The following is a 69,978-nucleotide window of genomic DNA, read 5'->3' as shown; positions in this document are numbered from 1 at the left end:
CTGGACGGATGACATCCTTCAACGGATGTCAACATCCGTTTAAGGCAAAACGGATGTCGACATCCGTTTCGCCTTAAACGGATGTTGACATCCGTTGAAGGATGTCATCCGTCCAGGCAGTGTTCCTTTACGTTTCGTTTTTATTTTACTATTGGCGGCTCATGGGAAGGATTATAGGCTTGCATATTAAAAGGATTATTGGAAGCATTATGGGAAGGGTTTAGGGTTTAGGATTATTGGAAGGATTATGACTACGTATCTGGAGAGGAACCACGACAAGGACACTACACCACAAACGCACTGCACCACGTACTGCACCGAGAACAAGAGGAAGATTGCTTGATAATTCTTTTCACGATCACCAAGTTTTGCAGAATAATATTTTACTCATACAAGGAACTACGTAGGTTATCAGTGAAATATGTGATAAATGAGTAAAATTAAAAAACAATAATTTTAAAAATAAAATTTTACTGAGGGGCAAAATAGTAAAAAAAAGATGGAGGAAGGGGCAAAATAGTAAAGGGGAGGTGGAGGGAGAAGGCTGTGGAGGTGGAGGGAGCAACACCCGAAAATCAGAGTTATTGTAAATTTGCAATCCGTTGACAAAATTGTGATCACAAACTGTTTTTTAAAATCATGATTCCAATATAAGAAAAAAAATATCAATTAAAAACATAATATGACTTGAAAATTAAACTGTAAAGTAATTCTAGAGGGCTTTGATTGATCCTCTCATAATCTTTTATTTATAAAAATAAATTGATACAAGAATACATCATAATTAGGGTAACCCTAGACACAATATAATCATGATAATTAGAGTAACCCTAGAAACACTATAATCATGATAAATAGGATAACTCTAGACACAATATAATCATGATAAAGAAGGTAACTCTAGACACAATATAATCATAATAAAGAAGGTAACCCTTGACACAGTATAATAATGATAAATAGGATAAATATCCTAACAATATGTATGATAATGCAGTATGCACTTATCCTTCACCAACAGTAAGAAGGAAATTAAGAGGAAAAGCTCTGATTACGGTGGAACTTGCAGGAAACGTATAAAGGTAAAATAAAATAAAAAAGATATCATGGATAGAAACAGTGCATTCCCTGCCCTGTGACCCCAGCCACTACCCAATTACCCATCCTCCACACACCCTACATGTCCTTTCCTGTCATTGTCAAACCCTCATCTCCACTATCCTGATGTCAACTGTCCCTTCTGTAGAGACAAGAAAACCATTGTTATCCATTCCCTAAACCATCTTTCTCTTCTACGGCAGACTTTTGTTGATGGCCTATTGCATCTCCATCCATTTCCAAACAAATTGCTATTTGTTTCCCCATTTTTTGGACAAGTCGAAATACATAATTCTTGAACTAAATTTATAGAAGCATTGTTGATTACCACCCTTGATAGGTGGGAAACATACAACAAATTCCTTTTTAACCTAAGTAGATATATTTCCAGAAGACAAACGGTTACCTTGCTTATTCTATGAAAAGCATACTCACCATCTAATATAGTTTTGATATAAAGAACAATAAACAAAAAATTATTTTCATAACAAGTATCACTTTTAACTGTTATCAGCAACGGTATTGAAAAAGTATCACAAATCAGTGAAACCAAATTGACAAGAGGAAGTATACCGTTCTCTAAAAGGTAATATTTAAATCATACATTATGGGGAAGCCTATTTAAATTTTTTTTCTTCACCTAAAAGTAAAGATGGAAATTTATCCAAACAAGTCCATAACATGTCTTCACATATACAATTGATAGTAAAAAAATTTAGTGAAAAAAAGTGTAAAAAAAACTAATCCAAACAAGTGTACCTTCCGTGAGGATCCAGACCCACTTCTTGCCGCTGTTGGTGGATCCACCTAATAATTCACCAAAGAATACAATGAGAAAATCATGAAAGTTTTTTACAGCCCATTACATTACATAAACATGGGCATTATACGCAATCAAGAATATATCAAAAAATGTCATCAAAGTGGAAAGATGATTAAAAAACTCTTAGTGCAACTAGTAAGTCTTAGTTCTAGGAATAGATGTTACTGTAAAAACAAGCATAAGGAACCTTATAGAAGAAAGGGTTCCGAAACTGTATTAGACAGGAAAAGTAACAATAGCAGGTTCAATGTACAAATTTCAAATCTCTGTCCAAGATTTTCTTTGTTATTTATAGCTAACTACCAACAACTAATTCAGTTCAACAGCTTAACGGCTGTTGCTGAATTTATTATATTAAAAGATTGAACGGAAAATACATTTAAGATGTTAACTGCCCATGATTGGTAAAGCTTCACTTTTAGTACAAAGATTCCCACAAACTTCCACAATCCAAGCTTTTAACAATTATCAGATCCTGGGTGGGGGAGGAATTTACCTTTTTCATTTTAAAAGTTCCATATTGGCCATGAAGGGTATCAAAATTTAGAAATATATAGCCAAGACAAATCAACATTTAACAACAGAAACTTTGCTACTACGTCAAGCTAAATTGCTGGTTGCAGTGTAAGAGGTCTGGATTCGATTGAATTTAATCTCATTTGCAACTCAACCCAATTAAAATAACCCAATTAAAATAATTGGGTTGGACTGAGTTCAACTTTATTTTATTTAACAACCCAATTCAGCCTAAATCTATTATAATTGGGTTGGACTGGAGCATCAAATGGGATAATTTTAAAAATATTATCACCTTTTGAAAAAAAAATTGTCAAAATAAATACTTTTAATGTTTCTTAATATTTATAAGGTAAAAACAATACTTATGACACACATTCATATTATAAAACATATAACATTTTATAGTAATATTATTAGACACATAAGAACATCAGTTGGGTTGGTCGAGTTCATCGGCTCTCTAACTCATGAAGAAACCAATTCTAATTGGGTGCACTAAAAAATTACAACCCAACTCAACTTACAAAAGTGAAATAGGATTGGATTGGATTAGGTGGGTTACCAGGTTGGGCGCAACCCACTTACACCCCTAATCCCTGGTAACATTGAAGCACAATTTTCAAATGATTAACGGCAAAATTAGATATATGCAGTTTTTCCAACAATTCGTGGCAGTTCTTCTGTAAGAAAATATACAGAACAAGAAATAATGGGATAGCGTGATGAGTTCCTATTTTATACCTCATCAAACTTCATGAAGTTTTGGGTATCCAGCTCCCCGTTGACTTGAGGTTTAAATGCTGCCTCCATTTCATACAGTTTCTCCCACTCCACACCATGGAACCAAGGATGAGCCTGGTATATACAGAACGTATATTAAGTATGACAGGTAAAAAAAAAAAAGAGGCTGACAGCATCTCGGCAATATTATAATAATTAAAATAAAATGAAAACACCTTACCTTTATTTCTTGGGCCCCTCGAGTACCTAACCTATTATCAACATCACACAGCAACCTATAAATTAGATCCTTGGCCTCAAGTGTTAACTGGGTATCTTCAGGAAACCTTAAATGATTTCTCCAGTGAACAATCTGAAAACAATTAGTGAACTTAGTGCCAACCAAAAAGAACAGAATCTTGGGAACACTGACTCTTCTGGGTAACATAACTAAAAAGGCGCAAAATACACCCAATAATTACTTCTCTTACATTTTCCCTCACAGAAAAGCGGACTGCGCTTGAGACACAGATGATATAGAGGTCCCCTTACCTTGAGCTTAACTACTATTTAAAATAGGTGGCTAAGATCAACAACTTGTTTAAAATCAAACTCAAGATCATTTTCGAGCAAATGATCTTTTACTGTTTTAAAAATCACATCTCCCAAAAGGCTAGAGTTATTATTAGTGACGGCACATAAATAGTTTTATCACATCTCCAATAGGTCATTTTTCGAATGTTCCTTATTATTCTAATTAATACAATATAATAATCCTAATTCAAAAATAAATAAATAAACTATTACTATAATATAACCATCCTAATTCAAAAATAAATAAATAAACTGTTAGAATATTGGTTTATGGGTGAGTGTGTATGAGCTGTGTGTGAGTGTGTATGAGTGTGTATGAGTTGTGTGTGAGTTGTATTAAGTGGGTTACAACTAGAGAGCACTCTCTCTAGTTGTATAAATGTAAGCTTAAGAGTAGAAATGAAATAAGTCTTTGAGAAACATTTTTTCTCTCTTTTAGATCTCAAGTTGGTATCAGAGCGGGTTCATCCTGCTCTGGTTTCCGTGTGTTGTTCACCAGCACGGTCACTGCTGGTCGCACCTGTCCGGTGTCGTTCGTCGTTGTCTGCGGCTGTCTCGCCACTATTTGCAGCTGTCAACTGCAATTTCAAGTTTTTCAACTTGGCCGCCATCCTGGTATCTGTCCGCTACCGTCTGCCGCTATCCGCCGCCGTCCGCCGCCGACCGCCGCCGTCCGCCGCCACTGTTCCGCCCGGCGACCACTGGATCTGGTTCGCCTCTTCACGCGACAGCCAACCATGCCGGTGGGTTCGCCTGATTCTCCTCCACGCTCCGTCACGCGCCACCTCTTTGCGCGCTGCGAATAGGCGCGTGCTGTCCACGCGCCGCCCTCTGCTCACCAGAAAGTTTCCGCGCCACCTCCATAGCCGTCGCCCTCAGCTCCTCTGTCCATTTTGACCCTCAAAATCTTACTTTGGTGGGTCCAGAAGCTCCCTTTTAAGAAAACCTTAAGAAACCCTCTAGGGTTTTCTGGTCCTTCACGGATTTTCTGATTCCCTCTCCTGTTTTTATCAAAGAATGGCATCTGGAAGTGTTCTTTCTTTCTCTGGAAGTCCCTCAATCACTTCCGAAAAGCTAAATGGAAAGAATTATATGTCTTGGTCTGCTGCTGTAGAAATGTGGTTCCTTGGTCAAGGACGTTATGACCACCTTGAGCAGGATGGGAGTCAAGTACCTTCTGACATAGCTGAACAATGGAAACAAGCTGATTTTCAATTGTGTGCCCTCTTGTGGCAATCTGTGGAACCCCGACTTTTGATATCTCTTAGAGCCTTCAAGACATGTCACACTTTTTGGAAGAAAGCTCAAAGCATTTATGCTAATGATATTCAACGTCTCTATGATACCGCAAACAAGCTCGCCTGTCTCAAAATGACAGACCATGATATGGTCTCCTTCATGACTGAAGCCCAAGCAGCTGTGGAAGAATTGAGAATGTTCTTGGAAGTGGAATCTTCGGAAGATATCAAAAAGAAGCTTGACAAGTATTATATGGTGATGATCCTCCGTGCTTTGCATCCAGATTTGAATCACATCAGAGATCAACTTCTGACAAGTCATGAAGTCCCTTCTATGGAAGCCTTAACCACATGTCTTCTTCGTGTTCCTGTGCCTCAGTCTCAAGAAGCTCATGAAACAATAGCACCATCTCTCATGGTTGCCACGCGAGGAAGAGGAGGACGTGGAACTAGAGGAGGAGGACGTGGAGGTCGGGGAAATCAACAGTGCTCTTACTGTAAGAGGATGGGTCACATCCGAGAAAACTGCTACTCCTTGCATGGCTTTCCTTCAAAAACTGCCAATATATCTCAGGCTGAAACTTCCACTTCCAACTCCAAGTTTACTGAGGAAGAGTATCAAGAGTATCTGCGCTTAAAGTCTAACAGCTTGGCACAATCATCTCAGTCCTCAAGTACGTCCACAGCTTGCATTTCTCAATCCATGGCAGGTCCAAATTCATGGGTAATTGACTCGGGTGCTTCTGATCACATTTCTGGTAATACCTCATTGTTCTCAAATCTTTCCCTTCAAGAAAAACCTCATTTCATTACCCTTGCAAATGGCTCTAAAACTTGTTCAAAGGGAGTCGGTCAAGTTTCCCTGTCTCCTTCTCTAACTCTGAAATCCGTTCTTTTTGTACCTAACTGTCCATTCAATTTAATTTCCCTAAGTCAGTTAACCAAAATACTAAATTGTTCAATAACGTTTGATTCAAAATCTTTTGTTATACAGGAGCGTGGCTCGGGGAGACAGATTGGAGAAGGATATGAAGCTGGAGGTTTATACCATTTTGGATTTCGTCCACGGGTATCTTGTGTTGCTGCTCTTCCCCCTAAAGTGTTACATGATCGGTTTGGCCATCCTAACTTGTCAAAATTAAAAAAGATGTGTCCTGAACTTAGTGGTCTTCAGACCTTAGAATGTGAGCCCTGTCAACTAGGAAAACATGTTAGATCTGTCTTCCCTAAAAGATCTCAATCAATGTGTACTTCTAGTTTTTCTATTATTCATTCTGATGTCTGGGGACCTAGTCGCGTCTCTTCTTTTGGTTTTCGGTATTTTGTTACCTTTATTGATGAGTATTCTAGATGTACTTGGGTTTATCTGATGAAAGATCGCTCTGAATTGTTAACCATTTTCACATCCTTTTTGAATGAAATCAAGAACCAATTTGGTCAAGTAATTAAAGTCTTAAGAAGTGATAACGCTAAAGAGTATTTCTCATCAACTTTTTCTTCACTTCTTAGCTCCCATGGTATTTTACATCAGTCCACTTGTCCTCATACACCCCAACAAAATGGTATAGCCGAAAGAAAAAATAGACACTTGGTTGAAACGGCTCGTACCCTTTTGCTTGGTGCTCATATTCCTGTTCATCACTGGGGGATGCCATCTTAACTGCATGTTTTCTTATTAATAGGATGCCCTCCTCCTCTCTCAATAATAAAGTTCCTTTCTCCATTCTCTTTCCCAATGACCCTCTCTTTCACACCTCTCCTCGAGTCTTTGGTTGTGTTTGTTTTGTTCACGACATGTCTCCGGGGCTCGACAAGCTCTCGGCTCGTGCGATCAAATGTGTCTTTTTGGGCTATTCTCGACTTCAAAAAGGGTATCGATGTTACTCTCCTGAAACCAAAAAGTACTACATGTCTGCTAATGTTACCTTCTTTGAACAGACACCTTTCTTCTCTCCATCTGTTCAAGATGTTCACATCCTCCACCAAGTACTCCCTCTTCCAGTGGTTGAGTCTAATATCTCCAATACCTCTGTCAATCCAAGTCATACCCAAGGTCCTCCCGAACCTTCCTCTCCACATACTGATATCCTTGGACACAGTACCCCGATGGATAATCCTCTTCCAGAAAATGGTGGATCTCCTTCTTCAGATTCTTCTCCATCACCATCTCCTGTCACGCCTCCTGGTGAAGATGATTCTGGTTGGCCCATTGCTCTCAGAAAAGGTACTCGTTCCACTCGAAACCCTCATCCCATTTATAATTTTCTTAGTTATCACAGAGTGTCGCCCTCTTTTTATTCACTTTTATCCTCAGTATCTTCTGTGGTGATTCCTAAAAGTGTGAAAGAAGCACTTGATCATCCTGGATGGCGACAAGCAATGATTGAAGAAATGCAGGCTCTTGACCACAGTCATACTTGGGAGCTTGTGCCACTTCCCCCAGGCAAAAAGGCTGTTGGTTGTCGATGGGTATATGCAATTAAAGTCGGTCCTAATGGTGACATTGATAGACTCAAAGCTCGACTGGTTGCAAAAGGGTACACTCAGGTTTATGGTCTTGATTATTGTGATACCTTTTCTCCCGTGGCAAAGATGACTACCATTCGATTGTTCTTTGCAATGGCAGCCATTCGTCATTGGCAACTTCATCAATTGGATATCAAAAATGCCTTTCTCCATGGTGATCTTGAGGAAGAAGTTTATATGGAGCAACCTCCTGGGTTTGTTGCTCAGGGGGAGTCTGGTATGGTTTGTAAATTGAACCGATCTCTATATGGGCTCAAGCAATCACCACGTGCATGGTTTGGAAAGTTTAGCTCCATTGTTCAAAAATTTGGGCTAAAACGCAGTGAAGCAGATCATTCAGTCTTTTATTATCATTCGTCTCCAGGGAAATGTGTTTACTTGATAGTATATGTTGATGATATAGTTATTACAGGAAATGATACTGCTGGAATAACTCAATTGAAGGAGTATTTGTGTAGACATTTCCAAACCAAGGATCTTGGGAGCCTCAAATACTTCCTAGGCATTGAAGTAGCTCAATCAAAAGATGGAGTTGTAATCTCCCAAAGGAAGTATGCTCTGGATATTTTGCAAGAAACAGGCATGATTGATTGTAGACCGGTTGATAGCCCTATGGATCCAAATCAAAAATTAACAACAGAAGAAGGTGAGTTATTCTCCGACCCAGAGAGATATAGGAGGCTAGTTGGAAAACTAATCTATCTTACTATTACAAGGCCGGATCTATCTTTTGCAGTTGGAGTGGTTAGTCAGTTCATGCAAGCTCCATGTGTTGGCCATTGGAATGCTATCATTCGCATTCTAAGGTATCTAAAAAAGGCTCCTGGGCAAGGGCTGTTATACGAAGAAAAAGGAAGCCTTCAGGTATCAGGATATTGTGATGCTGATTGGGCAGGTTCTCCTATTGATAGACGATCTACTACTGGATATTGTGTTTTCCTTGGAGGAAACATTATCTCATGGAAAAGTAAGAAACAAAATGTAGTGGCTCGATCAACAGCTGAAGCTGAATATAGGGCAATGGCTTCATTAACATGTGAACTTATATGGGTGAAGCAGTTCCTTCAAGAACTTAACTTCTGTGACATCCAGAGTATGAAGATGTATTGTGATAACCAAGCTGCTCTTCACATTGCATCAAATCCAGTGTTTCACGAGAGAACCAAACATATAGAAATTGACTGTCATTTTGTTCGGGAAAAATTATTGTCAAAAGAAATATGTACTGAGTTTGTTGGATCAAATGACCAACTTGCAGATATGTTGACTAAGTCATTAAGGGGACCTCGGATTGAGTTTATTTGTTCCAAGCTTGGCACGTACAATTTGTATGCTCCAGCTTGAGGGGGAGTGTTAGAATATTGGTTTATGGGTGAGTGTGTATGAGCTGTGTGAGTGTGTATGAGTGTGTATGAGTTGTGTGTGAGTTGTATTAAGTGGGTTACAACTAGAGAGCACTCTCTCTAGTTGTATAAATGTAAGCTTAAGAGTAGAAATGAAATAAGTCTTTGAGAAACATTTTTTCTCTCTTTTAGATCTCAAGTTAAACTAACCTCCCCGTCCCATCTCCATCCAAGTACACCTTGGTGTCTTATTTTAGTTAACTTTTCACATTCTTTAAATTAAATAATTGTGCAAATGAGGGTTGACTCAAGTGGTTAACTGAAATGATTGAACAGTGTCCCTGACCAATGAAACAACTATCATCAGGCATTTTGCCACCTATCCCCGGTTTTTATTAATTGTCGTGTTTTATCAGGGGAATAGAGAGAGGGGATAAAATATTTGAGTCTCAAAGAATACTTGTACTAACAACAGGAGACAGTGTCAATTCATACATCAGCTTAAACTGCTTGTCTCCCTTTGGTTTTCCAGGATTTCATTAGAGGACATAGTAAAGAGGTAGAATGAGTTTAAGAAAGAATAGAAGGTGTAACAATAGGAAATGGTGCAAAGTATCAAGTCCCCGTCAGACTAAACTACATATGAGATGCAATAATGTATTAATTTATAATGTGAAGTCTTTAAACCAATTAAGAATGGTACCTTTCTGCAAGTGGTTATTGGGTCATCGGAGTAAAATGGTGGGTAACCAACCAGCATTTCATACATTATTGCTCCCAGTGACCACCTGCCATATGATCAAGCCAATTAAAACTGTACAAATTTCAAATGACCAGCCAAACACATTCAACATAACTACAGCTTATTGATTAAATACAACAAAAAAGAGCAGCAATCCTCCCAGCTGATAAGTTTACAAGGTCTAAAACAGAAATACTTCAGGTAAGAACTAACCAATCACATTCCATCCCATAGCCTTTTTTCAGAAGTACTTCAGGAGCAATGTAGTCCGGTGTCCCCACTGTTGAAAATGCCTTGAAACATGAAACAAGGAAACAGAGTGCAATGAAAGGCTTTCTTATTTCAGAAGTATTAGAATAAGAAGTGCAATAGTAACTATAGACCATGCAATTGAAAAGCATAATTCATGTGCAATGGATTCAACAACAACCGTCATCAAGAACTAAGGTCTTACTAAAGAGAATAATTGCATAGCAGCCCAAGGTACAGTATCCTCAAACCATACAATAAGACTGAACATAGGGGGACAGAGTCATTTTACAATTTAGACAGGACCATAGCTTAAAAAATTTTAAACCTCCCCATTTTCATAATTCAAAATATAAAAGTGTGGAGTTAGGAGCCTTCAAAGACATTTTTTCCTTAAAGAACTCCTGAAAATTTTATCCCCCCCACCCTCCAAAAAATAGACACATAATGTTAAGATTCTAGCTCTGTTTACTTTTGTATCATTCAAAGAAGAAAAGGAATCTTCTAATATCAATGCAGGTTTTAATTTAGACCACAGAATCCAAACCCAGACTATGAAACCAAATACAGAGACATGAGTGTCATAGAAGAAAGTTAGGACCATCTCTATGAAAATATCTTCTTGGGTTTAAATAACTAAAGCATACCAACTTCCTCCTGTTCATCTGCCAATGCTGAAGTTGTTCACGAGGACTTCTCCAGCTGCTCCGATTGTCCGCATCACACAAACATCCATCAACATCCATTGGCTCTGCCAATGTCTCATCATCCATGGTCTGATTTTCATGCAGTGTAGACAAGGCAATACAATCGAGAGGCTTACAGAGACCAAAATCAGAGAGCTTCATGTGACCATTTTTATCCAGAAGTAGGTTATCAGGTTTAATATCTCTGAAAAATAGATGACAAGTGAAAATATTAATATGTTTGTCTAGCATGTAAAAACAACAGATTTCATCATCACCCTATAAACCATCACCCCTGATAAAACATATAAAGCTAAAAACTTTAAGTGCACAGCCAAACTGAACCTGTGAATGTAATTGTGTTTGTGAATAGATTCTATGGCCATAACACTTTGTGCAATATAAAATCTAGCAACATTTTCACTTAAGGTGTCTTCCCTCATCAGCAGTGTCATAATGTCCCCTCCAGGCAGATACTCCATAATCAAGTACAAGTACTCAGCATCCTGAAATGAGTAGTAAAGCTTCACAATGCAATGACTGGCAACCTCAGCCAGCAAGTTCCTCTCAGCTCTAACATGTTCCACCTGTAATAAAATAACGAATAAGCATTCTTCAAGTCATTTAGTCATCCACTAACATGGGTGATCCTTCCAAAATGGAGACAGTATAACCCCATTAACATTGGAATATTACATTTCAGCCACAACAGAACTTTAAGGGACTATGAAGAATATTAAATTACATGCCAAGTCTGTTATTTACATATGGAACATCCATCCATTAGTAATTTTTACTTTTCGTTCTACTTAGCACAGTGTATATTTCCCACCTGGCCTCTCCTAAGCATTTCAGATTTCTTCAGCTTTTTCATAGCATAAATATTTCCAGATTTCTTCTCCCGACACAGTCTGACCTGTAATTGAACAAGTTAGCATAAAATAATATCATTATATAGCAAGCAGCCAGCACAAAGAAGATTTCCATTTGTAGACAACACAATAATAATATAATGCATCTTATCCAGCAAGAATTTTTTCATGCACAAAAATGCGCGCCAGGGCAGTACTAACCTCCCCAAAAGCCCCCCTTCCAATGATGGTCAAAAGTTCAAAATCATTAACACAAATCTTGTGCCTTTTCAATCGCATATATTCAGTCTCCTTCCTCTCTAAATCTTTGATAAGATTGATCCGCTCCTCATTTGGCACATCCGAAGATGCTAATTTTCTTTCCAACACCCAACGCCTTGAATAAAAAAAATTGTCAGCGTCAGCAACTCTAAAACACAGGGTGAACAAGAGATTTGCACCATACTAGAGACTGTTTTATGAAAAGAAATAAGCATGGCCACTAGAACAGAGGCCAGGATACACTTTAGCATCTTCAACTGTTTCTTTTTTCAGATGAAGCTCACATAAGGAAGAGCATGCCATAATGGCCAGATTTGGCCAAACTACGATGTCATATCACACAAGGTGGGAATACCTCGTATGGTCAAGCCATTAAATATTATAATTCATTCATTAATGGCTACACAGGCATCATGTCATAATGGCATACCTTCCAAAGAAAAAAAAGTTGAGAATACATAGTTTATTTCATCCATAGTGTTGAAGATAATTCCCAAGCAAATAATTTAATTATTCTCAGAGATCCAGAGAGTCAATCTATAGAAAAAAAAATATCATTGTCCTTGTTTATGATTCTAAGTAGTTTGAGACACACTTCTTATCCCTTCCAAGTCTTATGATTCCATCAACATTGTCCTTTACTTTCAGTCTCCATTTAATTTGGACACTTGGCATTGAACCAAATGAGGTGCTTGTGTGGCTGTTTGCTATGCTTATTAAATGGTATGAAAATGGCAAGACCCCATTATAAAAATTAAAAAAAAATCTATAAAAAGGTTGTATGATTATGAGATTAATTTTCTTGAGTACTTTTAATAATGCACCCATATATTTGTCAATCACATCAGAAAATATAACTAAATTATTATGTACACAAAGCCAATGTAAAAAATAAAAAAGAACAATAAACAAAGTGCACAGTTCAAGTTGTCTAACTATAACAAGAGGAGGCAAATCATTTATTAACAGAGACCAGAATGCACAATCAGTTTAAAGATACATTGCTTATGATTCTAAGCAAGATGAGACAAATGTTTATTCCTATTTAGCAGCCATGTCTTTTCATTGCATCAATATTGTCCTTTAGTTCCCCTTAATTTGGTCCCTCCTATCGAATTACCACATCAGGTGCTGATGTGGCTGTTTACTGTGCTTAACAAATAGCATGAAGACGGAAAAACACATTTGTTAGAAATAAAATATTAGTTGGTCCATGTAATCTAGTGAGTTCAATGTGAACTTTGGAAAATTTGTAGCTGAGAAGTCGCCAAACACAACAGATATATGAAAAGCTCAAACTAGCATTGACCAAAATGTTGACATGGCACAACAACACCATACCGAGGAGGAGATTTCAATTGCGAAGGGCTGAACAAGACATGAAGTTGGGATACCAATGAGACTTAGAGATTACAGAGGAATGTAACCACTGGTAATAAATGCAATTAGGGATGTGCAGTGTAAACAAAATAATAAGGATGAAAGGAAAAGCCAAAATTGGTTTTTTGATAATTCTGGCCCATATTTTTGTAGATCAGGGTTGATGGTACAACCCTTACTCAAACATTAACAAATATAGCTAAATTATGATTTATGATCACAAGATGGCAAAAAACAAAAAAAGGGCGGACATGTTCGGTCCTAGTTGTCTAACCACAATAAGAGAAGGTAATTAATTTATAGATTCACAGTTTGACAATAAATATCAAACCAAAGCAAGCATAGAGATATCAAGTTGAGGAGTGTGATGATACTCCAAGACTTACTTGGGCTTCTCCTCACTCACTGATCACTTGCACTGGTGTAAGATTTCAGATTACATGCGTACTCCTGGCAACTTATGATGACAAGAATTGGGAAATTAAAGTCGGGGTTATCATCAAGAGCCTAGATCGCACACCACGGCATTTACTTAAACTACCCAAGCTTCTACACTGTGAGACCAAATAAAACCATTGAGTCTCACACCAACTATGTGGATGAATTGATTACCGTGTGTCAAATACCCCGTGCATTAACTTTCAACTCTAGAACCAGAACTTCCAAACAAAGCAAATGGAGTGTGGCAATTATGGATTACTTTAAAAATCATTAGTCAAACCAAACAGATTCACACAAGGATCAGTTAAATTGAGCAATTATCAATTATGAGCGAAGGAAGGCCCAAATACAGTGATTCACACAGAGATTACCTCAGCTAGGAAGGCATGAGAAGTTGAAAAAGATAATTAAATTATAAGATCTAACCCTTAATTAGCATTGAGCTCGATTTCAACGAAAGGACTAAGTTCCCTAGACACTGGCGTTGGAGAGTAGCTGAGAAAAAAATAAAGAAATTGAATAATCAACAATTCCGGTACCTCTCCTTCCTCTCTTGGATGTTCTTCATCTGAGCCCTATAATGATTCTCAATAAACTTCTTCGCCGCCGCCACCTTCTCCATGGTCAAGCTTGACCCCAACACCTCCTCCGCTAAGTTCTCTTCCTCCTCGAGATCCTCCATATCTTTCTCTCTCTGTCTCTCTCTCCCCCCGCTGTGAGCTTTGTCTAGCACTCTGAGTGTGAGTGAGAGAGAGAATAATGTGTAACTCCAACTCCAAGTGTATCTATTCTTTATTATATGTATATATAAATTTAACCTATCTGATTCTTCTCAACCTTTTTTCTCTCTCTACCCTCGACACAAACACTTTCTCTCTCTACAAACACCCTGGAGCTCTTATTTATTGCAACAACGAGGAGATGATGGCAAAGATGCATTAAAGAAAAAGGCACGGATTTAGCTCCCCTGCACACCTCACCATCCTAATCCCCTGCACCTCCCTCTCATCTTCAGCAGGAGCATTCCCAGTATATTCCGTGGCAAGATCTGGTTCCGTGACTGCAGGCGAAGGTGCGTGCTTCGCGGTACATGGGAATGAAACTCGGAATAGATTAATGGAAAAGTGTGTTGTGGGGAGGGAGTAACGCGCCGGGGAAAGAGTGTGTGAAACACTCAGCGATGTGGTAGGAGAGAGTGTTGCTGACCCTGTCATAAATGAAATTTGGGGATTTTTAGTACATGAGAACAAGGAGGAGTGGGACCCAGTGTGATGGGTGTTGATTGGGTCGTGACACCCACTCTCCTTGCTTGAGACGTCTCTTTTAATTAAATTCTGTGCACTGTTATTGGCTGGTGGTGTTGTGTTATGGGTTAAGGTGCAGTGGAATGCGGTTGTGTTGAGTGAGCTTTCGCCCTATGCATGTATTTTCATCACTGGATATGAGTTGTCACACTCTTATTCTATCTGTTTTTCTTTTCTTCTTTTTTCGATAATAATAAACTTCGTTGTTTCATCTCCACTCGCACCTTCCAACAACTCCACCAATTTCTTTTTTTTTCAAAAATTATTTATTTATCATGCTGTTCATAAAATATTTCTTGAAAAAATTAATTATATTAAGTAAAACTCACTTCAGTCATTTTTTGAGCTAATAAAAATAAATATTCATACTGAGAGAATTCCAAAATAGAATTTGGAAGCTTTACCCATCACTGCGGAAATATCTAAATAGATAGTTCTACTGTCATCCCAATTTAATTAAACAATTGTTATATTATTTTAAAATTTGTAAAAACTAAATTGTAGCTGTTAAGAAATTGATAATCATCATGAAATTAATATTTTAACACTAGATATTAGTTTATTTCTTAATATGGCACACACCCTCTTTTTGTTACAGGATGAGTTATAAAGCTTTGTTTGTCAAAGAAGTAAACATATTAAATATGTTTCAAAGCATTGTTAATTATTAACAAAAGCTAAAATAATAGATAAATAATTGAGTTATTTTAGTGAGACTCTGTTTTACGACTCATGTATAATAAAAACTTCAGAAAAAATAATGATTTTAACATATTTACATCTTAAAGATATTTTTGGTATTATAAGTTGAGTTTGAGAAATATTATTGATGTGTTGTGTACTAGGAAAAGTGTACAATATTGATGATAAGTTAATTCAATGTGAGTTTATCTCTGCTTAATTAAAAAAATAAAATAAGGCTTTGCTCGAATAAGTAAACTTTCTGAAGTCACCAGTCTATTTAAATAAACATAAAAATAAATGTTGTATGTATTATTACTATAATAAAATATATTTTTAAGTTTATTTTTTAAACTTATTAAGATGTACTTTTGAAAAAATAATTAAAACTTATATAAATCCATTACAAAATAAATTTATATTTTGCTAGAGATCTTATTTTTTAAATAAATTATCATGAATATTATGTTACTTTAAAATATACATATGAATACATAAGTTAAAATTTATAAAATTTGGTATACAATTTTCACTTTTATGCTGAATTAAAATACTATAATTAAATCTGTGTTAAAACAAACTAATTGACCAAAACACACAACATATAATGACACTGTATATTCTTTATTAATATCAAACTCAAAATATAATAAAGTGTTGTTTAACCTTTTCTAATCATAACCCTGATATTAACTGAGCAACAATAGTGCTGTAAATAAACTTACATTTATAAAACCATAGTGCAACCTTTTCTAATTATTTTATTTATTTTTATCTAACTTTTATTTTTTATAAAAGAAAGTGAAAAATAAAAGAAAAAGGATAATTTCATTTAAAACGAAAAATGAGAAGTTTCATGTATTAATTGATTTAAGATAAATATCAACAGTGCAATGATTTAACTATTTTTTAGAAGAAATCAAAATAAATATAAAAAAATTATTCGATTTTTAAAAAAGTAGAAACATCTCTCACTAATATATTATGAGTTTATGGAAGATATTTATGTATTGAAGTAAAATTGAAACCCAATTTATGAAAAGGAAAAAAAAATTGAAATCTCAATGCAATTAATTATAGGAACAAGAAATAAAAAAATTATAATAAATTAAATTTATAATTTATTATATAAAATTAATATGCTCTTGTTTTTCTCAGTTTGATTGTTTAATAATCTATAAATGAGCATATTTTTTCTATTTGTTCTATGCAAATAATTTGTTATTTCATTCCTATACACAAATTATAATAAAGATGCTGAAAGTATTAAAAAGAAAAAAATAATAATTGGAGTAAAATAAAAAAACACAAGAAACCAATAAATAGTTTCTAGGTAGATACAAAAATATTTATTTGTAAATATTTAAAACATTTCTATTCTATATAATTAAATTATTTTTTATTATGACACAATCTCTATATCATATATAATAAATTATATGTTTAATTATTTTGTTTTTAGATAATAAAGAAAATTACGTTTATAATAGGTACTATCATACTATTTATGTTTTCCCTAATAATTGTAATAGTAATAAATACTTTTTTATTTTTCAATATAAAAGATTTTTTCTTTATTCCTTTTTATCAACCAAACAAATTTCTATTTTCACTTATTTATTTTTTTTTCTCCAGAGTCTTTTGTTCTGTCCTCCTCTGATCAAGGAGTTTAAAAGTTAACAATAACATGTGTATATTTTCAATTAACAATTATTTTAAGATGGAAGGTACAGACATATATGGTATACACTGTCATTTCTTTTTTTTTCTTTTTTTATTCTTCATATACACAGTCATCTAGCACATGGGTGGACCATGTTTCTACTTTATTAATATAGCATTAAATATGTAAGAAAAAGTTAAAAATAAAATATTTGACTTTAATTTATTGGCAGTGGTAAAAGTTTATACACTTTTTATCTTATTGTTAATTATTTTACTGAGCTGTTTTAAAATTTTAATTATTTTTATAATGTTATTTAAGAAAATTTATAAAATCAGATAGAAAATGTCAACAATATGCCAAAGACAATTTGTCAAATTCATGTAAAACTAAACCGACTGTTAATAGTAGTACTTTGTTACTTTACCCCCTTTTCTCAATTTATCTATATAATGTATTTTTAAATCCAAATAATAAAGTATTTTTAATATTAACTCTATAGCATAATTGGAACAATTATTTTGTTTAAAAATACAAAATATTTAGTGAAACATAGTTCCATATTTGAGAAAAGTTTTATCACTTAACTTCTATATACAATTAATCATCTTAATTTATCATTTTCACTGTTAAGAGTTGAAATAACATTGAACCCCAATTATTGTAACCTAAAATGTCTGTATTTAGCTAAATAGTAACTGCTAAGGAGAGTGTAAAAATTTGTGTTTTTTTTCTCCAATGGCTTCTCTTGTTTTTTTTCAATATATTATTGTAAAACTTTGAGCATATTTATTCTTTTTATTCTTCTGTGTTCTTAAACTCTTTCTCCTTTATATGTTTGAAATTTATTTTACTCCATACTTTTTGTTTGGTTTCTTATTTCATTTTTTAAATTTTTCCAAAATTAAAAATTATCTTGCAATGGGAGTGCATGAAAGATTAATTCCATCAAAATATATGTTATTTTTTATTAAGTATTTGTTCATTTTAAAGTTCAACATTTTATTTTCCTCCATGTCAAATTCTGGCTTTGTTTGTTTGTGTTGTACTATGTTTCTAAGTAATTGAAGTTATAATTTTACATTTATTTGGAAATAAATCATTTGAAAGTAAGGATAATTATACTTGCTAAATTATAACTATTTTATTTATAGTTAAATTGAATATGAAACTGAATGGCTTTACATGTTAATTTATAAATTTGATGACAAATTTTTATACAAGATCATGATTCTGGGTAATCATGGCTATATTGATTTGAACTTTCTATGTATTGAAATAGAAATACATTTTTTTAAAAATTTAGAAAACTAAATATTTTGGTTTTTCATTTTTGGTTGAATTGTTTGTCGATAAATGTTGAAAATCATTGAGTGATACATTGGGAATTTTGAATGGTTGAGTTGAAATGCTTCAATATGTAATACATGTTTGTAATTAATTGGATATTATAAACTATTGATAAAAAGGTTTTTGAAAGTAATTTTAATTAATATTTTTATCCATTGCATTGCATGCGTTTATTTTCTTTTATATTTTTGCTAAAGCAAAAATTGAATATAGAGATTTGGTTTTAGCCTTATAATTTATTTGGATGAGAAATAAATTGGTCTTCATGTAATATTGGAAAAAAAAAACAGCTTACTATAACATTACATTTATGTTTGACATATAAAAAATAAATGTGAAATATGTGTGATAATAATTTTGTAATTAAGTGGTTAATATTTAAGTTTAAACTAAAAGGTTATAAAAAATGACAGTTTTACATTTCACGCTTGTAGGTGAAATGTAAATTTGTTTAAAAAACATACTCGTTACATTTTTTTTTGTCCACTTTCTCTATTGCGCGAACATCATTCTCGACTGCGCATCTGGTGTTTGTTAGCGCTTCTTCTAATGACTAAAAATTGTTTTTCCTTTTTCATTTTATGTGCAGTGCATTGAAAAACATGTATCTTATTAATATTTTTTTTTTTTACGTTAGGGATAGCTTCACATGTTCTTGTCATAGTATGGGCGTATGTAATTGTTTTTAGGATAATTCGGTTATTGCTTTGTATAAATGTCTTCGTTGATAGAGTTGAACATGACTTTTTTCGTATTAGATGTTTAATTGATTTTAAATTTATTACATAATTTATGTTTGTATAATTTTAAATTTATTATATGTTTGATTAATTTATAACTTGATTAAACTATAAATTACTTTTAGGTGCATTTGTAGTTAATTATGTTAAGGTGTATTGTTAGTTTATATTAATATTTATTGTAATTTTAGAAATAGACATAGACTGATCCTTAATTTTTGTTTGAGGTTTAGTGTAATTGATTAATCTTTGGTTGTTTGTATATTAAATCTGATATGATCGAAAAAATTTGAAAAAATATTATTCATAATTTATTAATATATCTATATTATTCATATATGTATATTGTAAATTTATGAATAAATATGATAAAATTGAAATTCAGATGAAATTGTATTGTTTTCTAGTAATTACAAGTGACAGTTTTTATTTGTGTATTTAAAAAATCAACCTCATTATTAAAATTTTATCAAATTTATAATAATAAATTTTTTGTGTATTTGTTACAAATTATAAAAATATTTTCTTCCAAGGGATAAGATCTCATTTTGTTATAATTAAAATTTTAAGAGTAATTTTTATTTGTTAGAGTATTTTTTATGCTCCCGTTAAGGTAAGATAAATAGTGTAACATCATAAAAATCAATAAAACTAAATTTAATAATTAACTTCACATAAATAAGAAAATGGTGAAAATTAAACAAACATCGTAGACATATCATGAACATAGACCTTATCATTTGGATGAGGTGTGAATGTTGACTTATGGCGAGTAATGCACAAGTAGTGGTTCATTGCTCTATAAAGTCATTATCAATGAATTTCATCCTATGACACTCACGAGGTTAGTTTGTATTGCGTCTTAAGCCATGTTGGAGGTACATAACTCTCACCACATGTATCACTTATTTCTAGTTGAGAATGAAATCATTAGAGTGTCAAAATAATTTTCAAGACTAAACTCCCTACATCCATACCAACAACATTTTGAAACAACAACTAAGATTTCTCTTTAGAACTCTTACAACCTCAAGTTCATGCCATCATAGTAATTCAAACCATATCACTTATCATAAAAGCATTTATCTTAGTGTTTACCTTCAAACATATAAGAGAAATGCAAATAAAACAACCAAGAAAACCCATCTCACTCGCCTAACGCCCTAATTATTGGCTCCTAACAAGCATAAACTCCCCTAGCAAGCCAAACCACTCGCCCAACGAAAGAAGAGATAACGAGCTCCGCAAGCCCAACAAGTTGGCCACCTACTCCCTGAAACCCAATGCCAAAGACCCCCAAAACTCTCCCGATGAGAGGTTTGCTCGCCCAAACTTTGTAGAATTTTGCATAACATTAATTATGCAGAATTAACACCTCTCAACTTACCATTTCCTAACTCTTATTACCTCCTCATGTATTTGCTCCTCCTTGGCATTCTACCATTAAAATGAACTAATGTAAGTGTTTATGACTAAAAACCAACCTTAATAAACTCATATTTCCATTAATTTCCACTTACTTCCACTAAAGGAACACCTTAGAACTCATAATTCAATTTCATCTCTTCTAACATAAAACCTGACTACTTATAAACCTAAACAAGTAAAAAATGACTTAACAACATACTCCAAACTTTCCATTTTGACGCAAAACTTATACTTTATAATCTCACTAATCAAAACCCCTAAAATGAACCTAAAACCATTCAAAACAAAATCTATTGACTACCAACCTATAATAGACTTATGTTAACTCAAAGCTCCAACAAGTTTCAAATAATCACAAAATACATTCTAAAACTCAGTTTTTTCCCCTTTAATCATTACTTCAAAATCTCATCTATCAAAACCTCAATTTTAGACAAAAAAAAAACCAGCCCAACACCCTTCCATTTTACTATGATCAATACCATATAAGTTTTTCATACATGTAATCATGGATAACATACTTTTAATTGAAATCACATAAACAACTTCACATATCAATTTGTCAATTTCTAATCAATTCAAGCATATAACACAATTTATCAAAACATCAGTAACATAAAACAAATGATAATTAGCTTCTTTAACCTTTTAGAATACCAATCGCTCTAAATATTTCGCTCACACACCTCAACGAGTTCTATCTGTGTCTGTAGACAACAAAACCACAATCAGGATATACCGTTATTACCACTGAACAATACAAAGTTACATAGAAGACTTGGACATTACATGCAAAATGAGTAGACCCACATACAACAAAATAAATAAAGAATCAGCAAAAAGTGGTTGAAACTTGACTTACTCAAACATAAAAACTAATTGGTACGAATTGAAAAACGTGTTGTCAAGATTACTATTACAATCTCAATTCATCAATTAAATTAAAAGAGAAAAATAATTCATAAAAAAAATGAGATAAGTTTATAATCCATTTATATTAAAATATTTTAATATTAAAATAATCAAGTTATACTAATTTTAATTAAAAAATATTTATAAAATATTATTTTATAGATCTTCATAATAAATGAACTATCCAGTTTTTAAATAACATTTATAATTTATATTTATTATTTAATTTAAATTATTGAATGTAATAATATATGTTATGGTTCTAATTGATGTATTGTCTTAAATGTTATTGGAATTATGATTAAGTTCAAGTGATAATATTTGAACCTCTCATTATATCTATACAAACACTCTAATTATATTAAAATAAATTTAATTTAATAAATATTTTTAAATTTGAATACCTAACAAATAGTTAGTATAGTTATTTCTTTTAATTACCACTAACTAGAAATGTATAATATTCCATCACAGTATTCGTTATATTAAATAAAATCTGATTATAATATTTTTGCTAAGATAATGTATTCGGAATTTGGTTATAATAAAGAAGAACAAAATTTAGATTACAGATAAAACTTCCAAGGGCAGTCTGCCCCCTTTACTCATTCACATTTTTTCTTTCTTTCCACTGTGACCAAACAGAGAGAAGAGTTTCCATGGCGGATCCCTACTACCCATATAGTGCTCCGGCAGCTGCCGACGGAGGTACTCTTTGGTATTCCCTACTTTTGCAATTTTCCAATATTTTTTTTCCATCTTTAATTCGTTCGCACAGACATGTAAAACTACAAAACCGAACCAGTTTTACGTGTTTTAACCATTGGATTCAGATCAGCTGTTAGTTTCTTAAAATTTCAGCAATTACTTTTATTCTTCAACCCTAAACCCTAAACAAGTTATATGATAGAAAAGGAGCATCAGTAATAAGATTCTGGTTCTTATTTTTCTTTAAGGTTAAACTATTGACTTAGTCCTTATAATTGTGTCCAATTTGAGTTTAAATTTTTATAAGGAAATTGTGGGTTTTAGTCCATGATACAGTTATTTTGATCCCCATTCAGAACACCAAAACATTTTGGTGATTCGAAACTGCTAAAAAAATGATCAGAGGAAACTTTTTGATGTTCTAGAATGCATGTTTGGATAATCGTAAGATGAGTGGGCTTAAACCTAGCCGCAAGAGCTTTTTAGCGCTGTTAAAATATGACAAAAACTATTCAAGGACTAGCTTACAATTTTAACATAGGAACTAAAGCTCAAATTGACAAAACTATACCGATGAAATAAATACTTCAACCTCTCATTACAGAAAATAATGATTATGTTTTGACCATTGTTTTGGTTCTGTCAGCAAGTATTGCGAGGACCAGCTTTGCTGGATATATTCCAACTGAGCCTTCAAATTCTACTGAACTGCGGGGCATTGGATCAGATTACCTGCAAAGAGACGTAAGAACATTATAATGCTATTTTGAGTTACAATGTGATGCCGTGGGGATGGATGTTCATTTTGAATTTTGATTGTTGCTGCAGATAGGCTTGTTTTATAGTGCAGATGATACTTTGGGATCTAGGGTTCATTCTGAGCCTGTTAAGGGTTATTCACCTCTTGCAGATCCTGACCCGACTAAAAAACGAGATACGGCACCATTAGGCATTAGTCATGGTGTTTCTGATGTGAACAGTGAAAGAGCATCATCTAAAAACACTTATGATGGTCTGCCTATCTCAGCAGCGGACTCAAACATTCTGTTTGTGGGTGGACTTCCAAATAACTGCACTAGAAGGGAAGTTGGGCGTATCCTTTGTGATTTATATGTCTGCTTGTGTGCATATGCATATCGGGCTTTTGTTCCTTGCAAAAATGGATAGGAACTAAGTATTTTGAAATTAACATCGGATTTACTTATGAGATTATAGTTTGCCTTATAAGTTAATAACATACGGAGATTAGATCACTTGACAACTTTAATGGTATGCTTGGGAGTGAAATTTTGAAGGGAAAAGGAAGAGGTGAAAATTCTAGATGGTTTTGTAAATACTAGATAACTCTTAATTTGAAAAGGAAAAAATTACGCGTCTTTGTCTTTTCTTCCAGGATACAATCCCAAGTATACATTGTATTTTCTTGTTATTTTGATACGAAGCCTTGACTTGTGCCCATAGATCTTTTCCGCCCCTTTATTGGCTATAAGGATATCAGAGTTGTTCACAAGGAGCCTAGACGTGTAAGTGTGTTAATTAAGAATTTCATGTTTTATATTTTAGCATATTTCAATAATGTACAATATACTTTAATAGGCTTGTCCAGGAAAGACAGAAAATGCATATAAGGTCATAAATATTGTTTGTTTTTGAGGAATATACAATTTGCTTCTCACCTGTTGCAATATTCCTCTGGTTAATAATCATGGTAGTCAAAATTTCTAGAATTGCACGATTCTACCCTTCTGCAATGCCTTGCTGAGTTTGCCCATGCTTAGAATTGTTGATGAGCAAAATCGGTAGACTCACAGTCTGGAATTGTAAAAACTGTGGAATTGGCTTGTTTTATGAGTTTGTGTGGATCATGACTGTGTGCTTTCAGAGTTTGATCAAGTCTCTTTTTTTTTTTTTAGTTTTGGCCTTCTGAAAATCAGGCTCCAAAACCAACATTTATGTAATCCCAACTCTAAGAATCAAGGAAAACACCTTCACTGGCATCACTTCATCAACTTGCTCAAACTCTGCCTCCTTTCTAACGCAAACCCCAAAACTTTTGTATGAATGGTTCTCTTCTCCACCATGTTTTTGAATTGGACTGACTCTCTGTTTGGTTCCTCTGCCTCTTTAGCTTTTTTTGTGTGGTTTGAGGGTTCTCTTTCTCATTACATTGGTTCATTTTGCTAGATGGTAGAAATGAGGATCTCTTGAGTGATTATGATTTTAATTTGGATGATCTATTAGGGGTCTATTCTAGGTATTCATGTTTTGTGTTTTGTACTAGGAGTACTAGTCACCACTGCAGTATTTTAATTTGCTTTGTTTGCCATTTATGACTTGTGAATTATGAGTTCTGTATGGAGTAATTTGAGCTTACTTAAGTATTAGCGGTTTTATGTGGATTTCCCCCCTTCTTATTTATGCTATGTTATATGCGTGCACACGCATATTTCACTTTTATATATCTCGTGGAATCTTATGCATCATGTTACGATTCCCTCGATTTACAATTCATTATCTCCTTCCCAGTCTGAATAATAGAATCTTGAGTTTGTACCTTGTTAGTAATACATTAGCTTTGGTAGGTAGATATATTAAGTGTAGAGTGTTAATCTACGCTATTTCTTGTGCTTCATTTATTATGAATAATGAACCGTTTTTAAATGGCTGGGATGCTGCAGAGCGGTGACAAGGCTATGACTTTGTGTTTTGTGGAGTTTGTTGACTCAAAATGTGCTCTCACTGCCCTGGAAGCCCTGCAAGGTATTTGTTTTTTCTGGATTGCATATAATTCAGTTTTATATCCATGCACAGTCCTGAGGATGTTAGGGAAAAAAAATAGAAATGTGAATGTAGGCTAGTGAATAATATGGAATCTCTGATTCTATGGTGGGTTGTGATACAAAACACTAACACTTATTTATGCTAGTATTCTAATTCAACTATCAGTACTATCCCAACTATAAGTTACTAAGCACTAACTTGGTCAGACTTGTAACGAATAAATAACCATCTTAAATATTATAATGACTTGAAGGTTAAGACATCTGTTAGAATTATTGGTTATTGTGTATGAGTTATGTGTGTATGAGTTGTGTTCAAGTGTGTTCCAACTAAGAGTGAGGTGGAAAGGAGTGTGGTTAGTTACTTTGTTTCCTATAAATGTAAGTGTAGAGGTGTTTAAGCCCTAAGAGAACATATTTTTATCTCAAGTTGGTATCAGAGCAGGTTCATCCTGCTGTGGATTCTGTCCTAAAGTGGTTCACCAGCATTGTCATTGCTGTTTGCATCTATTCGGTGCCCATTGCCGCTGTCTGCGGTTGTCTTGCCACTGTCTGTAGCTGTCAACTGCAGTTTGAAGCTCTTCAACTTATTGTCTCTGCCATCTCGCATCTGTCCGCCACGGTCCGCCGTCACTGTTCCGTCCGGCGACCACTGGATCCGGTTCGCCTCTTCACGTGACGATCAACCCCACCGATGCCGGCGTCTGATTCTTCCCCACGCTCCGCCACGCGCCGCTTCTTTGCGCGCTGCGAACAGGCACGTGCAGCTCACGCGCCGCCCTCTGGTCGCCGGAAAGTCAACTTCTGACAAGTCATGAGGTCCCTTCCTTGGAAGCCTTGACCACACGTCTTCTTTGTGTTCCAATGCCTCAATCTCAGGAAGCTCCTGAAACAATGGAACCATCTGTCATGGTTGCTACGCGGGGAAGAGGAGGACGGGGCACCAGAGGAGGAGGACGTGGAGGTAGGGGACGTCTACAGTGCACTTACTGCAAGAGGATGAGTCACACCCAAGAAAACTGCTACTCCTTGCATGGTTTTCCTTCAAAAACAGCCAATATCTCCAAGGCTGAAACTCCTACTTCCAACTCCAAGTTCACTAAGGAAGAGTATCAAGAGTATCTGCGATTAAAGTCTAACAGCTTGGCGGAATCATCTCAATCCCCAAGTACATCCACAGCTTGCATTTCTCAATCCATGGAAGGTCAAAATTCATGGGTAATTGACTCGGGTGCTTCTGATCACATCTCTGGTAATACCTCATTGTTCTCAACCCTTTCCCTCCAAGAAAAACTCCATTTCATTACTCTTGCAAATGGCTCTAAAACTTGTTCAAAGGGAGTCGGTCAAGTCTCCCTGTCTCCCTCTCTAACTCTGAAATCTGTTCTTTTTGTCCCTAATTGTCCATTCAATTTAATTTCCTTAAGTCAGTTAACCAAAATGTTACATTGTTCAATAACTTTCAATTCAAAATCTTGTTATACAGGAGCGTGGCTCAGGGAGACAGATTGGAGAAGAATATGAAGCTGGAGGTTTATACCATTTTGGATCTCGTCCACGGGTATCCTGTGTTGCAGCTCTTCCCCCTAAAGTGTTACATGACCGATTTGGCCACCCTCATTTGTCAAAGTTAAAAAAGATGTGTCCTGAACTTAGTGGTCTTCAGACTTTAGAATGTGAGTCTTGTCAACTAGGAAAACATGTTAGATATGTCTTTCCTAAAAAGTCTCAATCAATGAGTAATTCTAGTTTTTCTATTATTCATTCTGATGTCTGGGGACCTAGTCGCGTCTCTTCTTTTGGTTTTAGGTACTTTGTTACCTTTATTGATGAGTATTCTAGATGTACTTGGGTTTATCTAATGAAAGATCGCTCTGAATTGTTACCCATCTTCAGATCTTTTTAAATGAAATCAAGAACCAATTTGGTCAAGTGATTAAAATCTTAAGAAGTGATAATGCAAAAGAGTATTTCTCATCCAATTTTTCTGCAATCCTTAGCTCCCATGGTATTTTGCATCAGTCCATTTGTCCTCATACACCCCAGCAAAATGGTATAGCCGAAAGAAAAAATAGACACTTAGTTGAAACTGCTCGTACCCTTTTGCTTGGTGCCCATATACCTGTCCATCACTGGGGGATGCCATCTTAACCGCCTGTTTTCTTATTAACAGGATGCCCTCCTCCTCTATCAATAATAAAGTCCCTTTCTCCATTCTCTTTCTCCATTCTCTTTCTCCATTCTCTTTCCCAATGATCCTCTCTTGCACACCCCTCCTCGGGTTTTTGGTTGTGTATGTTTTGTTCACGACATCTCTACGGGGCTAGACAAGCTCTCTGCTCGTGCGATCAAATGTGTCTTTTTGGGCTATTCTCGGCTTCAAAAAGGGTAACGATGTTACTCTCCTGAAACCAAGAAGTACTACATGTCTGCCAATGTTACATTCTTTCAACAAACACTTTTCTTCTCTCCATCTGTTCAAGGTGTCCATATCCTCCAACGGGTCCTTCCTCTTCCAGTCGTTGAGTCCAATATCTCTAATGTCAATGTCAATCCAAGTCATGCTCAAGGTCCTCCCAAACCTTCCTCTCCACATATTGATATCTTCCGACACAGTACCCCGATGGGTAGTCCTCTTCTAGAATATGGTGGATCTCCTCCTTCAGATTCTTCTCCCTCATTGCCTCCTGCCATGCCTCCTGGTAAAGATGATTCTGGTTGGCCCATTGCTCTCAGAAAAGGTACTCGTTCCACTTGAAACACTCATCCCATTTATAATTTTCTTAGCTATCACAGATTGTCGCCCTCCTTTTATTCCCTTGTATCCTCAGTGTCCTCTGTGGTTATACCCAAAAATGTGAAAGAAGCACTTGATCATCCTGGATGGCGACAAACCATGATTGCTAAAATGCAGGCTCTTGACCACAGTAATACTTGGGAGCTTGTGCCACTTCCCCTGGCAAAAAGGCTGTTGGTTGTCGATGGGTCTTTGCAATTAAAGTTGGCCCTAATGGTGACATTGATCGACTCAAAGCCCGGCTAGTTGCAAAAGGGTACACTCAGGTGTATGGCCTTGATTATTGTGACACATTTTCTCCCGTGGCCAAGATGACTACCATTCGTCTGTTCTTTGCAATGGCAACAATTCGTCATTGGCCATTTCATCAATTGGATATCAAGAATGCCTTTCTCCATGGTGATCTTGAGGAGGAAGTTTATATGGAGCAACCTCCTGGGTTTGTTGCTCAGGGGAAGTCTGGTATGGTTTGCAAATTGCACCGATCTCTATATGGGCTCAAGCAATCACCACGTGCTTGGTTTGGAAAATTCAGCTCCATTGTTCAGAAATTTGGGCTAAAACGTAGTGAAGCAGATCATTCCGTCTTTTATTATCACTCGTCTCTCGGGAACTGTGTTTACTTAATTGTATATGTTTATGATATCGTTATTACAGGGAATGATACTGCTGGAATATCTCAATTGAAGGAGTACTTCTGTAGACATTTCTAAACCAAGGATCTTGGAAGCCTCAAATACTTCCTAGGCATTGAAGTAGCTCAGTCAAAAGATGGAGTTGTAATCTCCCAAAGGAAGTATGCTCTGGATATTTTGCAAGAAACATGCATGATTGATTGTAGACTGGTTGAGAGTCCCATGGACCCAAATCAAAAATTAACAACAGAAGAAGGGGAGTTATTCTTCAACCCGGAGAGATATAGGAGGCTAGTTGGAAAACTAATCTATCTCACTATTACAAGGCCAGATCTATCTTTTGCTCTTGGGGTGGTTAGTCAGTTCATGCAAGCTCCATGTGTTGGCCATTGGAATGCTATCATTCGCATTCTAAGGTATCTGAAAAAGGCTCCCGAGCAAGGGCTGTTATATGAAGAAAAAGGAAGCCTTCAGGTATTAGGATATTGTGATGTCAATTGGGCAGGTTCTCTTATTGATAGACGATCTACTACTGGATATTGTGTCTTCCTTGGAGGAAACATTATCTCATGGAAAAGTAAGAAACAAAATGTAGTGACTCGATCAACAGCGGAAACTGAATATAGGGCAATGGCGTCACTAACATGTGAACTTATATGGGTGAAACAGTTCTTCCAAGAGCTTAACTTCTGTGACATCCAAAGTATGAAGATGTATTGTGATAACCAAGCTGCTCTTCACATTGCATCAAATCTAGTGTTTCACGAGAGGACTAAGCATATAGAAATTGATTGTCATTTTGTTCGGGAAAAGTTATTGTCAAAAGAAATATGTACCGAGTTTGTTGGATCAAATGACCAACTCGCAGATGTGTTGACTAAGTCATTAAGGGGACCTCGGATCGAGTTTATTTGTTTCAAGCTTGGTTCATACAATCTGTATGCTCCAGCTTGAGGGGGAGTGTTAAAATTATTGGTTATTGTGTATGAGTTATGTGTGTACGAGTTGTGTTCAAGTGTGTTCCAACTAAGAGTGAGTTGGAAAGGAGTGTTCCAACTAAGAGTGAGTTGGAAAGGAGTGTGGTTAGTTACTTTGTTTCCTATAAATGTAAGTGTAGAGGTGTTTAAGCCCTAAGAGAACATATTTTTATCTCAAGTACATCTAACAATTTATGTTGTAACTAAGAGTCTTTTGTGTGTAAATTGTGTTTTCACCAGAAACAGCTTCTCTGCTTTGGATGTCAATAATATCTATTTTTTTTTATATTCTTATTCAAAACGCACACTCATCTAAAAAAAGTTAAATTTTATGAGTAAATTTCTAATATTACTTTGTATCCATATGGTAAATATAAATCTAGATGTACAGTGTTTGTTAGAAGGTGTACTACAGATAAACTTAGCCTTTGGTTGTAAATTGTCAATTTGAAATTTAAATTAAAAGGTCTTTAAACATATGTATGTGTGTGGGTTGTATACTCAAGGGTAAAACTTGATGCAGGCTATAAATTTGATGATAAAAAGCCTGACTCGCCAAACCTAAAAATACAGTTTGCGCACTTTCCATTCCGTCTACCGTCTGATCATGGCAACAGCATAACAACATGACACAGACGGCTGGACATTCATTTCTTGGGTGTAATGGATTTTGATGGTGTTGAGATGAACTCTATCAGATAGAGGTATTCACTTTTATACTCCGAGTTTTAGGTTAGACCTTCCTGGCTGTTGAATGTAGGATATGGATATGCAAGAAGTCTGGTAACAGGACAATTTTTAATCTAAAATATGTTGATAGAATTTTCATTATATTTTGGCCCCTATTTTCAGTTAGCCTCTCCAATCACCGGATTAAGGCCGTGGCTTGTACATTTGAGTTTTGACCCTCTTATATCTGACGATGGTTGAAGTTCATGTATTCGGCTGCCCAAGAAGATAGTTGTAACTTTGGTCATGAACTGTAAAAATAATACTAATAGTTCGGAGTTGGCTCAGTATGCATTCGGGCTACATTATATCAGTAAATCATGGCATACTACGTGTCTTTTGTCTGAACTAAATATAAACATTGCATTGCATTGCTTTAAGCTGTATATGCTATCCAGAGGAACACGTTCTCCTGGTGTTTGAATTTTATCCAAAGCTGATTTAATGGCTTGCCTCTTCTCATCTTTGCCTTACGTCGAAGATTAATGCATGGTGCAAGATTCCAAATAACGATGACCATTGCCTCGTGATGATGATTGATGTTGAGGTATTTGCTTGTTGGCTAATAATTGGCGGGGTATTAAAAATTACTGCTGCACTTTTTGGCTACTCTTTAGGGATTTACTTATAGACATGTCCGATGGCTACCCCGATTTCTCAGCGATTCTTAAATTATCTATGCACTGTAGCCAATGGTATAATATATATATATATATATATATATATATTTGATCATTATATGTAAATTGAACTCCAGACAAAAAAGAAACATGAAAATACTCTGGCCTAATCGTGACACATCCTATATTATTATGTGAAATATATATAGAAATAGAAACAAGTATGAATATAAAGTTTCATACAAGCTAAGAATGATAAGTGGAATTACGTGTAGGTGAGAAGAACTTTTAAACATAATACGTGTGATGCTGAAATTTTATTTTGTGATTTGGTTGTAATTTATTGAAGATGATCTTTCTAATGTTGTATCCCCTCAGGTACTCAATAAGTGGTATTGTGGTCGATAATTCAATCAAAGATAATTCAATCAAAGTGACTATCTGTTCATATTAATATATAACAATTGAAAATAGAATTAAGTGTTGTTGAAAATCTTACATCAATTAGACATAAAGTCAATTTATAATATATAAATGGGTGTAAACTTCACTTTATAAGTTAGTTTTGTGAGATTGAGTTAAGTTTAAAATCTACTTCTTAACATAATATAAGAATTATGATTAAAGTTTACATTAACCGTAAATAATGTCAATTTATTATATATATATATATATATATATATATATATATATATATATATATATATATATATATATATATATATATATATATAAAGTGAGGAAGTCAACATATAGGATGATAATGGATATTCCAATTAGTTACTTGGAAAATAAAATTAAACATACTTATGCATATGATATGAAAGTCATTTATTCTTCTCCTATTTTCACACATTCTATCAAAGTTTATGTTTTAACTTGGTAACACGTTAATATGGGTAGAATGGAATTGATAATAGATTCACATAAAAGGATTATTTATGTTGAAAATCTTCTTCGTAGTAAATAAAAGTATGGAGATGTAATACCTTTTCAAAACGTGTATGTCGAATATTTTGGTGCACCCCATCATAAACCTATAACAAATTCGAATGTTTTAATGTTTTCCAAAATATAATTTTGGAACGATAAGATGTTGGGATATGGTGCAGGAAGTAATAGTCTAAGAGTACACAATATATTGGGATCGTTGATTAAGCTCTAAGGTTCACCGTTGAATATTTGTGGATAAAAAGTACTTTACTTTGAGGGGAAAATTGTTTGGGAACAATTGTAAATATGAAATTCTACGTATAAGTGAGAATAATTTGTAAATATATTATCATAAAATTTATTTGAACCTTAATAATTTTTAAGTGTTTTTATCTTTAAGGATTTAAACATAATTTATTTTCTAAATATCATTTTTTATTTGGTGTGATTTTATTTCTAAATATGTTATTCGTAACAACTAATTTATTGAACTCAAATAAATAAGAGTATTTTATCTTACAAATAAAATAAGACTTCATAAGAATAAAACTAATGTCGATTGTAACATCTATATCTATATATATACAGAGATTTTTGTGTGTGTGTACATTTTAAAAAAAAATTCCCATTAAATAAACATTATTTTAAATTAAAATAATTACATTTCTAATTTTATCCTTTAAATGATTATTAATTTAAATTTAATTATTTTATAAATTAAATAAGTTATTTTATGATTTTATCCTTTTAAATCATTATTTATTTTAAAGTAAAAAAAGATACATACGGAAGTATTTCCACTAGTAAACATGTTAAAAATCAAACTAATCCAATTTAAAAAGTGAAAATTGTAAAATATTAACTTCGTTGTATTGTGTTCTGTTTTTTTTTTTTTTTTTCAAATAACATGGTTTGGATTTACAGGTTGAAAACTAATCTAAACCAAATCAAATTAAACCGCCGGACAATGTAATATATTATTTAATTTTGTTTTTATTATTCAGATTTATAAATTTGATTATGTTTTAATTTATATAGAATGTAGATCTTAACATTTATCAATTGGAATTATTTTTTGCTGATGTTGAAATTATGTTGACAACAACAAATATACGATAATGTTTTAACGGTGAATGGTTGTTCAATAAGTAGAAAAATTATTAATTTGTAAATTGTAAATTTAATTCCTAAATTTAAATAAATAAATCTAATTTATTAAATATAAAAAAAAACACCTTGTAAATAATGATTTCACAAAAGTCACTATATCATTATAATAACTTTTTAATAAAAATGTTAAAAAAATAAAGATAATAATTTTAAGTCGTTAATTACTTCAAAAGATAACTTATCAATTTTCGTAATTTAATAAAAAAAATTCCAAATAGTTAAATTCTAAAAGTAATTGCATTAGTTCGATGCAAAACCTTATAGGGTTATTGGTTCTAGGAACTATCACACATGTTGCCAAGTCAATTAAATACGCATTACTTATTATTTTAGTATATGAATTTTAGGTTTTTGTTAATTTATTTCTCTAATTTTTTTGATTTAGCTATGCTATTTTAAAAGATATAAATGTTGGCCTAATTTTAGTTAAAAGTTGTGATTGATATCAATAAGTTTAAAAGGTGTTAATGTGATATAATAATTTGATCTCATAATGAATTTCTTCATCAATCTTTATTTCTGAAAATACTCTTATCATTATTTAATTATTAACTATTCATCCTAAAAGAGAAAACAATTCATAAGAATATAAATTTCCAGTAAAAATACTTCTACAAATTTTTTATATGTTTTAAAAAGTAAATTTTGGAAAAAAAAGGATCTGGGAAGATTGTGATTTGAGGTTGAAAGAAGTACTTCTTCTGATTCCTAAGCAAATTACAAAATAAAGGACAATATAATAATTGATTACAGACTTAAAGGCTTGTACAACTTGGGAAAATCTCATTGTCCTTTTTCTTTGTATCCTCCCCATAGTTCTCAATCTCATCTTCATCAAATCACTACATGTTCCATATTAGTTGTCGTGGTATGTGATCTTCTTAATTAGCCCTTAAACTTCAATTGTTCATGAAAAATTACCACATAACACTTGGGAAGAGCACATGCAGACTAGCTATGTCCCCAGAAACTTCAACTTCTTCGATTTAATTGTAACTCGGATGAGTATGGGTGCCTACGTAGGTTGTTATTACATACCTCGGATCATCCTTGTCCCTTTCAACTACCTTCTTCACTGAACATCCCTCCACTGAACACCTGTAGTAGTTCCTGTAAAACAATATTTATCATATAACAAAGTTTTTTAATATATATGTATATGGAAGATTGAATAAAACATAAACAACACTTCTCATGACAATCATGATGAACCATGCAATAAACTCCCACACCTTGGATTTGGGCTGTTTTTCACCATCTTTTTTCCGTACTTCCTCCACTTGAACCCGTCATCCATTATTTCTATCTCTGACTTTGTTTTGAACGCAACTCTATCTCTCACTTCCTTCTTCTCATGTTCATTACCATCGTCTCCTTTACGACACAACCAGACACATATACAAGTTAAGAAAAATACAAGGTGTAAATAAAGCATAATTAACTTCATTTCAGGAACTTCATTTACTGATAGAAAACTCTTCATGGTGGGTGCTACTTCCTCCAAGCTCACCAACTTCATTGGCTTCAGTCTTATGGCTGAAAACATGCCCTGAAACAAATGAATCGAGATCATCGTATGACCATTGATCATCATCTAAATTCAGGTACTCGGAGAGCTCCGAAGGCCATTGCTTGGTGAAATCACTCTCAGGTGAATCTGATGGTTTTGTATTATCACCACTCATTTTGGCACCATTGATACGAAAAGAATGGACTATGACTCACATAATATAAACCCCATAGCCTTTTTTTAAACGATGCAGCTTCTTTGTGACCTTCCTACGAACTACATCAGGAAGCTTCTACGGCTATATACGGCCATATATATAATAATGACACATAAATAACTCCTCTTTAATATATGATCATGAGAACCAGTTTATGGAAAAGTAATAAGTTAACGTGTCTCTAAAAACACAATGGTAGGTATCCATTAATGTCAGTTAAAAATGTAAGAAAACATACACTGAGTGTGGGGCATGCCTCAGATGACTCAGGAAGACTTTCTAAAGTATGAGTTTAATTACTAAAATATAAAAATGACGCATATAAAATAAAAATGACTTTTTAAAGGATATATACCTCATCAATTAATATAAGTAATCAAAATACAACTTGCACCAATTTTAATAATATGCAGTTAATTGCTTTGCTATAAAGCAAATGAAAAAAGAGAGAGGTGGTAATTTAAAGTAATTTGAGCGGAAAAAATATATATTTTAATTATTTCCAATAGTGTTAAGTTTTTTTTTTTTTTAATTAGATGTAACCTGTTAAAGTTTTAATTGACTATTGAGTGTCGTGGTTAGACCAATCCCTTCATAGAGATAGAACTAAGTCAAAAGTGATGGTGCTTTGAGGTCCCTTTTCGAACCACTAGTTTTTGGTTATCTTAATAGATATGTTTGATTGCTCTCTTATATTGTAATAGAAAGTTGCTTTTGAAATAATCTAAAATATCTATACATTCTTTATTGTAAACAAAGAAAAAAAAAATAAATAAATAAAAGGTCGTAAACACTCAAGTATTTACTTTCATTGCTTTATTGACACATGTTACAAATGTCATATCCACTTCAATACTCCTATTTTGTAGATTGTCATGTATAGTTACTTTCTTAATTATAATCCTCGATGCAAAGTATTGAAGTGTTGGTAATTCTTTCGTTTTCTAAAATAGAAAGACCCTTGATCCATTCCATCATTCCTGTTTAATTATAACTAATTAATTATAACAATATTTATGACTTGTGAATTTATAACATATATTCTTTCTTACTAAAACAATTTGAAATTTGCCTTAAACCAATTCTAGAGTAGTAAGTATCACAAAGTTATATATTATAAATGGAGTGTATGATAATTCTCCTAAAATTACTTTATTAAAATAAAAAATATATAAAATCAAAATTTACTCTATGTATGAAGAAGATACTTATTTTAAAAAAAATTTAAGACAATAAACCTAATATATATATATATATATATATATATATATATATATATATATATATATATATATATATATATATATATATATAACCCTTATAGAAAATTGTCTTTTTATAAAATTTTAAAGTCCCTCGTATACACTTTTTGTATTACGTCACCTGAATTTATCTCTAATAAAATAAAATATAATAATAATATTGTGAAAAAAAAGAGTCATGATATCTATAAAGTCAACGTCATTTTATTTTAATTATTTATTTTGCCAAATCAAGAAACTCAGAGTCTAGACTCCAGCATTGTATTTAATGGAAGTAACTTGGATACAAAATACCTAACTCAAAATTCAAAATTCTAAGTATTGGAATTATTCAAACTATAATTACAATATACGAAACAAAATAATTGAAGGAAAACGAGTCATAATTTTTGAAGACATCATCATAATCCCCAAAATTGGCAAAAGGTGAGGAAGTTCGTAGGTATCTTCTCCTGACTTCCATTTCGGGGCAGATCAACAAATTCGAAGACTATAAGTGTTTGGTTAGCAATTAAATAAAAGTGGAGATTTTAAATAAAAGTTTATGTTAAAGTTGGCTCTGACTTAAAATACCAATTTTCAAAACAAGACTCTGTTTGAACCTCTCATCTTGGCACATCAATCTCATCGACTATTGTTTCTAGGAAGCGTCGTGGATATTACGTCGAGCTTGTATCACAACCTTAAACTAATGTTAGAAACACTTTTCATACTAATTTCTTATGCAATGTGATTTTATAGGTTACAGTCAAACATGTAGAAATATTGCTACACGTGAAGGTGAATAATCTTCCTTCTGTCATTTTGACCTAATTATCTTCTGCCTTAACCTTTTAAAATTATTTTAATTTAGTATAAACAATTATGGTTAACGCTACCAGAACATGCTAGCATCTGGAGCACATTCACACAAATTGCAAAAATCAGTAGTACTTTTTTAATTAATAATATTTTAAAAAGTACTTTGACTTAAATCTCATGTGTTGACTTGTATTGTTTGGGAAAGACTGTTTTAAAAAATACAGAAGGCTAAATTTATGCAAGAAATTTATATACATTTCAAGTAATAAATAACTTATAATTAAAATATTAACTGGAATTTATCTTCGGTAAAAATAATGCGTAATAAATCAACACAAGTGGACTTATTATTGTAAAAAATGTACACATTTTTAAAGTCCATAAATTACGTAACTTATATTTTGTGTTATTTTTTTAATATTCATGTGATCCAACTTTATATGCAATTATTTCAAGCTTGTCTTTAATTAACTTTGGTGGTTCCAAAATAGATATTTAAGTCATTTATGGGACTTTTCAGTGATTAATTATGATAACCTAAGTGAAATGTTATTTGATATTATTGGCTAACTGATTATAGGAACCGATGAAATAATATCTTGTGTTAAACATTTCTTCTTAAGTGTGATTCAAAGATGACAACCACTTTTTAGGAATTTCTTTCGGGAATGTTCAAGGAATATCTATCAAGTTTACAACTTTTGAAAAACTATACTCTACATAACGTTTATATTATGCTTTTTTTTATGAGTCTTCGTAGATCTTTCTTTATATATATATATATATATATATATTTATATATTTATTTATTTTGTAACATTCCAAAAGTATAGTCCAAAACTATATAATAGAATAATCATATTAATTAATAATTCAGATCAGTCTTTACACTAAAAGCCAAATATACGCTTATGGCCAAATGACCTTACAAAAAGAATTAACAAAAACTATATATAGGATAATCAAATATGGCCGAACGGTTTACAAAATAAAATATTGAACGATCACATAACAAAAAGGTAAGGTGATCAAACGACCACCTTACAATAACTAAACTACTGATCGAACATTCTACTCTTCGATCTTCACTTCTACCTCGATCAAGTTCCCTTCTTCTAGCGCCTCTTCCAACAGTTCATCTCCTTCTGCTCACATCCACATGGATGATCATTGCAATGACAAGACGAACGTACAAAACACGACAAGACAGGAACACAGGGTAAGCTTATATTATTTAATTCCGATACAATAATACAATTCATACCATCAAACACACAAGATAAATTTCGTCATACATTCCATACAAAGCCTAATACTAGACTGACTGTCTGGATCGTATGAAATCTATGTAGCTATGACGTTCGTGCACCCGGGTGATGTAGTAACTGGGATACCCTCAACAGCTGCCACCCGAGGTTAGTCCTATCTGTCCAAAGTAACCCTAAGGACTAGGACCTCCTGCCGTTCCCACACATGACTTACCCCTTCTACGTGAGGACGAGTACTCGCGGAACATCATGATAAACTGCCAACTTTGCATAACCACATTCATACTTTACAATTTTCAATATTCATTTAAGAGTCGTTCCTCCCCGGAACGCTCATTCATAATCCATACATTTCATTCATATCATATTCTCATCATCTTTCATTATCCATCATCTTAATATCATCTTTGTTCAAAGATTTTTAAAGACAATTAATACCGAACGTTCGATTTTCACTCAGAATTAGGACGAACGCATGGAACGAGATAGTGAAGTCTCGAGTTCTAGAGTAGGATAAGACCGAGAGGTCACTATTGGTTTGGGAAAGAAACCGACCATAATCATATATCACTGGAACGACTAGAACGAACGTTACTTACAAAGTGAGTCAATTAAATGAACTAACTCTTGAGAGTTCTAACCGAACATCAAAAGGATCATGCCAAATATTAAGGTTCTAAGCTAGAATCAGATGGATGTATATACTTTAAGACCTTCAGAGGAAAATACTTAGAAGAATTCACATATAGAAACCGACTGTCAGTCAATGACCGAACACGGTAGAGAAAATTCTATTGAAGTTGAACGAACACTATTTTCATCAAGATAGATCATACAAGAAACGAATACGAGCGCTTAGTATAAGACCGAACACTACTCATTACGAGCGCTTGGTGTGAAACCGATCACTACCAAACTTATAAATAGAAAGCTTAATAAATATAATAAATTACTATTAGAATAGTGTTTAAAAATAACTAAAATATACAAATACATATATTTACAATTTTAAGTCTATCACAGACTACTCAGATGCAACTATGCTTGGCCGAACGCTCACACATAATATTATCACAAGAAGACGATCATTTTCAACTAGAATTCTTTCCAAATAAAAGAATCTCATTTTCACTAAGGTTAATAATATTACCAACGAACGTATATCATCATAGGAAAATTTCATATCAGAATTCATTCATATTCAACTCATTTCTTAACACATTATTTCATAACTTTATACAATTCATATCATAATCACTTTTTCATACTTCATACATTCCCATTGCCGAATCATACGGATTTCAATTGGCCAAGCCCTTCCCCGAGTGGCAATGCCGTGGTCTTCCGGTGCTTGAAGTAGAGCTGTCAAATTTTTTCAAAGCCCTAAGGCCAACCTGGCCTTTTCTATACTGAGGCCCATTTTGTTTGACCCACACCTGAGGGAGCTTTTCCAAAACCCCTATCCCCCAACCCCAGAAAATGGGTTGGGATTAAATTAGGGCCGGGTTAGCCTCCTAGCCCCCAAAACCCCAGTTTTCTCTGTTGATCCTGGACATCCCATTTTCTTCTGGACAAACGTTTGCCGAAGAGCTCTACAACAATGGCAACAGACAGCAGGGTCTACGGCGGCAGGCATGGCGGTACAGGCGGGCGACAACACACAGTGGAGTCAACGGCAGCACTTGACGGCAACGCTCGGTGGTATAGGCGGCGGCGATAGCAACGATCGAGTGGTTGAAAAGCGACGATCGAGTGGTTGAAAAGAAGAATCGTGAACGAGGTTAGCTTTTCTTTCAAATACTTCTCTTTCAGTCTGAGAAAGGGGTAAATGCATATTTCAACAATTTTGGTTTATTGAATGAAAAGTTTGTGCTTTGATTATTCAATAGCTTCATGTAACTGTTGGTTTGTTGTGCAGTACACTGCAATTAAGCCTCTTAGGTGACAGAGGACTGATAAAAGTTAAGGAAGCATAAGACAAAACTGAAGGTGGGATTTTGCTTCCCTCAACCACTCAAACTAAGCCTCTAGAGGTTGAGGTGGTTGCTGGTGAAGGAAAGACAGTTGGAAAGTCAAAAGTAGATGTTAGTGTGAAGGTAATGTTGATGCTATGTTGGAGTCTTTAAACCTTTACTGGTCTGTGTTTAATTTTTTTGTGGAGTTAGGTTGGCTCTCATTGATGCTTTGATGTGTTGTGAATAGTCATAAGGGTAATGGATTGCAATTCAAAGCCATGATAGTAATGTTTTAGAATTTGTTTTTTCTAAGAATGATTGTGACCCAGTTTTTCTATGAAACAAGACAAACTCTATGACCCGGATTTCCTTTTAATCTGAACCAATTAGGCTGGAAACCACTACATATATTCACTGTCAACTTGTCATTTGATTTTATTATTCCTTTTCATCTTCTGTTTCTTTTTCTACCACGTATTTCTTTCTCTTCTTAAAATAATCTTATCTTAATTAACATCAACTACTTTCTAATCTCATAGTATTTAGTAGTTTTCGATTCAAAGCAAGGAGCCAAGAGTGTTTCTCCTGATCTTTCTAGTTCTCAATTTAGATTTTTTAGATTATGTTTTAGTGGATTCTGGTAAAAAAAACAATAATCAATAATAAGCAAGAACAGTGACAAGGGTCAGTGAGAAAAAAAAATCTAAGTTACTAGTTACCATACGTAGTCCTAGTCTTTAACAACCACTAAGCAAAGGAACCATGGTTTTCAGAAGCATACAAAAACATCCAACTGTAACATTATCACCCTCTCTTCCATTCAATCAGATATGCACATGATCAGGCCTAACAATTTGCCTTTAAATTCGTCCACCTCTCTTTAAATGTTATTGCAGTATCTTGGTAGCAGTAACATTTCTTTCTAACTTTTCTATTTTCTTACAATTTTTCTTGTTTTTGAGTGAAATTTTCCATCTATATACTTATTTATACGATAATGTTATAACTAATTTGATTGCTTGATGTCTTGTATTTCTTTTCGCACCATGTTATAAGAATAAAACATCTGTTACTTCTTTTTTTAATAAAATCTTTCATTTTAATTATAACTTTTATGTATAAAACTCCACTACTGATATGGTCTAAAAATAGTTCTATTAGGATAAACATAAAACGAGTTTGATGTATGTTATTTGAAGTCTCTTTATATTTTAAGACTTAATTAAATTTCAAGGATTTCATACCACGTGTTTCTAATTAAGTTTTTATTAATTGATAAATCTGTTATACGAGTTTTATATAAGCTCACTTGCAAAGAGAGTGGCACTTGCTTATAATTTGTTTATGAATAACTTTTTCTATTGTTATATCTCCTTGAACTAGTTCTTGCGAACTTGGTAAATGTTGCTGCCATTAAAGCTGCAATTGAAGGTACAGAGAAAGTAACAGCTTCACAATTGGAGTATGCAAAAGACAAAATAATTATTGGTATTAAGCGGAAAACAATATTTATATCTGAAGAGTCAAAAAAGGTATGGGTGTATGGCAGTAAATATTGTATTCTGCTTTAGTGCTTAGAACATGTGCATTGTGCTTATGTGATTGATCTAGGCTTCACCATGTAAGGGCACTGTTAAACAGTTTTAGTCCTAACATGTTAGATTTTTTTTTTGTTGGATTTGGATCTTTATGTTTTAGATTTTTTCTACTTTTTTCCTGTTACTTCTATTATGGAACTTAACAAATATATCCACATTAAATTGTTGAATCAGAAAAAAATGTTTCCATCACAAGCGAAACAGGGAAAATAAAAAAATAAATTCTCGCTTGTTTCAAGAACTGATTATCAATGTTCTTCCACAATTTAATAGAGCTTTCAGAACATTGTCTTGCAATTTTTGAGATGAAAGTGTAAGTTTTTTTTTTTTGTTTTGCTCTAGGTTGTCAAAATCCCATCTGTTATAGGAAGGGAGCAGCATGATTGTGATTACATGTAAATTTGGGTTTCAATCTGTGAGCTTTTGACAAACACTATAGCACTTGTGGTATTCTACCCTTAAAAGCTAGTTGTGAAGAAAGGATAACTGAGAACTTAAATACTCTATCTCACACCTCATACTATTCAATGAGAGTTACGCATCTCATAAACATAATGCCGATCACAGCACCTTATCATAAAAAGAACCTGTTAACTGATGTCATTGTTCTTGTGCAAGCTGAATAATGGGTTTGTTTGTAGGAACGACCAATAATGAGATGATTTTTTAGCATTGTTGGTTGGTTTATGGCAGTTTTGTGAAGGTATTTTAAGTTTCCATCAAGTCAGAATTAAGAGGAAAGTTGAAGAACAGTTTGAGTCAGGACCAGTTGCTGCCAAGCAGTTTCAATTTTTCTATTCTCTTTGTATCAAAACAATTGTTCAGTTTCTTTTCTTTTCTTATTTGCTGTTTCAGTTCTGATCCCCTTTCACATGGAGGACAATGTGCAATTCTGATATAGCATGTTCAAATTTTTTTTGCTTTTCTGGTTAAGTTTTTATACTTTCTCGTGCTGATTGCTGTTTTTATTTTTTTCTTTTTTAGATCATCGTTGTCATAGTTTAAATTCCATTTGCTATTTTTAGGAAGTAAAGTAGTATAGCTGTTTTGAATTTTTCTTTGCAGTTTCATAGGCTAGTTTGATAGGTTACTTTGCTGTTTTTACTAACCAGTTCTTCTTAACAGCTTTAATTTTTACTAATCAGTTGTACTAATTCTTATTGCTTACGCTAATCCTATCACATCATACGCACGTTTCCTTATAGCTGCTATGAAATTACAAAAGAATTCACTTTAAGTTCACAATCCTATGCCTTTCACTGTTATGAAATTATAAATTTTTTAAATGAGTTTTATTTTTCATCCTATAAAAAAAAGTCCATGGGCTGGTTCTAATCCACAAGGATTTGGGGATATTTAGCCCAGTGGATTTTCTAAATAAAAGATTTTTTTGGTCCCAATCCATGTGGACAGGGGCCAAGGGTCAAGTACTATGATGTGGGTTTATTTGACAGGTATAGTTTGAAGGCTGCAAGTACTAGTTTTAGACAACAGCAGAGTTCCTGGTCTATCATTGTTTTGCACTATGATTTTTAGCGTTTTCTTTTTACATCTCAGTTTAATGCCTGATTCGGACAGATCCTGCTAAGCATGGCGAGGGTTTCTTCATTGCTTTGTTTGTTAGGAATATAGGAAAGGTGCATCTTGGGACTGTTAAAAAAAAAACGAAAAATTTTCTTTATTGCTTTGTTTGTTAGGAAATTAGGAAAGGTGCATCTTCGGACTGTTCAAATAAAACGAAACTAGAATTTCCCGTAGCACTCCCGGAATTAAAAACGCGCAAAGAAAGAAGAAACGTATGACGTATATTAGCACGAATCCATTCAAAATGTGGTTGTATGATCAAACTGATGTAGCTTCCGAAATGGGAGGATATAAGGAGGTGACCAAGATAAAATTAGAGGTGTAAAATGTTTTAAATTTACTTATTTTCATTTAAAACAGTACATTGTATAATTATTTTGGCGCCATTTGCCATTTTCTTACTTATCTGCATATTAATATTGATTGAGTTTTGTCTAGCCCGGGCTAAAAAAAATAAGAGCCGATTTCCATGCGGCGTTAAAAGATAGAGATGGTCAATTAGTAGGGGTAACAGTCAGTTCTTTCAATTTGACCTACTAAAAGTGGCAGAGTGTTGTCTAACACCCCAGAGGCGTGGGTTAGTTTGTTAGGTTTATTATATAATTAATGCCTTAATTTTGCTTTAGTGAATGTAGCCTAGAATATCCTTTTGTTATACAGATATTATTTAATGGAGTATTTTATTTATATCTATATAAATATATAAGATGATACTATACATTTACACTTCAAAATATTTCTTTTCTTGACAATGACTTTTTCCCAATTCTTGACCAAATGGATTTTCTTTTATCAAATTAAACTTAAATATGTAATATCATAACAATGATGATAATAATAATGATAAAAATGAAATGCATTTTTTTACATTGCATGACAACAAATCGTGAAAATGTTTAGTCGTTGAAATGAAAAAATGTTCATACTACGTTAATGGAATAAGATATCAGATATACTTCTAAGGGTTTTATAGATTCATTCATCGGGGCTTTTCAAAAGAAGGGTATTTTAAGTTTCCATAAGCTGATTAATTTTTTCACACTCTTTCCATATTAGACTTTTTTATTATTACAGAAGTCGATTTCTACTCATCATAACACTGAGAGTTTAAAATTTACAAATCAGAGGAATTAGATAAATTAAAGTTTACTTCAAAGCATTCATTATTATATCACTGCATTTAGATCACATTCATATTCAGATGAACAACAAAAACTGAAGGAAAGACGCAAAACCATATAAAAACATTCAGAAAATGAAGGCATGGATAGAGATAGGTGCAGTGCAATGCCACCGGTCGATCTTGAAAATCAAGAAATTTAATCAACCTTGAATACAAGAGGCTTTAACTCCTTGTGTGGAGAAGGAGGAGGCAACTTGTTCATGGTGACGGTGAGCACACCATCCTGATACCTGACAGATATGGTATATTTGTTGGCATTATGCGGAAACTTAAACTTGCGCATGAACTTTCCTACTCTTCTCTCCATCCTCAAATACTTAGTCCTTACTTCCTCCTTCTCCCTCTTCTTCTGGCCGCTAATAACTAGCACACTGTCCTCCTCCATCTGCACGTTAATGTTCCCACCTTTCAGTCCAGGCATGTCGATCACAAACGCGTAAGAATTTGGATACGTCCAAAAAAATTCACAAAATATTAGAAGGAAGTTACAGGAGGTTCCGTACCTAATTCCCATGCTTTTATTAAGGTTTTGACTGTTCGTGCCTTAAGAAACAAAATTCATTCTTTCGATTTTGGGCTTTGTCCTATCCATATGCAAGTGTCCATATGATGATCCCCTGCACACCTCATCATCCTGATTCCCTGTACCTCCCTCTCATCTTCAGCAGTAACAGTCCAGTATATTTCGTGGCAAGATCTGGTTCCGTTACTGCAGGGCGAAGGTGTAATAGAAAAGTATATTGTGGGGAGGGAGTGACGCGGGGAAGGAGTGTGTGAAACACTTAGGAGAGAGTGTTGCTGTCCCTCTCATAAATGAAATTTGGGGATTTTTAGTACATGAGAAAAACAAGGAGTGGGGCCCAGTGTGATGGGTGTTGATTGGGTCGTGACACTGTTATTGGCTGGTGGTATTGCGGTTAAGGCACAGTGGAATGCGATTGTGTTGAGTGAGCTTTCGCCCTATGCATGTATTTTCATCACTGGATATGAGTCGTCAGACTCTTATTCTATCTGTTTTTCTTTTATTCTTTTTTCGATAATAATAAACTTCCTTGTTTTATCTCCACTCCCACCTTCCAACAACTTCACCAATTTTTCTTTTTTCAAAAATTATTTATTTATCATGCTGTTCATAAAATATTTCTGGAAAAAATTAATTATATTAAGTAAAACTCACTTCAGTTATTTTTTGAGCTAATAAAAATAAATATTCATGCTGAGAGAATTCCAAAATAGAATTTGGTGGCTTTACCCATCACTGTGGAAATATCTAAATAGATAGTTTTACTGTCATCCAAATTTGTTAAGAAATTGTTAATATTTTAACACTAGATATTAGTTTATTTCTTAAATGACACACACCCTCTTTTTGTCACAGGATGAGTTATAGAGCTTTGTTTCTCAAAGAAGTAAACATACTAAATATGTTTCAAAACATTATTAATTATTAACAAAAACTAAAATAATAGATAAATAATTGAGTTATTTTAGTGAGATTCTGTTTTACGACTCATGTATAATAAAAACTTCAGAAAAAACAATGATTTTAACATATTTACATCTTAAAGATATTGATGATAAGTTAATTCAATGATGATAACATATTTACATCTTCTGCATCCTCCTTGTCATCCTTCCAGACATTTTCATTCTCAGCATCCTCCTTGTCACCCTCAACATGTGCTTCTCCTTCAATGTCACTACCCTCACCACTCTCTGCTGGACCTTCACATAGGTACAAAATCTCATTGTCATCATTTTCTACAATAGCTGGTTCGTCCACCCCATGCACAACATACAAGTTCACTTTCCCCAAATAATTAGCCACCTTCATCATGTTCATAGCTTCTTTATCATCATCAAGCTTATGTAAAACATGTTGGATATTGTAATATAATTCTTTTACTTCCATGTAACCCAGATCTTTAAGTGAACCTAATACTCCAAAATAACACCATTTATCGGGATCTACGTCCCAATAAACTATCTCCCCGCCTATATACTTAAAGGGGAATTCTTTGATCAAGGTCCCACCGTGATGGACCACAACCTGAAACATGTCATTACCCATCCCTACCCCAACCCTGCATATGCAAACGGGGACCACTAATTTAAGTTAAACTAATATCTATGAGACCACTATCAACCATCAAAATAAGACAACTTTTCACCCCTACTTAAACCCCCTATAAAGCGACAACAGTGATAACATATACAACAACTACATATCATAAAATTATCAAACATAAACCCTAACCTGATTTGCGGTTTCCAATTTGAGCTTCAGATTTGCAGTATAAAATTCGCGCTTCAGATTTCAACACATTTTCTCCACGATGATAAATCTCAAATTACCAATTTTTCTGCAACTCAAACCCTAACTTCTGATTTCTTAACCTCAGTAATATTATCACGTTTACCCTCTCACAGCCACGTATCACCCTCACACAGCCACGTATTACCCTCACACAGCCACATAGCTAACTTTAGTCCACCCTGTCAGCTGCTCCTTTAAAAAATCAATGCCGTCGATCTTGAAATGCCACCAGTCGATCTTGAAAATTAAGAAATTTAATCAACCTTGAACACAAGAGGCTTTAACTCCTTGGGTGGAGGAAGAGGAGACAACTTGTTAATGGTGATGGTGAGCACAACATCCTGATACCTGGCAGATATGGCATCAGTGTTGGAATTGTTCGGAAACTTAAACTTGCGCATGAACTTTCCCACTCTTCTCTCCATCCTCAAATACTTAGTCCCTACTTTCTCCATCTCCCTCTTCCTCTCGCCGCTAATGACTAGCACACTGTCCTCCTCCACCTGCACCTTAATGTTCTCACCTTTCAGCCCAAGCATGTCGATCACAAACGCGTAAGAGTTCGGATACTCCTTCATATCAGTAGGGGTGGCAGCCATTGATTTTGCATCTCGGACGTACGTCCAAAAAAATTCACAGAATATTAGTAGGAAGTTACAGGAGGTTCCGTACCTAATTCCCATGCTTCTAGTAGGGTTTTGACTGTTCGTGCCTTAGAAAACAAAATTCATTCTTTGGACTTTGGGCTTTGGCCTATCCATATGCAAGCTGTCCATATGATGATCCCCTACACACCTCACCATCCTGATACCTGGCAGATATGGCATCAGTGTTGGGATTGTCCGGAAACTTAAACTTGCGCATGAACTTTCCCACTCTTCTCTCCATCCTCAAATACTTACTCCCTACTTTCTCCATCTCCCTCTTCCTCTCGCCGCTAATGACTAGCACACTGTCCTCCTCCACCTGCACCTTAATGTTCTTACCTTTCAGCCCAGGCATGTCGATCACAAACGCGTAAGAGTTCGGATACTCCTTCATATCAGTAGGGGTGGCAGCCATTGATTTTGCATCTCGGACGTACGTCCAAAAAAATTCACAGAATATTAGTAGGAAGTTACAGGAGGTTCCGTACCTAATTCCCATGCTTCTAGTAGGGTTTTGACTGTTCGTGCCTTAGAAAACAAAATTCATTCTTTGGACTTTGGGCTTTGGCCTATCCATATGCAAGCTATCCATATGATGATCCCCTACACACCTCACCATCCTGATACCTGGCAGATATGGCATCAGTGTTGGCATTGTCCGGAAACTTAAACTTGCGCATGAACTTTCCCACTCTTCTCTCCATCCTCAAATACTTAGTCCCTACTTTCTCCATCTCCCTCTTCCTCTCGTCGCTAATGACTAGCACACTGTCCTCCTCCACCTGTACCTTAATGTTCTCAACTTTCAGCCCAGGCATGTCGATCACAAACGCGTAAGAGTTCGGATACTCCTTCATATCAGTAGGGGTGGCAGCCATTGATTTTGCATCTCGGACGTACGTCCAAAAAAATTCACAGAATATTAGTAGGAAGTTACAGGAGGTTCCGTACCTAATTCCCATGCTTCTAGTAAGGTTTTGACTGTTCGTGCCTTAGAAAACAAAATTCATTCTTTGGACTTTGGGCTTTGGCCTATCCATATGCAAGCTGTCCATATGATGATCCCCTACACACCTCACCATCCTGATACCTGACAGATATGGCATCAATGTTGGCATTGTCCGGAAACTGAAACTTGCGCATGAACTTTCCCACTCTTCTCTCCATCCTCAAATACTTAGTCCCTACTTTCTCCATCTCCGTCTTCCTCTCGCCGCTAATGACTAGCACACTGTCCTCCTCCACCTGCACCTTAATGTTCTTACCTTTCAGCCCAGGCATGTCGATCACAAACGCGTAAGAGTTCGGATACTCCTTCATATCAGTAGGGGTGGCAGCCATTGATTTTGCATCTCGGATGTACGTCCAAAAAAATTCACAGAATATTAGTAGGAAGTTACAGGAGGTTCCGTACCTAATTCCCATGCTTCTAGTAGGGTTTTGACTGTTCGTGCCTTAGAAAACAAAATTCATTCTTTGGACTTTGGGCTTTGGCCTATCCATATGCAAGCTGTCCATATGATGATCCCCTACACACCTCACCATCCTGATACCTGGCAGATATGGCATCAGTGTTGGCATTGTCCGGAAACTTAAACTTGCGCATGAACTTTCCCACTCTTCTCTCCATCCTCAAATACTTAGTCCCTACTTTCTCCATCTCCCTCTTCCTCTCACCGCTAATGACTAGCACACTGTCCTCCTCCACCTGCACCTTAATGTTCTCACCTTTCAGCCCAGGCATGTCGATCACAAACGCGTAAGAGTTCGGATACTCCTTCATATCAGTAGGGGTGGCAGCCATTGATTTTGCATCTCGGACGTACGTCCAAAAAAATTCACAGAATATTAGTAGGAAGTTACAAGAGGTTCCATACCTAATTCCCATGCTTCTAGTAGGGTTTTGACTGTTCGTTCCTTAGAAAACAAAATTCATTCTTTGGACTTTGGGCTTTGGCCTATCCATATGCAAGCTGTCCATATGATGATCGCCTACACACCTCACCATCCTGATACCTGGCAGATATGGCATCAGTGTTGGCATTGTCCGGAAACTTAAACTTGCGCATGAACTTTCCCACTCTTCTCTCCATCCTCAAATACTTAGTCCCTACTTTCTCCATCTCCCTCTTCCTCTCGTCGCTAATGACTAGCACACTGTCCTCCTCCACCTGCACCTTAATGTTCTCACCTTTCAGCCCAGGCATGTCGATCACAAACGCGTAAGAGTTCGGATACTCCTTCATATCAGTAGGGGTGGCAGCCATTGATTTTGCATCTCGGACGTACGTCCAAAAAAATTCACAGAATATTAGTAGGAAGTTACAGGAGGTTCCGTACCTAATTCTCATGCTTCTAGTAGGGTTTTGACTGTTCGTGCCTTAGAAAACAAAATTCATTCTTTGGACTTTGGGCTTTGGCCTATCCATATGCAAGCTGTCCATATGATGATCCCCTACACACCTCACCATCCTGATACCTGGTAGATATGGCATCAGTGTTGGCATTGTCCGGAAACTTAAACTTGCGCATGAACTTTCCCACTCTTCTCTCCATCCTCAAATACTTAGTCCCTACTTTCTCCATCTCCCTCTTCCTCTCGTCGCTAATGACTAGCACACTGTCCTCCTCCACCTACACCTTAATGTTCTTACCTTTCAGCCCAGGCATGTCGATCACAAACGCGTAAGAGTTCGGATACTCCTTCATATCAGTAGGGGTGGCAGCCATTGATTTTGCATCTCGGACGTACGTCCAAAAAAATTCACAGAATATTAGTAGGAAGTTACAGGAGGTTCCGTACCTAATTCCCATGCTTCTAGTAGGGTTTTGACTGTTCGTGCCTTAGAAAACAAAATTCATTCTTTGGACTTTGGGCTTTGGCCTATCCATATGCAAGCTGTCCATATGATGATCCCCTACACACCTCACCATCCTGATACCTGGCAGATATGGCATCAGTTTTGGCATTGTCCGGAAACTTAAAATTGCGCATGAACTTTCCCACTCTTCTCTCCATCCTCAAATACTTAGTCCCTACTTTCTCCATCTCCCTCTTCCTCTTGTCGCTAATGACTAGCACACTGTCCTCCTCCACCTGCACCTTAATGTTCTCACCTTTCAGCCCAGGCATGTCGATCACAAACGCGTAAGAGTTCGGATACTCCTTCATATCAGTAGGGGTGGTAGCCATTGATTTTTCATCTCGGACGTACGTCCAAAAAAATTCACAGAATATTAGTAGGAAGTTACAGGAGGTTCCATACCTAATTCCCATGCTTCTAGTAGGGTTTTGACTGTTCGTGCCTTAGAAAACAAAATTCATTCTTTGGACTTTGGGCTTTGGCCTATCCATATGCAAGCTGTCCATATGATGATCCCCTACACACCTCACCATCCTGATACCTGGCAGATATGGCATCAGTGTTGGCATTGTCCGGAAACTTAAACTTGCGCATGAACTTTCCCACTCTTCTCTCCATCCTCAAATACTTAGTCCCTACTTTCTCCATCTCCCTCTTCCTCTCGTCGCTAATGACTAGCACACTGTCCTCCTCCACCTGCACCTTAATGTTCTCACCTTTCAGCCCAGGCATGTCGATCACAAACGCGTAAGAGTTCGGATACTCCTTCATATCAGTAGGGGTGGCAGCCATTGATTTTGCATCTCGGACGTACGTCCAAAAAAATTCACAGAATATTAGTAGGAAGTTACAGGAGCTTCCGTATCTAATTCCCATGCTTCTAGTAGGGTTTTGACTGTTCGTGCCTTAGAAAACAAAATTCATTCTTTGGACTTTGGGCTTTGGCCTATCCATATGCAAGCTGTCCATATGATGATCCCCTACACACCTCACCATCCTGATACCTGGCAGATATGGCATCAGTGTTGGCATTGTCCGGAAACTTAAACTTGCGCATGAACTTTCCCACTCTTCTCTCCATCCTCAAATACTTAGTCCCTACTTTCTCCATCTCCCTCTTCCTCTCGTCGCTAATGACTAGCACACTGTCCTCCTCCACCTACACCTTAATGTTCTTACCTTTCAGCCCAGGCATGTCGATCACAAACGCGTAAGAGTTCGGATACTCCTTCATATCAGTAGGGGTGGCAGCCATTGATTTTGCATCTCGGACGTACGTCCAAAAAAATTCACAGAATATTAGTAGGAAGTTACAGGAGGTTCCGTACCTAATTCCCATGCTTCTAGTAGGGGTTTGACTGTTCGTGCCTTAGAAAACAAAATTCATTCTTTGGACTTTGGGTTTTGGCCTATCCATATGCAAGCTGTCCATATGATGATCCCCTACACACCTCACCATCCTGATACCTGGCAGATATGGCATCAGTTTTGGCATTGTCCGGAAACTTAAAATTGCGCATGAACTTTCCCACTCTTCTCTCCATCCTCAAATACTTAGTCCCTACTTTCTCCATCTCCCTCTTCCTCTTGTCGCTAATGACTAGCACACTGTCCTCCTCCACCTGCACCTTAATGTTCTCACCTTTCAGCCCAGGCATGTCGATCACAAACGCGTAAGAGTTCGGATACTCCTTCATATCAGTAGGGGTGGTAGCCATTGATTTTTCATCTCGGACGTACGTCCAAAAAAATTCACAGAATATTAGTAGGAAGTTACAGGAGGTTCCATACCTAATTCCCATGCTTCTAGTAGGGTTTTGACTGTTCGTTCCTTAGAAAACAAAATTCATTCTTTGGACTTTGGGCTTTGACCTATCCATATGCAAGCTGTCCATATGATGATCCCCTACACACCTCACCATCCTGATACCTGGCAGATATGGCATCAGTGTTGGCATTGTCCGGAAACTTAAACTTGCGCATGAACTTTCCCACTCTTCTCTCCATCCTCAAATACTTAGTCCCTACTTTCTCGATCTCCCTCTTCCTCTCGCCGCTAATGACTAACACACTGTCCTCCTCCACCTGCACCTTAATGTTCTCACCTTTCAGCCCAGGCATGTCAATCACAAACGCGTAAGAGTTCGGATACTCCTTCATATCAGTAGGGGTGGTAGCCATTGATTTTTCATCTCGGACGTACGTCCAAAAAAATTCACAGAATATTAGTAGGAAGTTACAGGAGGTTCCATACCTAATTCCCATGCTTCTAGTAGGGTTTTGACTGTTCGTTCCTTAGAAAACAAAATTCATTCTTTGGACTTTGGGCTTTGACCTATCCATATGCAAGCTGTCCATATGATGATCCCCTACACACCTCACCATCCTGATACCTGGCAGATATGGCATCAGTGTTGGCATTGTCCGGAAACTTAAACTTGCGCATGAACTTTCCCACTCTTCTCTCCATCCTCAAATACTTAGTCCCTACTTTCTCGATCTCCCTCTTCCTCTCGCCGCTAATGACTAACACACTGTCCTCCTCCACCTGCACCTTAATGTTCTCACCTTTCAGCCCAGGCATGTCGATCACAAACGCGTAAGAGTTCGGATACTCCTTCATATCAGTAGGGGTGGTAGCCATTGATTTTTCATCACGGACGTACGTCCAAAAAAATTCACAGAATATTAGTAGGAAGTTACAGGAGGTTCCATACCTAATTCCCATGCTTCTAGTAGGGTTTTGACTGTTCGTGCCTTAGAAAACAAAATTCATTCTTTGGACTTTGGGCTTTGACCTATCCATATGCAAGCTGTCCATATGATGATCCCCTACACACCTCACCATCCTGATACCTGGCAGATATGGCATCAGTGTTGGCATTGTTCGGAAACTTAAACTTGCGCATGAACTTTCCCACTCTTCTCTCCATCCTCAAATACTTAGTCCCTACTTTCTCCATCTTCCTCTTCCTCTCACCGCTAATGACTAGCACACTGTCCTCCTCCACCTGCACCTTAATTTTCTCACCTTTCAGCCCAGGCATGTCGATCACAAACGCGTAAGAGTTCGGATACTCCTTCATATCAGTAGGGGTGGCAGCCATTGATTTTGCATCTCGGACGTACGTCCAAAAAAATTCACAGAATATTAGTAGGAAGTTACAAGAGGTTCCATACCTAATTCCCATGCTTCTAGTAGGGTTTTGACTGTTCGTGCCTTAGAAAACAAAATTCATTCTTTGGACTTTGGGCTTTGGCCTATCCATATGCAAGCTGTCCATATGATGATCCCCTACACACCTCACCATCCTGATACCTGGCAGATATGGCATCAGTGTTGGGATTGTCCGGAAACTTAAACTTGCGCATGAACTTTCCCACTCTTCTCTCCATCCTCAAATACTTACTCCCTACTTTCTCCATCTCCCTCTTCCTCTCGCCGCTAATGACTAGCACACTGTCCTCCTCCACCTGCACCTTAATGTTCTTACCTTTCAGCCCAGGCATGTCGATCACAAACGCGTAAGAGTTCGGATACTCCTTCATATCAGTAGGGGTGGCAGCCATTGATTTTGCATCTCGGACGTACGTCCAAAAAAATTCACAGAATATTAGTAGGAAGTTACAGGAGGTTCCGTACCTAATTCCCATGCTTCTAGTAGGGTTTTGACTGTTCGTGCCTTAGAAAACAAAATTCATTCTTTGGACTTTGGGCTTTGGCCTATCCATATGCAAGCTATCCATATGATGATCCCCTACACACCTCACCATCCTGATACCTGGCAGATATGGCATCAGTGTTGGCATTGTCCGGAAACTTAAACTTGCGCATGAACTTTCCCACTCTTCTCTCCATCCTCAAATACTTAGTCCCTACTTTCTCCATCTCCCTCTTCCTCTCGTCGCTAATGACTAGCACACTGTCCTCCTCCACCTGTACCTTAATGTTCTCAACTTTCAGCCCAGGCATGTCGATCACAAACGCGTAAGAGTTCGGATACTCCTTCATATCAGTAGGGGTGGCAGCCATTGATTTTGCATCTCGGACGTACGTCCAAAAAAATTCACAGAATATTAGTAGGAAGTTACAGGAGGTTCCGTACCTAATTCCCATGCTTCTAGTAAGGTTTTGACTGTTCGTGCCTTAGAAAACAAAATTCATTCTTTGGACTTTGGGCTTTGGCCTATCCATATGCAAGCTGTCCATATGATGATCCCCTACACACCTCACCATCCTGATACCTGACAGATATGGCATCAATGTTGGCATTGTCCGGAAACTGAAACTTGCGCATGAACTTTCCCACTCTTCTCTCCATCCTCAAATACTTAGTCCCTACTTTCTCCATCTCCGTCTTCCTCTCGCCGCTAATGACTAGCACACTGTCCTCCTCCACCTGCACCTTAATGTTCTTACCTTTCAGCCCAGGCATGTCGATCACAAACGCGTAAGAGTTCGGATACTCCTTCATATCAGTAGGGGTGGCAGCCATTGATTTTGCATCTCGGATGTACGTCCAAAAAAATTCACAGAATATTAGTAGGAAGTTACAGGAGGTTCCGTACCTAATTCCCATGCTTCTAGTAGGGTTTTGACTGTTCGTGCCTTAGAAAACAAAATTCATTCTTTGGACTTTGGGCTTTGGCCTATCCATATGCAAGCTGTCCATATGATGATCCCCTACACACCTCACCATCCTGATACCTGGCAGATATGGCATCAGTGTTGGCATTGTCCGGAAACTTAAACTTGCGCATGAACTTTCCCACTCTTCTCTCCATCCTCAAATACTTAGTCCCTACTTTCTCCATCTCCCTCTTCCTCTCACCGCTAATGACTAGCACACTGTCCTCCTCCACCTGCACCTTAATGTTCTCACCTTTCAGCCCAGGCATGTCGATCACAAACGCGTAAGAGTTCGGATACTCCTTCATATCAGTAGGGGTGGCAGCCATTGATTTTGCATCTCGGACGTACGTCCAAAAAAATTCACAGAATATTAGTAGGAAGTTACAAGAGGTTCCATACCTAATTCCCATGCTTCTAGTAGGGTTTTGACTGTTCGTTCCTTAGAAAACAAAATTCATTCTTTGGACTTTGGGCTTTGGCCTATCCATATGCAAGCTGTCCATATGATGATCCCCTAACAACCTCACCATCCTGATACCTGGCAGATATGGCATCAGTGTTGGCATTGTCCGGAAACTTAAACTTGCGCATGATTTTTCCCACTCTTCTCTCCATCCTCAAATACTTAAACCCTACTATCTCCATCTCCCTCTTCCTCTCGCCGCTAATGACTAGCACACTGTCCTCCTCCACCTGCACCTTAATGTTCTCACCTTTCAGCCCAGGCATGTCGATCACAAACGCGTAGGAGTTCGGATACTCCTTCATATCAGTAGGGGTGGCAGCCATTGATTTTGCATCTCGGACGTACGTCCAAAAAAATTTACAAAATATTAGTAGGAAGTTACAGGAGGTTCCGTACCTAATTCCCATGCTTCTAGTAGGGTTTTGACTGTTCGTGCCTTAGAAAACAAAATTCATTCTTTGGACTTTGGGCTTTGGCCTATCCATATGCAAGCTGTCCATATGATGATCCCCTAACAACCTCACCATCCTGATACCTGGCAGATATGGCATCAGTGTTGGCATTGTCCGGAAACTTAAACTTGCGCATGATTTTTCCCACTCTTCTCTCCATCCTCAAATACTTAAACCCTACTATCTCCATCTCCCTCTTCCTCTCGCCGCTAATGACTAGCACACTGTCCTCCTCCACCTGCACCTTAATGTTCTCACCTTTCAGCCCAGGCATGTCGATCACAAACGCGTAGGAGTTCGGATACTCCTTCATATCAGTAGGGGTGGCAGCCATTGATTTTGCATCTCGGACGTACGTCCAAAAAAATTCACAGAATATTAGTAGGAAGTTACAGGAGGTTCCGTACCTAATTCCCATGCTTCTAGTAGGGTTTTGACTGTTCGTGCCTTAGAAAACAAAATTCATTCTTTGGACTTTGGGCTTTGACCTATCCATATGCAAGCTGTCCATATGATGATCCCCTACACACCTCACCATCCTGATACCTGACAGATATGGCATCAGTGTTGGAATTGTCCGGAAACTTAAACTTGCGCATGAACTTTCCCACTCTTCTCTCAATCCTCAAATACTTAGTCCCTACTTTCTCCATCTCCCTCTTCCTCTCGCCGCTAATGAATAGCACACTGTCCTCCTCCACCTGCACCTTAATGTTCTCACCTTTCAGCCTAGGCATGTCGATCACAAACGCGTAAGAGTTCGGATACTCCTTCATATCAGTAGGGATGGCATCCATTGATTTTGCATCTCGGATGTACGTCCAAAAAAATTCACAGAATATTAGTAGGAAGTTAGAGGAGGTTCCGTACCTAATTCCCATGCTTCTTGTAGGGTTTTGACTATTCGTGCCTTAGAAAACAAAATTCATTCTTTGGACTTTGGGCTTTGGCCTATCCATATGCAAGTTGTCCATATGATGATCCCCTACACACCTCACCATCCTAATCCCCTGCACCTCCCTCTCATCTTCAGTAGGAACAGTCCAGTATAAAGATCTTTTCCGTTACTACAGGCGAAGGTGCGTGCTTCGCTGTACATGGTGTTTCGGTGTAGATGTTTTCCAGTGTGTCTTTGTTGCTTCTGAATGTCTGGACGCTTGCTTTTCCTCAGTTGTTGTCGTTTATACTCGCCAAAGGAGGGGGAGGTACCTGCAAAGATATTCTGACGCTCAAGTCAGACGTTAGTTATGGAGCCTCAGCTCTCAAGAGAGTGATTATAATATCACTCTGGAATATTATCTAGATTTTCTAGAACGTAGAGGGAATGTACCTGAACTTTTGCCCTGTCATTGTATTTATAAGCCAAATAAAAATAACCTTACCTAAAAATGTGGTTAGTTACTTATAAATATCTTAACTGTTTAAAATATCTAAGATATTTTATGTAATAAATATCTTACTACATAACATGCCCCCCAAGTCCGAGTTAACCGTTCTGTTTTATGGAAGTGGTAACTATAGGACTTATGAGTTTGAGGGAGGCTGTATTCGCTGTATTAGGGAGCGTGTTTCTGGTTGTTGCTCATGTGTGGACGGAATGTTTCAAACCAAGGATGACCGAGCGGTTGAGTTTGAAGGACAAAAAAGATGCAAAGCCGAACGACAAAAAGCTGGAACGAGTGAGGCCGAACGTGAGGACATGTATGGCCGAGCGGTAGAGGCTGTATAGCCGAAGCTCATAGAAGCTGAATGCTTGAGGCCACGGATGGTAGAGGCCGAGTGGCATGTGAGGCCGAATGATTGAAGCCAAGCGGATGAACGTCATTGAGGCCGAATGGACAACATCAGTGGCGTCGAACGGTCGAATACTTGAGCGCTCGTGGCCATGGATTGACGAGCGGTTGAAGCCAAGGGGACGAATACCTTTAAGGCCGAAAGGCCGAATATCAGTAGGGTCGAACGGCCGACTGCTTGAGTGCTCGTGGCGATGGTCGAGCGGTTGAGACCAAAGGGCGAATACCTTTGAGGACGAACGACCGAATGTTTGAACGCTCGTGGCCATGTATGGTCGAGTGGTTCAAACCAAATGACGAACGCTTTTGAGGTCGAACGACAGAATGCTTGAACGCTCGTTGACATGGATTGTCGAGCGGTTGAAATCAAAGGGCGGTTACCTTTGAGGCCGAACGACCGACTGTTTGAACGCTCGTGGACATGGATTGTCCAGCGGTTGAAATCAAAGGGCGAATACCTTTGAGGCCGAACGACCGACTGTTTGAACGCTCGTGGACATTGATGGTCGACTGGTTGAAACGAAAGGGCGAATACTTTTGAGGACGAACGGACGAATGTTTGAACGCTCGTGGCCATGTGTGGTCGAGCGGTTCAAACCAAATGACGAACGCTTTTGAGGTCGAACGACAGAATGCTTGAACGCTCGTTGACATGGATTGTCGAGCGGTTGAAATCAAAGGGTGGATACCTTTGAGGCCGAACGGCCAACTGTTTGAACGCTCGTGGACATGGATTGTCGAGCGGTTGAAATCAAAGTGCGAATACCTTTGAGGCCGAACGACCGACTGTTTGAATGCTTGTGGACATGGATTGTCGAGCGGTTGAAATCAAAGGGCGAATACCTTTGAGGCCGAATGGCCGACTGTTTGAACGCTTGTGGACATGGATTGTCGAGCAGTTGAAATCAAAGGGCGAATACCTTTGAGGCTGAACGTCCGTGAGACCGAATTCTGGAAGGTTAGAAATCAAGGAGACCGAGTGCTGGACACTTGAGGCCAAGCTGCCGAACGTCAGTGAGAGCAAAGTGCCGAATGGTTAAGGTCAAGGTGCCGAACGTCAGGGAGGCCGAGATGCCGAATGGTTAAAGCCTAGGTGTCGAACGTCAGGAGGCCGAACATGAGTATGGCCGAATGCTGGAGCGCTCGTGTCGATGTATGGTCGAGCGGTAGAGGCCGAAAGGCCGAGAATCAATGAGGCTGAGTGGCCGAAAGCAGGAACGTTCGAGGTTGAATGTTTGAACACATGAGACCATGTGTGGCCGAAAGCTAGAGACCGAACGTCAATGATGAGCGAAGTGCCGAACACTTTAGGCCGAACTACCGCGGGAGTGAATGCTGGAACGTGTGAGACGCAAATGGCCGAGCGGTAGAGGCCGAATTGCTAAACCCCAGTGAGGCTAAGTGCCGGACGCTTTAGGCCGAACGTCCGTGAGAACAAATTCTGGAACGTTTGAGACGCAAATGGCCGAACGATTGAGGCAAAAGGATGGAGGCTAAGCGACCGAACATCATTGAGTTCGAATGACCGAATTCTGAAACGCTTCATGCTGAAATTGTCGAACGTCATTGAGAGCTATTGGCCGAACGGTTAAGGCCAAGATGCCGAACGTCATTGAGGACCAATGGGCGAGCATCAGTTTAGTCGAATGGTCGAACGCTTGTGGATCCAAATGACCGAATGCTGGAGTATTTGAGGCCATGGATGACCGAACGATTTGAGGGCGAGTTGACAGACACCTACCAGGTTCCATAATAGGTAGATTGCCTTTTTACTTACGTGCGCTAGGTGTTCTTGATTGTTGACCTTGTTGGGCGACCTTTGGAGGATGACGATGGTCGAAGAACCGAAAACCTACGAGGCCGAACGGTCAAACACTGGAACGCTTGGGGTCGAGAATGGCCGTGAGGCCCGGTCAGAAGGGTGAGCGGCCAAGGATATCAATCCTGGGTGGGTAGCCACTCGGTTCTGCCGATCGGTCACAATACACACTCGGTCTTGTCGGTCGACCTAGATGGACGACCTTGGAGTGCGGCTCGTTCTTGATGGTCGACCTGGAAATTGCCGAACGATAATGAGGAAGAATGGGAGTGGCCGAACATCAGTGAGGCAAAATGCTGGACGCTTGAGGCCACGGAAAGCCGAACGATTGAGGCGGGGTGGTTGAGGACAAGTGACCGAACGTACGTGAGACCTAATGACCGAACGATTGAAGCAAGCGGACGAACGTTATTGAGGCCGACTGCTGGACGCTTGATGCTGAAAATTGTCGAACGATAATGAGAGCTATTGGCCGAACGGTTGAGTGTTGTGAGACCATGCATGGCCGAGCGCTAGAGACCGAACGTCAATAAGAAAGGCCGAACGGTCAAGGCCAAGCTGCCGAACGTCGATGAGACGGATGGTCGAACGGTTGAGTCCAAGCGTCGGAACGTCATTGAGACGGGTGGCCGAACGGTTGAGGCCAAGCTGCCGAATGTCAGGGAGGCTCAATAACCGAGCATCTGTTTGGTCGAATGACCGAACGCTGGTGGAGCCGAGTGGACGAACGTTGGAGTATTTGAGGACGAAGAACCGACAATATGTGAGGCCGGACGGACGAGTTGTGGAACACTTGTGGCCACAGAATGGTTGTGAGGCCCGGTCAGAAGGGTGAGCGGCCTAGGATGTCAATCCTGGGTGAACGACCTTGGGGGATCGTTCGGTCTATTTTTCGGACGGACCGGACGGTACAATATCTAACCCTTGAAAATAGGGTTCAGGCCAAGGTGATGAAGGTGTTAGTCGTCGCATTCAAAGTGGATGGCAGTGAGATCGAGTTTGCACAAGAGGCGTGAGAAATGATTTCGTGAATCACGGTTACGGAGGTTGAGCGTGACACCCGCGGTGGAATTGCTCGCCGTAGGGGTTGCCGTTGTAAATGTGGAAGTAGTGGCGGAAATGCAAACCTAGTCTTGGCTTGAAGGCGCTACGTATGGCGTGGAGGCGGAACCGAACAGCGAGTTGGATGGCACGGGGTTTTGAATCTGCGATCTGTTTGGGTTATGATTTGGGAATTTAGGATTTTTATTTGCAGGATTGTGCGATCGTGGAGACAATGTGGATGAATTAATGGTGCCCCTGTGACAGCGGTGTCTGGTGGCGCGACGGAGGCTGATGGACGGACCCGATTTGGAGGCTGTCTCTACGCTGGGTCTGACCCGCAAAGAGGCACGCTTTCGCAAAGGTGTTTACAGTGGCGTTAATGGCTCACGGGGGAGAATCCTTGCGGTGATGTGGAAGCTCCATCTTGTTGGAGTAGCTTTATCCGAAGAAGGGATTCGTCGAGGCCGAGGCTCCTCTCGTGGCTTCTGTGGGATGGCACTCGGCCCCACGATGGGCGCCAAAATGTTTCGGTGTAGATGTTTTCCAGTGTGTCTTTGTTGCTTTTGAATGTCTGGACGCTTGCTTTTCCTCAGTTGTTGTCGTTTATACTCGCAAAGGAGGGGGAGGTACCTGCAAAGATACTCCGACGCTCAAGTCAGATGTGAGTTATGGAGCCTCAGCTCTCAAGAGAGTGATTATAATATCACTCTGGAATATTATCTAGAGTTTCTAGAACGTAGAGGGAACGTACCTGAACTTTTGTCCTATCATTGTATTTATAAGCCAAATAAAAATAACCTTACCTAAAAATGTGGTTAGTTACTTATAAATATTTTAACCGTTTAAAATATCTAAAATATTTTATATAATAAATATCTTACTATGAAAATAAAACTCAGAATAGATTAATAGAAAAGTATATTGTGGGGTGGGAGTGACGCGCGCGGGAGTTATAGAACTTTGTTTGTCGAAGAAGTAAACACATTAAATATGTTTCAAAACATTATTAATTATTAACAAAAACTAAAATAATAGATAAATAATTGAGTTATTTAATGAGATTCTGTTTTACGACTCATGTATAATAAAAACTTCAACAAAAACAATGATTTTAACATATTTACATCTTAAAGATATTTTTGATATTATAAGTTGAGTTTGTAAAATACTATTGATGTGTTGTGTACTAGAAAAAGTGTAAAATATTGATGATAAGTTAATTCAACGTGAGTTTATCATCTATGGAAAAATTAACATGTTTATCTCTGCTTAATTAAAAAAATTTAAATAAGCTTTACTCGGATAAGTAAACTTTCGGAAGTCACCAGTCTATTTAAATAAACATAAAAATAAGTATTGTATGTATTATTACTATAATAAGTTTACGATAAAAAAATATATTTTTATGTTTATTTTTTAAACTTATTAAGATGTGGTTTTGAAAAAATAATTAAAACTTATATTTTTATGTTTATTTTTTAAACTTACAAAATAAATTTATAGTTTGCTAGAGATCTTATTTTTGAAATAAACTATCATGAATATTATGTTACTTTAAAATATACATATGAATACATAAGTTAAAATTTATAAAATTTGGTATACATTTTTCACTTTTATGCTGAATTAGAATACTAATTAGATATATATGTTAAAACAAACTAATTGATCAAAACACACAACATATAATGACACTGTATATTCTTTATTAATGTCAAACTCAAAATATATATAATAAAGTGCTGTTTAACCTTTTCTAATTATAACCCTGATATTAACTTATCAACAATAGTGCTGTAAATAAACTTAAGTCTACCTACAAAGAACTATCTTATTTATTTTTATCTAACTTGTATTTTTAATAAAAGAAAGTGAAAAATACAAAAAAGTAAGATAATTTCATTTAAAACCAAAAATGAGAAGTTTCATATATTAATCGATTTAAGATAAATATTAACAGTGTAATGATTTTAACTATTTTTAGAAGAAATCAAAATAAATATAAAAAGAAATTACTCTGATTTTTTAGAAAGTAGAAACATCTCTCACTAATATATTATGAGTTTATGAAAGATATTTATATGTTGAAGTAAAATTGAAATCCAATTTATGAGAAGGAAAATAATTATTCTAAACCTCAATGTAATTAATTATATGAACAAGAAATAAAAAAATTATAATAAATTAAATTTATAATTTATTATATAAATTTAATATGCTCTTGTTTTTGTCAGTTTGATTCTTTAATAATCTATAAATGAGCATATTTTTTATCTGTTCTATGCAAATAATTTGTTATTTCATTCCTGATATTACACAAATTATAATAAATGATGCTGAAAGTACTAAAAAGAAAAAAAATAATAATTGGAGTAAAATAAAAAACACAAAAAGAAACTAATCAATATTTTATAGGAAGAAAAAAAATATTTATTTCAATTATATATATAATTAAGTTGAAAATATTTAAAACATTTCTATTCTATATAATTAAATTATTTTTTTATTATAACATAATCTCTATATCATATGTAATAAATAATATGTTTAATTATTTTGTTTTTAGATAATAAAGAAAATTACCTGTATAATAGGTTCTATTGTACTATTTATGTTTTCCCTAATAATTGTAATAGTAATAAATACTTTTTTATTTTTCAATATAAAAGATTTTTTTTATTCCTTCTTATCAATCAAACAAATTTCTATTTTCACTTTTTTTCTCTCCAATATTTTGTTTTGTCCTCTTGTGTTCAACAGTTTAACGTTAACAATAATATGTGTATATTTTAAATTAACAATTATTTTAAGATGGAAGGTACAGACATATATGGTATACATTGTCATTTCTTTTTTTTATTTTTTTATTCTTCATGTACACAGTCATCTAGCACATGGGTGGATCATGTTTCTACTTTATTAATATAGCATTAAATATGTAAGAAAAAGTTAAAAATAAAATATTTGACTTTAATTTATTGGTAGTGGTAAAAGTTTATCCACTTTTTATTTTAGTGTTAATTATTTTACTGAGCTGTTTTAAAATTTTAATTATTTTTATAATGTTATTTAAGAAAATTTATAAAATCAGATAGAAAATGTCAACAAGCTAAAGACAAATTGTCAAATTGATGTAAATTGACAAACAGTGATACTTTATTACCTTAGCCCGTTTTCTCAATTTATCTATATAATATATTTTTAAATCCAAATAAAGCATTTTTAATGTTAACTATATAGCATAATTGGAACAATTATTTTGTTTAGAAATAAAAAGTATTTAGTGAAACATAGTTTCATATTTGAGAAAAGTTTTCTCACTTAACTTCTATAAAATTAATCATCCTCATTTATCATTTTCACTGTTAAGTGGTGAAATAACATTGAACCCCAATTATTGGAACCTAAAATGTCTATTTAGCTAAGGAGAGTGTAAAAATTTGTGTTTTATTTTTCAATATATTATTGTAAAACTTTGGGCATATTTATTCTTTTTATTCTTCTGTGTTCTTAAACTCGTTCTCCTTTATATGTTTGAATTTTATATTACTCCATATTTTTTTGTTTGGTTTCTTATTTCATTTTTAAATTCTTCCAAAATTGAAAATTATCTTGCAATGGCAGTGCATGAAAGATTAATTCCATTATAATATATGATATTTTTTATTAAATATTTGTTCATTTTAAAGTTCAACATTTTATTTTCCTCCATGTCAAATTCTGGCTTTGTTTGTTTGTGTTGTACTATGTTTCTAAGTAATTGAAGTCATAATTTTTCTATAACATTTATTTGAAAATAAATCATTTGAAAGTAAGGATAATCATTTGATATATATAAATTTGAAGACAAATCTATATACAAGATCATGATTCTTGTAAGAACCTAAATATAAATATAAGTTTGATGATAAAAAGCCTGACTCGCCAACCCTAAAAATACAGTTTGCGCACTTTCCATTCCGTCTACCGTCTGATCATGGCAACAGCATAACAACATGACACAGACGGCTGGACATTCATTTCTTGGGTGTAATGGATTTTGATGGTGTTGAGATGAAATCTATCAGATAGAGGTATTCACTTTTATACTCCGAGTTTTAGGTTAGACCTTCCTGGCTGTTGAATGTAGGATATGGATATGCAAGAAGTCTGGTAACAGGACAATTTTTAATCTAAAATATGTTGATAGAATTTTCATTATATTTTGGCCCCTATTTTCAGTTAGCCTCTCCAATCACCGGATTAAGGCCGTGGCTTGTACATTTGAGTTTTGACCCTCTTATATCTGACAATGGTTTTATGCCCAAGAAGATAGTTGTAACTTTGGTCAGAACTGTAAAAATAATACTAATAGTTCGGAGTTGGCTCAGTATGCATTCGGGCTACATTATATCTGTAAATCATGGCATGCTACGTGTCTTTTGTCAGAACTAAATATAAACATTGCATTGCTTTACGCTGTATACGCTATCCAGAGGAACCCGTTATTCTCCTGGTGTTTGAATTTTATCCAAAGCTGATTTAATGGCTTGCCTCCACTTATCTTTGCCTTACGTCGAAGATTAATGCATAGTGCAAGATTCCAAATAACGATGATCATTGCCTCGTGATGATGATGATGATTGATGTTGAGGTATTGTGCTTGTCGGCTAATAATTGGCGGGGTATTAAAATATTCGTACAAACATATGGTATGAAAGTCATTTATTCCTCTCCTATTTCCACACATTGTATCAAAGTTTATAGTTTAACTTGGTAACACGTTAACATGGGTAGAATGGAATTGACAATAGATTCACGTAAGAAGATTATTTATGTCGAAAATCTTCTTAGTAGTAAATAAAAGTATGGAGATGTAATACCTTTTCGAAATGTGCATGTCGAGAACTATGCAAGAGTAATGTTGACAACAATTACTAAGTATTAGGGGCCTAACGACATGGCAATGACTTCTTGCACCTGTCAAAGTTTTTGGTGCACCCCATCGAAAACCTCAAAAAAATTCGAATGTTTTAATGTGTTCCAAAAAATAATTTCGGAATGATAAGATGTTGGGATATTGTGCAGCAAGTACACAACATATTGGGACCATTGATTAAGCTCTAAGGTTCACCATTGAATATTTGTGGATAAAAAATACTTTACTTTGAGGGGAAGATTGTTTGAGAACATTTGTAAATGTGAAGTTCTACGTATAAGTGAGAATAATTTGTAAATATATTATCTTAAAATTTATTTGAACCTTAATCATTTTTAAGTGTTTTAATCTTTAAGGATTTAAAAACAATTTATTTTCTAAATATCATTTTTTATTTGGTGTGATTTTATTTCTAAATATGTTATTCGTAACAACTAATTCATTCAACTCAAATAAATAAGAGTATTTTATCTTACAAATAAAATAAGACTTCATAAAAATAAAACTAATGTCGATTGTAACATCTATATCTATATATATACAGAGATTTTTTTGTGTGTGTACATTTTTAATTTTTTTTGCATTAAATAAACTTATTTTAAATTAAAATAATTACATTTCTAATTTTATCCTTTAAATGATTATTAATTTAAATTTAATTATTTTACAAATTAAATAAATTATTTTATGATTTTATCCTTTTAAATCATTATTTATTTTTAAGTAAAAAAAAGATACATACGGAAGTATTTCCACTAGTAAAGATGTTAAAAATCAAACCAATCCAATTTAAAAAGTGAAAATTGTAAAATATTAACTTCGTCGTATTGTGTTCTGTTTTTTTTTTCAAATAACATGTTTTGGATTTATAGGTTGAAAACTAATCTAAACCAAATCAAATTAAACCGCCGGACAATGTAATATATTATTTAATTATGTTTTTATTATTCAGATTTATAAATTTGATTATGTTTTAATTTATATAGAATGTAGATCTTAACATTTATCAATTGGAATTATTTTTTGCTGATGTTGAAATTATGTTGACAACAACAAATATACGATAATGTTTTAATGGTGAATGGTTGTTCAATAAGTAGAAAAAATATTTAATGTAAAAAATAACCAAACAAGATAACACCATATTAGTAATACTCTTGATACTTAGTTTGGTTCTTCTACAAAATATCTTTTTGGGTGTGAGTTCCTCAACAACTTGATTGCAATAGTTCTTTGATTGGGTGACTTTCCTAGAACTATTGTAACTTGGAATTATTGAAACACCCATATAAAAACACCACAACCTAGCATCAAACTACCATATACTTTAAATGCCAAAACCCCGTAATTTGAGGCAAAAATCATTTCATTCAAGAAAGATAAAATTATATTCGTTACGAAGTATAACATCATAGAAGAACCAAAGTGCATATTTTAAAGTTTGAACTAAAGTGCAAAGGACTGAGAACCAAGAAAAAAAAAAGTCAAACAACCAAATAAATTAAGTAATAAATGACAACATTATTGAAATGTGCAACTTCGATTGGCAGCTTTTTTTGTCCTGAATGCTTAGGACAAATAGTAAAATAGGTTTGGAAGCCATTCTCAAATTAAAAGATTAGGTTATGGCTTATTTCATTTCTTTTTGAAAAGAAAGTGTGCAACCATCCATTCTTCACCGTTATTATATCCGAAAAGTTCCGCCACAGCTATGAAGAACGTTCTCCAATACGCAGTCCACTTGGTAGCTGAAGCATTGCCATACGTTGATTGCATAATTGGCTTGATGTAAGTCATTTTCTGGTCCATTCTTTTCAGCCATTCTTCACTGCAACATGTATTCATTTTTTTTAGAAGTGGGTTCGAACTTGCTTTGTAAACAAATCAACTACCGGTGGAGTATGACGTGATCGCTAGTCAAGTTGATTCTAACCTGGTCTGTGCGTAGTGTTTACCATTTACCAGCCAATGGTTGATGACTGTAACATCATCCTACATACATCACCAAAGAAGATAGTTGGTTACAAGTGAGCTGATTCTGGACATAAAGGTGTTAAACAAAAGTATAGCGGATACTTCTTTCTTTTCCCGTTTTTTCTTTTAAGGAGACAGCTTTTTTCCTTCATATAACACAAGGCAACATTTGAAGGGATTCAGAGATACCATTTGTTAATAACAAAGCTGGCACAAGAAGCACAGGAAACTCACTTGAAAATAAAGAAGTAGATTTGCTGAAGGCATGGTTCCTCCAGTAAAGAAGTATCTTGTAATCCAGTCATCTTCATTTTTATCCTTTATGAAGAAGTAGCAAGTAGTAGGTAAATTAATTATATCTATGAAAAGTTGAAACCTCACTAGCCCTGTTAATGCATTGACTAATATATATCACAAATATAACATCACAATGGTCGAGTTGTTTAACAGTGTAGTATTGGGTTCACCTCAAAGTGGTAGGCAAATGCTCTGTGGCAGAAGTAATGCACAAATAAAAGGCCATCTTCTTTCATCCATTTGGATATCTTCTTCAGAAGGTCTTGGTAGTTCTTCATATGCTGCATCAAGGTCAAAGCTGACTCTAAAATACAAGAAAACGTGTCGTTGACACCAATCATTAATTAACAAATCCTAACCTCAAACATTTCTATGGAAAATATTCTGTCGTAAGAAGCCTTCATTTCAAACGTGCTAATATCAGCAACTATAATATTGATATTTTGCAGCTGAAGATCCCTGACAAGAGAGGAGAAGAATGTGATTTTCACCCAAGTGTCATCTACCTAATCAGATTTTTCAGAGCCATATGGCAATGCATAAGGCCTTAAAGCCAATAAGGGGATATCAAGCACCATACCGGCACTTCTCCTCAATGTAAGCCTTTTGAGTTGTGGAATTGCAGATTCCTGTAACTCTGCAGTTAATATACTTCTTGGCAATGTATAATGCCAGCGATCCCCAACCACATCCTACATCAAGTACCGTATGACCATCTTTCAGGTTTGATCTGTCGCAGTACAGTTTCAACATTGCTTCTTCAGCCTCTTCCAGCGTCGTTGAGGCAGAAGAGAAATAGCAAGAGCTGCAGGAGTTCATGCATTTGGGAATGCTATATTTGTGAGCGTACTTCATCATTTTTCTTTCATGCACACATACTTGTCAGAAATTTATTTTGGTAACAACTTAAATCTTTTCACTTCTGCACGCATAACTTAATCAGTACATCAAACCTGATGTAGCTAATCAAGTGAGATATGTATGACTGTTCCCAGTGCCCAGTTCCCACAATTCATCCTGTACTCCCTTTTAGGTAGATTTTGTTGTAAAGGTTTAGGTCCTATGTGATTTTCTTCTAGTCTTTTGTCTTTAAAAACTATTACTTAAAATAATTCCTTCCTTGCTACATAAGAATCAATTTCGCCTGTAAAGTCTATCAGTTTAAAAAATTATTCCAAATCTTATTTTATAAACCAAAAAGCAGGAACAGTTAAAAGATATTTTCTCATCGCCTGTGTCTATTTTGTGATCCTACCTCAAGAGTGCTGCAGGCGATGAGACTGAGACATCAGCTTAGTTGAGTGTTTGTTTTCGTTGTCTTTTTTTTTATAAAAAGAAAATCAAATTTCGAAAGTATATATAAATCAAAGAAACAGGATCACTATCTACTAATAGCACATAAGCAAAGGAATTTTTTAGGTAAAGTTACCAATCGACTACAAAATCATTTTAGAAGTACCTGTATTTGAGATTGCTTCCAAGGACGAGCTTGAAGAAAGCGGTTGGCAGTTCATAATGTTGAGATTTTGGCTTCTCGGTGTTGATTGCTATTGGCATCTCTCGTAAAGCTGAAAGAGCGTGAGGCATGAAATTCCTGGTCAAATTGTTCACCAACCGGACAAAATCAAATGAACTCAAAAAAACATATTATTACATTAAGACGTTGCAAAGTAATGTTTTCGTTATTTTTCTTTTTTTGATTCCCAGAATGTTATAGTGATTGATTTTTGAAAATGCAGTCATAATCGCGACGAGAGAAATTAAGAAGGTAAGAAATAATACAATGTGCGAAGTGGAGGAGGTTGAAAAGCTGAAGCTCCGAGGATGTGGTGGAAGAAGAGCGAAGGCGAGTAGCCAAAAGGAGGCGCGTGAGTCTTCTGGTGACGGCATCAGGGAGCAGGTTGCGCTCAAGTGCAGACAGCATGAGCTTCACCGTTGCATCATAAGCAAGCTGCATCATCCCTTCCATGGAAGCCGCAAGGGAAAGTGCAGAAGCAAGGATGGTAGCGCCTACGGTTCTACAATTCTCGACAAGTGTCTTATCTTCTATTTGCCTGTATTATTCTTTTCTTTTTTATATTATTATTATTATTATTCTTTGTATTCAATTTTCATCATAATAAAAAATAAAAATAATTAAAAAATATAATTATAAAAGTACTAAAATTTGCATTAAAGTTATAAAAATTAATAAAAAAACTCCGTTATAAAAGTAAATTTTTATTTACTGTTATAATTACACAAGAAAATAGCAGGTAGTGGCAGTAATTATTACTATTATTATTATTTTATTTGCTATAGAAAGTGGGAGAATAAATGTCTTGATATTTATATTTTTAGCATGAACTTATGTTATCAAATGATATCATGGATTGTTATTAGTTCATCATGTTATATAAATTCTTAATTATACAAATAGACCATGACAATATCATAGAAAATCATCCAATAACATCA

General features: G+C 35.8%; 9 protein-coding genes and 1 long non-coding RNA gene across 14 annotated transcripts in view; 3 read left to right on the top strand and 7 right to left on the bottom strand.

The window, feature by feature from the left end:
* Window positions 1–14,678, bottom strand: part of LOC108330553 (uncharacterized) — a 17,262-nt gene extending 2,584 nt beyond the window's left edge. Inside the window, exons 1-10 of one of the 2 annotated variants that reach the window (XM_017565033.2) lie at window positions 14,032–14,678; window positions 11,612–11,786; window positions 11,371–11,454; window positions 10,884–11,125; window positions 10,500–10,743; window positions 9,817–9,896; window positions 9,565–9,649; window positions 3,402–3,533; window positions 3,182–3,295; window positions 1,858–1,905 (exon numbers count right to left, since the gene is read on the bottom strand). In XM_017565033.2, the coding sequence (XP_017420522.1) occupies window positions 1,858–1,905; window positions 3,182–3,295; window positions 3,402–3,533; window positions 9,565–9,649; window positions 9,817–9,896; window positions 10,500–10,743; window positions 10,884–11,125; window positions 11,371–11,454; window positions 11,612–11,786; window positions 14,032–14,174 (1,347 nt within the window). In that variant the 5' untranslated portion in view covers window positions 14,175–14,678. The remainder of the gene's footprint in view (window positions 1–1,857; window positions 1,906–3,181; window positions 3,296–3,401; window positions 3,534–9,564; window positions 9,650–9,816; window positions 9,897–10,499; window positions 10,744–10,883; window positions 11,126–11,370; window positions 11,455–11,611; window positions 11,787–14,031) is intronic. The other variant, XM_017565034.2, reaches the window with a different exon arrangement.
* On the top strand, window positions 3,574–6,437 carry LOC128196182 (uncharacterized). Of its 2 annotated transcripts, XM_052876402.1 has the most exons (3): window positions 3,574–4,670; window positions 4,771–5,750; window positions 5,987–6,437. In XM_052876402.1, exons 2-3 carry the CDS (start codon window positions 4,772–4,774, stop codon window positions 6,022–6,024), a joined length of 1,017 nt encoding a protein of 338 aa, XP_052732362.1. In that variant the 5' UTR covers window positions 3,574–4,670; window position 4,771; the 3' UTR covers window positions 6,025–6,437. The 2 variants fall into 2 exon arrangements, with proteins under 2 accessions (XP_052732362.1, XP_052732361.1); XM_052876401.1 differs by having other exon boundaries at window positions 3,574–5,750.
* Window positions 14,679–22,119: 7,441 nt separating the features above from the next.
* Window positions 22,120–30,658, top strand: LOC108331946 (nuclear speckle RNA-binding protein B). The gene is made up of 6 exons (XM_017566982.2): window positions 22,120–22,278; window positions 22,925–23,022; window positions 23,107–23,371; window positions 23,740–23,801; window positions 24,957–25,038; window positions 29,991–30,658. Exons 1-6 carry the CDS (start codon window positions 22,230–22,232, stop codon window positions 30,095–30,097), a joined length of 663 nt encoding a protein of 220 aa, XP_017422471.1. The 5' UTR covers window positions 22,120–22,229; the 3' UTR covers window positions 30,098–30,658.
* A 2,926-nt stretch (window positions 30,659–33,584) lies between these two features.
* LOC108331355 (probable WRKY transcription factor 50) lies at window positions 33,585–34,694 on the bottom strand. Its single transcript, XM_017566006.2, has 3 exons — window positions 34,385–34,694; window positions 34,152–34,293; window positions 33,585–34,029 (listed from the first exon to the last, which is right to left on the bottom strand). The coding sequence occupies exons 1-3, from the start codon at window positions 34,602–34,604 to the stop codon at window positions 33,906–33,908; spliced, it is 486 nt and encodes a 161-aa protein (XP_017421495.1). The 5' UTR covers window positions 34,605–34,694; the 3' UTR covers window positions 33,585–33,905.
* A 4,496-nt stretch (window positions 34,695–39,190) lies between these two features.
* Window positions 39,191–42,451, top strand: LOC108329995 (uncharacterized). 2 transcript variants are annotated; one of them, XR_008248421.1, is made up of 4 exons: window positions 39,324–39,757; window positions 39,896–40,073; window positions 41,316–41,464; window positions 41,873–42,451. It is a non-coding gene; the product is annotated as an uncharacterized LOC108329995 (long non-coding RNA). The 2 variants fall into 2 exon arrangements; XR_001832280.2 differs by having other exon boundaries at window positions 39,191–39,757; window positions 39,896–42,451.
* Window positions 42,452–44,349: 1,898 nt separating this feature from the next.
* On the bottom strand, window positions 44,350–45,084 carry LOC128196336 (17.3 kDa class II heat shock protein-like). The gene has a single exon (XM_052876886.1). It carries the CDS (start codon window positions 44,809–44,811, stop codon window positions 44,434–44,436), a length of 378 nt encoding a protein of 125 aa, XP_052732846.1. The 5' UTR covers window positions 44,812–45,084; the 3' UTR covers window positions 44,350–44,433.
* Window positions 45,085–46,868: 1,784 nt separating this feature from the next.
* On the bottom strand, window positions 46,869–47,297 carry LOC108330519 (17.3 kDa class II heat shock protein-like). The gene has a single exon (XM_017565000.2). The coding sequence runs from the start codon at window positions 47,295–47,297 to the stop codon at window positions 46,869–46,871; it is 429 nt and encodes a 142-aa protein (XP_017420489.2).
* A 2,385-nt stretch (window positions 47,298–49,682) lies between these two features.
* Window positions 49,683–50,454, bottom strand: LOC128196288 (17.3 kDa class II heat shock protein-like). The gene is made up of 2 exons (XM_052876545.1): window positions 50,188–50,454; window positions 49,683–49,895 (listed from the first exon to the last, which is right to left on the bottom strand). The coding sequence occupies exons 1-2, from the start codon at window positions 50,452–50,454 to the stop codon at window positions 49,683–49,685; spliced, it is 480 nt and encodes a 159-aa protein (XP_052732505.1).
* A 617-nt stretch (window positions 50,455–51,071) lies between these two features.
* On the bottom strand, window positions 51,072–51,843 carry LOC128196287 (17.3 kDa class II heat shock protein-like). The gene is made up of 2 exons (XM_052876544.1): window positions 51,577–51,843; window positions 51,072–51,284 (listed from the first exon to the last, which is right to left on the bottom strand). Exons 1-2 carry the CDS (start codon window positions 51,841–51,843, stop codon window positions 51,072–51,074), a joined length of 480 nt encoding a protein of 159 aa, XP_052732504.1.
* Window positions 51,844–66,727: 14,884 nt separating this feature from the next.
* LOC108330834 ((S)-coclaurine N-methyltransferase) lies at window positions 66,728–69,560 on the bottom strand. 2 transcript variants are annotated; one of them, XM_017565406.2, is made up of 8 exons: window positions 69,304–69,560; window positions 68,981–69,089; window positions 68,102–68,353; window positions 67,881–67,980; window positions 67,692–67,802; window positions 67,459–67,542; window positions 67,184–67,242; window positions 66,728–67,078 (listed from the first exon to the last, which is right to left on the bottom strand). In XM_017565406.2, exons 1-8 carry the CDS (start codon window positions 69,488–69,490, stop codon window positions 66,886–66,888), a joined length of 1,095 nt encoding a protein of 364 aa, XP_017420895.1. In that variant the 5' UTR covers window positions 69,491–69,560; the 3' UTR covers window positions 66,728–66,885. The 2 variants fall into 2 exon arrangements, with proteins under 2 accessions (XP_017420895.1, XP_017420896.1); XM_017565407.2 differs by having other exon boundaries at window positions 68,102–68,326.
* Between the last annotated feature and the right edge of the window lie 418 nt (window positions 69,561–69,978).

The sequence above is a fragment of the Vigna angularis genome, chromosome 4, assembly GCF_016808095.1.
Source record: "Vigna angularis cultivar LongXiaoDou No.4 chromosome 4, ASM1680809v1, whole genome shotgun sequence".
In the NCBI taxonomy this organism is placed as follows: Eukaryota; Viridiplantae; Streptophyta; class Magnoliopsida; order Fabales; family Fabaceae; genus Vigna; species Vigna angularis.
This window is presented reverse-complemented; position numbering and strand designations above follow the sequence as displayed.

Excerpts from the sequence above, each read along its gene's own strand:
- LOC128196287 (XM_052876544.1), bottom strand. The coding sequence starts at position 51,843 with ATGGCTACCACCCCTACTGATATGAAGGAGTATCCGAACTCTTACGCG. Across the intron at positions 51,285-51,576 it reads CCAGGTATCAGGATGGTGAG|GTGGAGGAGGACAGTGTGCT; the intron begins GTGTGTAGGGGA and ends ATTAAGGTGTAG.
- LOC108331355 (XM_017566006.2), bottom strand. The coding sequence starts at position 34,604 with ATGAGTGGTGATAATACAAAACCATCAGATTCACCTGAGAGTGATTTC. Across the intron at positions 34,294-34,384 it reads CCATGAAGAGTTTTCTATCA|GAGACGATGGTAATGAACAT; the intron begins GTAAATGAAGTT and ends TGTGTCGTAAAG. Across the intron at positions 34,030-34,151 it reads AAAAACAGCCCAAATCCAAG|GAACTACTACAGGTGTTCAG; the intron begins GTGTGGGAGTTT and ends ATTGTTTTACAG.
- LOC108331946 (XM_017566982.2), top strand. The coding sequence starts at position 22,230 with ATGGCGGATCCCTACTACCCATATAGTGCTCCGGCAGCTGCCGACGGA. Across the intron at positions 23,023-23,106 it reads CAGATTACCTGCAAAGAGAC|ATAGGCTTGTTTTATAGTGC; the intron begins GTAAGAACATTA and ends TTGTTGCTGCAG. Across the intron at positions 23,802-24,956 it reads TTCACAAGGAGCCTAGACGT|AGCGGTGACAAGGCTATGAC; the intron begins GTAAGTGTGTTA and ends GGGATGCTGCAG.
- LOC108330519 (XM_017565000.2), bottom strand. The coding sequence starts at position 47,297 with ATGGGAATTAGGTACGGAACCTCCTGTAACTTCCTACTAATATTCTGT.
- LOC128196182 (XM_052876402.1), top strand. The coding sequence starts at position 4,772 with ATGGCATCTGGAAGTGTTCTTTCTTTCTCTGGAAGTCCCTCAATCACT. Across the intron at positions 5,751-5,986 it reads TGCTTCTGATCACATTTCTG|GAGCGTGGCTCGGGGAGACA; the intron begins GTAATACCTCAT and ends TTTGTTATACAG.
- LOC108330834 (XM_017565406.2), bottom strand. The coding sequence starts at position 69,490 with ATGGAAGGGATGATGCAGCTTGCTTATGATGCAACGGTGAAGCTCATG. Across the intron at positions 67,981-68,101 it reads TACATTGAGGAGAAGTGCCG|GGATCTTCAGCTGCAAAATA; the intron begins GTATGGTGCTTG and ends CTCTCTTGTCAG. Across the intron at positions 67,543-67,691 it reads CATTTGCCTACCACTTTGAG|GATAAAAATGAAGATGACTG; the intron begins GTGAACCCAATA and ends TTCTTCATAAAG.
- LOC128196336 (XM_052876886.1), bottom strand. The coding sequence starts at position 44,811 with ATGGGAATTAGGTACGGAACCTCCTGTAACTTCCTTCTAATATTTTGT.
- LOC128196288 (XM_052876545.1), bottom strand. The coding sequence starts at position 50,454 with ATGGCTACCACCCCTACTGATATGAAGGAGTATCCGAACTCTTACGCG. Across the intron at positions 49,896-50,187 it reads CCAGGTATCAGGATGGTGAG|GTGGAGGAGGACAGTGTGCT; the intron begins GTGTGTAGGGGA and ends ATTAAGGTGTAG.